General features: G+C 45.8%; 1 protein-coding gene across 4 annotated transcripts; it reads left to right on the forward strand.

Moving 5' to 3' along the window:
• The first annotated feature begins 19,090 nt into the window (after window positions 1–19,090).
• c10h8orf37 (chromosome 10 C8orf37 homolog) lies at window positions 19,091–48,913 on the forward strand. 4 transcript variants are annotated; one of them, XR_005462040.1, is made up of 7 exons: window positions 19,091–19,243; window positions 28,805–28,907; window positions 31,329–31,396; window positions 35,355–35,420; window positions 38,245–38,340; window positions 39,447–39,681; window positions 48,441–48,575. XR_005462040.1 is itself a non-coding variant. In XM_038808979.1 (7 exons), the coding sequence occupies exons 1-7, from the start codon at window positions 19,143–19,145 to the stop codon at window positions 48,592–48,594; spliced, it is 666 nt and encodes a 221-aa protein (XP_038664907.1). In that variant the 5' UTR covers window positions 19,091–19,142; the 3' UTR covers window positions 48,595–48,913. The 4 variants fall into 4 exon arrangements, 3 of the variants coding, with proteins under 3 accessions (XP_038664907.1, XP_038664909.1, XP_038664908.1); XM_038808979.1 differs by lacking the exon at window positions 39,447–39,681 and adding an exon at window positions 38,551–38,628 and having other exon boundaries at window positions 48,441–48,913; XM_038808980.1 differs by lacking the exon at window positions 39,447–39,681 and having other exon boundaries at window positions 19,093–19,243; window positions 48,441–48,913.
• Window positions 48,914–72,089: the final 23,176 nt, after the last annotated feature.

Here is a 72,089-nt window from a genome sequence, read left to right on the forward strand (position 1 = left end):
TTTAAAGCTGTAAACACTTTCTTTACAGAAAGGTAAAAATATCTTGCTTCTGGATCCTTCCTGTTGGTTGAAGGGACCTTCAGGCCCACCGTGACAATCAATCTTCTTTAAAATCTGGTCTTCTTGAGATGTATTTGCTGGTGAACTCGGTTGCTGTGTCCTATCCTTCCCATGTACCGAGCTGTGAGAGCTGGCTCTGCTGGCTGTCCCCTTTCTCGGGTTTATATTCTCTTTCGAAGAGTTATTAAGTTTTAAAGACTTCATTGTAAATGTTACATTTTGATTGTTAAAAAGTATCTTTGATTTTAATACAAATAATTATTCATTTTGGGCATAACGTCACCTCTCAGATCTGATTTTAAAATGCTTTGGTTTCAATAGGTGTTAGTTTTATTTCTGTGATTTCAAATCGTTTAATTTTCCAATTGTCCCCAGCTCATAACTTTGCCTTTGATTTTGACTTTAAATTATGTTTCTTGTGGACAGGTCGTCTCCAATTTTCTTTTAATTGACTTGATGTTAGTAGAATTTTACACTTAGAATTGACACCAAATTCGACTGAGCATCATCCATCCTTTCCAGCTGTTTACTAAGAGAGTTTATTTCAATTAAAGTGTGAAACTTTGCTTTTAGCTGTATGCTAAAACTTAACTTGGTTATGACTTGAAAGACCTGCCTGTTTTAAACATTCGTCACTTAATTCAATTGAAACTCTCATCCATGCTTTTCCAGATGCTTCCTGAGATAGTTACATTCAATGAAGGTGTGAGCCATTGTTTTAGCTTAATACAAGAATCCTGTGTGTTTGCTCAACCTGCTTGTGAGAAAGAATCTGCATTTTATAATCCTGCTCTTTGCAGCTGCTATTAACCTTTTGTGGGATCTTTCCCTGTATCCTCTCAGACCAGATTTTGCCAGACGTCCATGTTTCAAATGACACATTTTTCTGTATTTTCAATTACACAATCAATGAGCCAATAGCAAATTAAGCTCATTTGTAATAATGAATGCGATTCTCCAGAAAGATTTCTAAGTGGTAAAGCGAGTGGGAATTGCCGCAAGCTTCCTGACGCTCAGATGAAAATAAAAGATGAAAATCACTTGTTGTCACAAGTAGGCTTCAAATGAAGTTACTGTGAAAAGCCCCTAGTCGCCACATTCCGGCGCCTGTTCGGGGAGGCTGGTATGGGAATTGAACCCGCGCTGCTGGCCTGCCATGGTCTGCTTTAAAAGCCAGCTCTTTAGCCCTGTGCTAAACCAGCCAAAGCGAGTCCCCCGCTAACAAGGTCGAGCAGCACTTAGATCATAGAATTTACAGTGCAGAAGGAGGCCATTCGGCCCATCGAGTCTGCACCGGCTCTTGGAAAGAGCACCCTACCCAAGTTCAACACCTCCACCCTTTCCCAATAACCCAGTAACTCCACCCAACACTAAGGGCAATTTTGGACACTAAGGGCAATTTATCATGGCCAATCCACCTAACCTGCACATCTTTGGACTGTGGGAGGAAACCGGAGCACCCGGAGGAAACCCACACAGACACGGGGAGGATGTACAGACTTAAGTTGCACTTGCTCAACCAACCCTAGCCAGCTCGCAACAATGGCGCCAAGGAGACCAACCCCAAGATTCAGGGACGCTGACCTGGGGAGGCTGCTAGATGCTGTGGAGGCCAGGAGGGATGTCCTGTTCCCCCGAGGGTCCAGGAGGGTCAGCCATAGTGCAGCTAATGATGCCTGGGACGAGGTGGCAGCGGCACTCAGGGAGTGTGACCAGGAGGACTGGCCTTAGTGCAGGAAGGTCAATAACCTACACCGGGCAACACGAGTGAGTAGATAACAACGCCGCTCCACTCAATACCCTCCCCCCCAACAGGAGCACCTATCCCCCTCCCCCTTCAATCCCCCAACACTTACTCCACCCCCTCTCCCTTCAACTACCCCAAGCCCTCCTTCATACACCCCTCCACTACTGAGAACCACGCGTGTGGCTAACGATGCCCTCCCTGTGCCTCCTCAGGAAAGACTCTCCCACAATCACTAGGAGAGGGCCCAGACTGACGGAGGGGTGCCAGACATCAGAATCCTCACCACCTTTGAGGAGCATGCCCTGGAGGTGACTGGAGCGGCTGAGGACAGAGCGGTCATCCACGCGGAGGCTGGTGGAAGCTGCAGAGGTGAGGAACTACTGGGCCTCATCCAAACGACCTGTCAAACATGGGTTGTTATTGCCTTACTGACCCATCTCTCCCACTGACCACATGTCCATTCTCCCACAGATCCTCAGCCAACAGCACAGGCCTATCCCAGGCAGCATCCTCTCCAGTCTCCCAGGAGATCACCTGGAGGAGAGCTCCAAGAATTCCACCATAATAGTTACATCACAACTGTCATCCCCACCCTCCACCCGCACAGTTACACACACCTCAGTCGGGAATGTTAGTGGTCAGGCTTCTGAGGCACAATCTGGTGAGCACCACATCGCTAATGATGTACATCAGGTGGAGACAGGAACCCCCGGGCAAGTCAGCAGTCGGAGGGCTGCTGAATCTCAAGACCCAGCTGGGTCCCAACCTGATGCTGAGCCTCAGGAACAAATTTATCTGGAGCTGATGGGGATGTTAGAGAGAAGCCGAGACATTCAGAGGGAAACGTCAGCAACATTCCAGAAGATCTACAGCCAATTGGAGGAGTCCCAGAAGCTACAGGTGCAAGAGATGTCGCCAGCAATGCGCAGCACTGAGACCAACACTACTAGGCTGCCGGCCACAGTGGAGAGCCTGATGCACAACGTCGGCACCATTAGTGAAGGCGTCCAAGGCGTTGCGCAGTCGGTGATGGCCCTGGCTGAGGGTCTCAACAGAATGTCCGACTCGCTGGGGGATGTCACTCAATACCAGGCTGACCTTGATGAGGTTCTGCGGGACATGTCCCGCTCTAGGATGAGAATGGCTCAGGTGCTGCAGAGCATGTCCCAATCACTGAGGAACATCACTAAGGGTGTCAACACGATGGTACAGACCATGGGGAACCTCCAGGGCTGGCAGAGCTAGATGATGCAGGAGCAGCATCATCTGCAGGAGTTCCCCTCCATCCCTAGGTGAACCCCAGGGCATTGACCAGGAGGAGGGGGCGCTGAGTGCCAACCCGGACCTATCCCGTGGAGTGGGGATGATGGCCATCAGCTGTCCTGAAATCCACCCCTCTGATGAGGCCGCATCTTACAATCAGCACACGGGACAGGGTGGCACAGCCGTGCATGTTCCACCGACAAGTGAGCCGAGGCCCTCTGGCCCCAGAGCCCCCAGAGGACACATGCCAGGGGCATCAAAGGCCACAGGACAAAGTAAGCAGCTGGCTGCCTCCACCCTCAGCATTCTGGCCATGGACATGTCCCCGAATTGTGATCCATCCCCCAGGTGTTCAGAGATGGCTGTTGCGTGTGTGGTGTTGCCTCCTGCAGTGATCAAGCACAGTGTCCAGGCAGGGATTTGATTGGGGTGCTAGGCAATGACTCCCACATGCAACATGGCCCACCCACACATGGGAATCCACTTGGGTTGTATGAAGTGCTCACTTAATCACTTTGCCAATTCCCTATTAGCGATAACCTTCAGCCAGAGGCCTTAGCAGTCAGTGAGGGTTACGGGTGGTCGGTGGGGCATACAGCAAGGAACAAGGGTTGCCCTAGGGATGGGTACACACGATCCAGGGGTTAGCATGGTGGTGCCGCAATCGGTTGCCCCCTTCACCCGCGCCTCCCCCCACTTCCCACGGCAATCCACCCCTGCAAAGAGGCACCCACCCCCAGCCGAGAGTCCTCACCCCCCACCAAACACTGGGGTGGCAAGTCCAGCACCCCCGGACTCTTTGCCTGTGAGCAAAGATGGCTACTCACCTCCTCGGCTCCCCACAGAAACCCTTCCGCCAAGTTCCCGCTTTTCAAAAGGAGAATTAATCGGCACCAGCGTGACCACTTGCTGGAGAGGCAGCTGAATGCCAGGAGGCCGTTGGATATGGGGTGGCTCTCATTAATTGTATGGAAATTGGGCTTAAGTGGTGATAATTGGTTTCTCATCATGCTACGGCGAGATCCCGAGTTCGCCTACGGGAGCGAGCCGGGTGCATCGCAAACTGTTTGGCATCTGGTGCAGTTCTCGTTTTTGGCCTCCCACTATTCACCGGCCTCATTTCACTTGAGCGAGAGCGTAACGAGACCAGAGAATCGCGCTCAATGTCTGGATAAACTGCACATTCTCAGTTAAAGACAGAAAAAGCTGCTATCAAGTTAGCCAAATAAAGAATAATTCTAACAGATTTTTAAATATATTCTCTGCAATATTAATAAATCCTAATTTTACTGACAGAGGCGGAAATGCGCATTTGTACATTCTCACACATGTTCTGTATTTAGATGTTCCATCTGATTTGAAATCTGTTGTCTAATATCATATCTGGCCACTTGTCCTGTTTAATAGTGTTTACAGAAAGACAAATTGTACTTGCTCTCATTCCATTGAGGTCAGATGTATTTTTTACATTGAATGTTCATGTTGATGGCATACGCTTTCACAAGATTAGTTGGAAATATTGGAGCATGAGATACAATGGGGCGGCAGTGATTGTGGGGGGGGGGGCACCTATTACATCTATTACAGTACCACACACTCTTAGGAAAGTAGGGTCAGACTGCAGGGGTGCGGGAATGCACAGCTTGTTCCAAGGTGGTGATCCTGACTGAAAAACTGGAATTAATCTTTTCTTCCGCTCTTTTTAGATACATAAAAATGCATCTGAAATTTCAGGATAATGTTAACAACTAAATTATTATCACAATATCTGCTGATCAAAATCAATATTTTTTTTTAATAGCTGTACAATTAAATTGAGCTCAATTCAAATGTGCCAAAGACCAGTCATAGCATGGAAGCAGCTTCTTGAGAATTGCAAGATTTTAGAACACTCTGTTTCAGATATAATATGAATCAGCATGTTACAAAGTCAAATTAGCCTTTTAAAGGGCTTGGGATTAGAGGTCTCTCTGAGATTGTATTCTTGGAAGCCTCTCCCTAACAGCACTGTGGGTGTCCCTGCACCACATGGGCTGGAGCAATTCAAGAAGGCGGCTAACCACCACCTCCTCAAGGGCAATTAGGGAAGGGCAATAAAAATTCTGGCCAGCCATCAATGCACACATCACGCGGCCTAATTCATATGTTTGTAAAGATTCCCTCTCGCCACTTCCTCATACTCGGGAGGTGAGCAGTGTGGTCCTGCTGGGCTGCTCAGTCACTCAGAAGGGTTGCCAAGTTCCATTCCTGCTTTGTTTCAGTGAATGACCTATGGCCTGAACTGCTATTGTGCAGGATTGCAGCTCCATCTCCCAGTAAATCCACACTGCCGTTGGGTCATTTATTCATTACCACAAGACTTGTGTTAGACGGATTTTGGATATCAGACCATTAAGATGATGAGCAAAACTTGGGAGTGAATTGGTTTCGAATGGGGAGAGTTACTCTATGTAAAACTCCCTCTGTTGTCCTGATTTTGTTTTACATTTACTGTCTGGCAGTAACTCAAAAGGTGGGCAGTTAAGATGACCAGGTTACTTAACAGCCCTTAAGTCACCACAAGCTGGCCTTTTTTTAACCTACTTCACGAACTAGTGTTATGGACGCCAGACCAGCTCTCAACAATGCTAAGATGCATAATTTTTTTAAGTTTTAAGACGGTGCGGAAAGATCGATTCATTCCAGGGGTGTTAATATAAGAAATAAGACTTGGTTATTTTATAAATAGACTTTATTAAAAGAAAACAATATTTAAACTTTTAAACTGCAACTCTAATACTAACAGATTACACATAGATTTTTAACCTTAACACACCAGCTCCCATTAAACAACACATGGAAATGCACCTCTCATGCCATTGTCAGAGACAGACAAAGGCAATACAGTACTTGCATTTATGAAGTATTTTTTTCTTTTTCAAAGAACCCTTTTCCAAAGCCTGCCTCGTGGCAAAGTTTATGACCTCTCTTGGTTGATTTCCAAAACCTTTTTCTCTCTACCTGTTCAAAACAGGATTCTTTTTACAGAGAACATAGAACATAGAACACTACAGCGCAGTACGGGCCCTTCGGCCCTCGATGTTGCGCCGACCTGTGAAACCATCTGAAGCCTATCTGACCTACACTATTCCATTTTCATCCATATGTCTATCCAGTCACCACTTAAATGCCCTTAAAGTTGGCGAGTCTACTACTATTGCAGGCAGGGCATTCCACACCTCTACTACTCTCTGAGTAAAGAAACTGCCTCTGACATCTGTCCTATATCTATCACCCCTCCATTTAAAGCTATGTCCCCTCGTGTTGGTCATCACCATCCGAGGAAAAAGACTCTCACTGTCCACCCTATCTAACCCTCTGACTATCTTATATGTCTCTATTAAGTCACCTCTCAACCTTCTCCTCTCTAACGAAAACAACCTCAATTCCCTGAGGCTTTCCTCGTAAGACCTTCCCTCCATACCAGGCAACATCCTAGTAAATCTCCTCTGAACCCTTTCCAAAACTTCCACATCCTTCCTATAATGTGGTGACCAGAACTGCACGCAGTACTCCAGGTGCGGCCGCACCAGAGTTATGTACAGCTGCAGCATGACCTTGTGGTTCCGAAACTCAATCCCCCTGCTTATAAAGGCTAGCACACCATATGCCTTCTTAACAGCCCTATTAACCTGGGTGGCAACTTTCAGGGATTTATGTACCTGGATGCCGAGATCTCTCTGTTCATCTACACTACCAAGAATCTTGCCATTAGCCCAGTACTCTGCATTCCTGTTACTCCTTCCAAAGTGAACCACCTCACACTTTTCCGCATTAAACTCCATCTGCCACCTCTCAGCCCAGCTCTGCAGCTTATCTATGTCCCTCTGTATCCTATAACATCCTTCAGCACTATCCACAACTCCACCGACCTTCGTGTCATCTGCAAATTTACTAACCCATCCTTCTACACCCTCTTCCAGGTCATTTATAAAAATGACAAACAGCAGTGGCCCTAAAACAGATCCTTGCGGTACACCACTAGTAACTGAACTCCAGGATGAACATTAGCCATCAACCACCACCCTCTGTCTTTTTTTAGCTAGCCAATTACTGATCCAAACCGCTAAATCACCTTCAATTCCATACTTCCTTATTTTCTGCAATAGCCTACCGTGGGGAACCTTATCAAACGCCTTATTGAAATCCATATACACCACATTAACAGCTTTACCCTGATCCACCTGTTTGGTCACCTTCTCAAAAAACTCAATAAGGTTTGTGAGGCATGACCTACCCTTCACAAAACCGTGTTGACTATCGCTAATCAACTTGTTCTTTTCAAGATGATTATAAACCCTATCTCTTATAACCTTTTCCAACATTTTACCCACGACCGAAGTAAGGCTCACAGGTCTATAATTACCAGGGTTGTCTCTACTCCCCTTCTTGAACAAGGGGACAACATTTGCTATCCTCCAGTCTTCCGGCACTATTCCTGTCGACAAAGACGACATAAAGATCAAGGACAAAGGCTCTGCAATCTCCTCCCTGGCTTCCCAGAGAATCCTAGGATAAATCCCATCTGGCCCAGGGGACTTATCTATTTTGACATTTTCCAAAATTGCTAACACCTCCTCCTTTTGAACCACAATTCCATCTAGCCTGGTCGACTGAACCTGAGTGTTCTCCTCGACAACATTGTCTTTCTCCAGTGTAAACACTGACAAAAAATATCCATTTAACGCTTCCCCTATCTCCTCTGATTCCACACACAACTTTCCACTACTATCCTTGATTGGCCCTAATCTTACTCGAGTCATTCTTTTGTTCCTGATATACCTCTAGAAAGCCTTAGGGTTTTCCTTGATCCTATCCGCCAACGACTTTTCATGTCCTCTCCTCGCTCTTCTTAACTCTCCCTTTAGGTCCTTCCTGGCTAACTTGTAACTCTCAAGTGCCATCTTTCTTGCAATAAAGTGCTACATTTTATTTTCCTTCTAACGTAGCTGCTGTACCTACAGGCTAACTTTGTTTGATTCATGTACAAGGACACCCAGATTCCTCAGTACTCTTTATTTAAATTTAATATTCTACACGTCTATTCTTTTTGCTAAAAGGTACAATTTCACATTTTCCCAAAATATACGCCATCTGGCACTCATCTCTAACCATCTGCAGACTCCTTGATCCTGATTTTCACTCACCGGTTGGATGTGCAGAGATGGAAGCATTACTGGCTCTACAACCCCCCCCCCCCCCCCCCCCCCCCCCATTTAACAATGGCTGCACACAATTGGGATTTTGGTTCCAGCCATTGGGTTGGATGAAAGATGGGCCACCTACTGCCTGAAATGAGTGTGGAGGCTGTTGGGTTCAGAGCAGGGCTTGGGCTGGACAGGCACTTTGTTTGAAGTGTTTAAAAAAAACTTAAAATAAAAAACACCCGCCCAGTTTCAAGCCTTCTCCCACCCGCACACATTGGCCATGCACCATACAGGCTAAATGATGCCACCTTATGCTGCCACCAACCCCCCCATTCTAACATGCCCCCCACTCACACTTCATGACCCCATATTCCCAAATGCCAACCCATGTCCCAACTATTCCCCATGGCACCTCACAGCCCCATGTAAACCCATGCCCTTCTCTACATAAATGACCACCACCATATTCCCTATGTCAATTCATAACCTTCCCTTAACCTAATGGTCCCTCATACCTTCTATGCCCCCAACATCTCATGGTGCTTTATAGCTTCAAAGCTAACTTAATGGCAACTCCTAATGGCAATTCTGCAGGATGGCGTGAGATGGTGGAAGGCTGATCACTGGTAGGTAGGTCTCAGAAGTACTAACATCCCTCAACTACTGGTACCATGAAGTGTTGGATAGTGTAGGCTTGCGAGGTGAACATATACCACCAACACTGAGGAAGGTTCAACTCTATTTTATTAACTAACTATTAACTAATCGACATACAAGAACTGCGGGTTTAAACAATGCTAGTTTAAACTAGAGACCTAAGCCTGTCCGAACCAGTTGACTCTTTCAGTACGTGGTGTGAGTCTGTGCTAGACTTGATGAGTTCTTGTTCTACTGAGAGGCAGCACCCAGAAATGAGCGGGAACCGTGGTGCCCTCTGCCTTTATAGTGGGTGTATTCTAACTGGTGATTGGCTACGGTGTTGGTGCATGTTGATTGGTCCCAGTGTATGTCCATCAGTATGTGTCTGTACCATGATATACTGGTGTATATTATGACACCGGCCATCTCTGAAGTTCACTCTCACACACACACACCCACACACACACACACACACACCACTCCTGCGGGGTTCCTCCTCCGCGGCTCTACCCTCTCGCGGTTACTCCTGCGGCTACTCCTTTCTCACACTAGGTGAGATCCTTCTAACTCTTTCTCCCGTGGTATTTCGTCCGACGGGTTTTTACTTTTGACCAGGTACTCCAATCTCCAAAGCAAGTTCCTTAGCAAGTTTTCCTTAACTTAACTACCCGATCCCACACCTCGGATTCCCCCAACGGGTTTTACTTCACCTCACGCAGTCAGACTCTTTTTCCGTTTTGTTCTTTAAGATCGCAACTTACGGCCGGCCAACGACTAACGTGGAATCGCTCCCTAAGTATGGGTGGTAGATTAAAAGACATTCACCCGATTTGGAGCCACATAGTCGCCGGTCGTCCTGTGTTGATCTCCTGCCAACTTTTGGAGGGAAGAAAATCCTCAAAGTCTGTTCTCAACCGTGTGGTGTTGGTAAAAACTTTGTTTAATTCGGAAAAACTGTGTGCACACTGGAGAGACAGACCCCGCGACCACCTTGCAGCTCACAAAAGTCAGCTCTGATCATAGTCAGAATTACATGCATATTTAAAGTTCCTTGGAGTCACAAGCAAGTATTGACGTCACTGAATCATTCGGAACAATACAAAGTGATCAATATGCATATTTTCTGGTCCTCGTAATAGGAAAACGATTAAAGAATACAATGTTTCCTTACAATGTCATGGGTTTGTGCTTAACATATTTAACTTCTAGAAGAGGTGCGAATGTATTGGACAATGGATCCCTTAGACTTACTAGGACCTCCTGTGTTTCCCTTTTCATATTCAAATGCTCTGTGAGATGATTATATCATTTCCAATGTGGGTGACTTTAACCCCCTTGCTTGCTGGTTTTCCCTTTGTATATGTTTAACCCCTTGCCTGCTGGTTTGCCTTTGACCTGTGCTATTACAATACTTTGAGACATCTTTATTATACCAATCCTGATACATGTAGCAATTTCTTCCACTAACAATCTCAAACAAAGTTTCTCTGAAGTTTCCAGAATTGAACCTATCACCCTTATCTTGGCTGTTTGATTGCCCACTCCTGTTTGTACAAAAGAACAGAGGTATGCTATTGATATGCAACTAACCTCCCATTGACCAACAAAGAGGCCATCAGACTCTGTAATGGGCTAATAGCGGGTCAGACAGGTGTGTTCAACACAATGGATCTCAGCATCCTGTGTATTCCCACTAATAAGTTTAACTCTGGGACAATGTAACTCGGCAAGGTGTGGGTGTATCCCTCTGGCTCAGTGAGAGCATTTTTTTCCCTCAGTCGGTTTAACCTCTAAATTGCCTGCTACATTGTGGTCTCATTTCTGGATCCAATTTCTTAATATCTCCCTCATGTAACAGAGGCATCAAGGGTATTTGCCCAGATGCTGCAGGGTCCTTTCTAATATGTTGGATCTCAATAATGTCATCAGAAACCAACTATAATTTATACCAGGAGGCCTGAGCAAGAAGTGCCAGCCCAACTCAGTGAAGAAGTAGATTGGAGCATCTAATCTACTATATCAACACTAGCAGAGGGACAGGCAGGATGTGTGTGTAGCGAAAGCCATGTGTGGCACTGACTGCTGGACTGACTACCATCTGATCATTTCAAAGTTAAACATCAAGATCTATTCTCCCCCCCCCCCCCCCCCCCCAAGGGCATGAAGGCTTTAATAAGGAAATGAGGAGTCCACACCGAGTAAGAATAAAGAACTTTGGTTTATTTACATTTACGTTACATACAACTTCCGGTAGATCCCTACCATGTGTCTTCACAGTTGGTTCCTTACTGACCGATTTTTTGTACATAGCTGAATGGAGTCCCCCATCCCTCAGCGGGGGAGATCATATTCTGCACGAACCATGGGGAAGATAATCATTCCCACCCCATAAGTCATGTGTGGGCTATGACAAAGGCCCAAATGTGTCTCAATGTCTCAAGGCTCAAAAAGTCGTCATGAAGATATTTCTTTCAGAGCAAATGGACACTCCATTCACTGTATTGAAGATAACTGGACGGCCCTCAGGGATATACCTGTAGTGCACTTCACTGCTCCAGAGGACCTTTGTGCTACCTCTCATAAGCATCAAGGTTCAAAGAAAACAATTAGGTAATCCAGAAACTACTGAAGGAGAAACATCGCTTCCACATGATTTACCTAAATTACAATTCATCACTATCCAAGCAAGGTGGCAACTGAAACATCTGCAGACTGTCTTATGCAAGCTCAAAAGAGATGTAAGACACTTTGTTGAATGAGAAAGTAGATGAACTTCAGGAATGTGCAAACCACAAAGACTGGAAGAGATTCTACCATGCTCTGAAATTAGTCTACGGGCCCCAGTCTGCGAGTTCATCACCAATTCTCAGTGCCGATGGATCAACACTGCTCACAGAAAACATCCAAATTCTAAAAATATGAGGAAAGCACTTTAACCACACCCTCAATCAGCCTTCATTCATCAATGAAGAAACAATCAGTGGGCTGCCACAGGTTGCCATCGATTGCTCTCTTTATGAGCCTCCAATGCCATCCGAAACAACAAACGCAATCAAACTCTTGTATAGCAGCAAAGCTGCAGTGGTTGATGCTGTCCCAACTGACCCCTATAAGGCTGGATGGAGGTAAATGCCTGGTCAAGGTGTTCACTGAATTCTTACAGTCTGCATAGAAGCAAGGAACCAACCACAAAAATGCAAAGATGCATTTGTTGTCCATCTGTGCGAGCAGAAAGTAACTCACCAATTTTGTGACAGTAATAGAGAAATCTCACTCCCCTCCATTGTCGGCAAAATCTTCATTGGAATCCTTCTGAAGCGTTTAGTAGAATACCTCAACCGGGATCTACTGCCATAGGGTTAGCACAATCTCTGAAAAGGTCAAGGATTCACAGTTAGAGAGCTCCAGAAGAAATGCTAAGAAAAGGACATGGACCACACTTGTTTCCTGACAAAGGTTTTTGACACAGTCAGCCATGAGGGCCTTTGGAAGGTGATGGAAATTCGACTGCCCTGATAAATGCATCGCAATGGCTTCACAGTTCCATGAAGGAATGCTCACTAGTGTCCTGGGTGATCGTGACTTTTCTGACCCATTCCCAGTCACTCATGGAGTTAACCAGGGCAGCATGCTAGCGCCAACTCTCTTCAGCATATTTATTTCTGCTATGCTCTCAGGTAAATTCCATGATGGTGATCCTGGTATCCAAATCAGACAATGTATGGACAGGAGCTGCTAAATCTGAGATGACTCCATGCAATAACTAAGGCAATGATTAAGGACATACTTCACAATTTCCTGTTTGCCAATAACTGTGCACTTGCTGCCGGTTCAGAGCTAGGCCTGCAATGAAGTATCAACTTTTTCTCCTATGCATACGACAACTTTGGCCTTAAAATCAGCACAAAGAAAATCTTGAGCAGAAAGAAAACAAAGAAAACCAGCACAAAAATACCTTGGTGGCAGCATGGTGGCACAGTGGTTAGCACTGCTGCCTCACAGCGTCGAGGACCCGGGTTCGATTCCGGGCCTAAGTCACTGACCTTGCGGAGTTTGCACATTCTCCCTGTGTCTGCATGGATCTCACCCTCATAACCCAAAAATATGTGCAGGGTAGGTGGATTGGCCACGCTATATTGCCCCTTAATTCGAAGAAAAGAATTGGGTACTCTAAATTTATAATAAACAAAAAATTCTTGAGCCATGGTTCAGTCCAGGCCAGAGTGGATAAGTTCACTTCTCTGAGCACTGTAAATTCCATGATTCTATGAGCAGCACACTCTCTCGAGTTGGCTATATTGACAACGAGACACATGCAAGAATTGTCAAAGCAAGTGCAGCATTTGACAAAGTTCAAACATAAGACTGGGAACGAAAAGGAGTAAGTCTGCCTATCAAACTGAAAGTCTAAAGAGCAAGTATCTTACCCTCTCTACTCCACGGATGTGAGACTTAGACTGTGTACCAGCATCATATCAATAAGTTCAAATCGCTTTCACCTGAGCTGACTTTGGACGCTTCTGAAGATTTGATGGCAGGACAAACTACCACTGAGGTGCTGACCCAAGTTAGCATGCCAAGCATCCACACAGTCACAACTGAGTTGTGCTGGTCCTGTAGCCAGAGTGCGATACACTGCCTTACCAAAGTGGGTCTTCTATGAAGAGCTTGAGTCTCGGATTAACTTTCATGGCAATCAAACACTATGAGGGCACTCTGAAGGCCTAGGAGTTCTGGGGCGGCATTCTCCCCTACCCGGCGTGATGGAGGGTGCCGGAGTAGGGGAGTGGCGCCAACCACTCAGGGGTCGCGCCTCCCCAAAGGTGGGGAATTCTCCCCACCTTTGGGGGCCAGCCCCGCGCCGGAGCGGTTTGCACCAGAAGACTGGCGCAAACACCCGGCACCGCCGGCAGCGGGGTTGGCCAAAAGGCTTTCGCCGGTCGGCGCATGCGCCGGCAGTGACACCAGCGACCGCTGACGTCACTGCCGGTGCATGCGCGATGTGGTGTTCCCTTCCGCTTCCGCCATGGTGGAGGCCGTGGCGGTCGCGGAGGAACATAGTGCACCCAGGGCACTGGCCCGGCCCCTGATCGGGGGGCCCCGATCGTGGGCCAGGCCACAGTGGGGGCACCCCCCGGGGTCCGATCGCCCCCCGCCCCCTCCAGGACCCCGGGGGCCTGCTCGCGCCGCTGTGCCCGCCGTTCCAGAGGTGGTTTAAACCTTGGCGGCGGGAGAGGCCTCCCAGCGGCGGGACCTCGGCCAATCCGGGCCGGAGAATCGCCGCAGGGGCCTCTCCGATCGACGGGGCGGGATTCCTGCTCCCGCCACTTCCCGGGTGGCGAAGAATCTCTGCCACGGCGGGGTCGGGATTTTAGGCGCCCCCAGGCGATTCTCCGACCCTGCTGGGGGTCGGAGAATTTCGCCCCTGATGTCAATTTTGAATCCTGGGAGAAACTCACAACCAAACTCACAACTCTGGCACAACCAAATAAAACATAGTGTGGTCTCCTTTGAAAGGAAGTGCGTCAGAGCCTAGAGAGAAAAGGCAAGGAGAGGAAATCCTGGACCAGCAGCTCACCCTAAACTCAATCATCTGCAATAACCTGCCCTATTTACAGCAGAACATTCCAGGTGCAAATTAGCCTTAGCAGTCACCCACATACCCACCAGAACCCGACCAAACACCCCACATGAACACTGTCATCTTCATCTCAAAGGACGAACAAGATCTAGGTTGGTAATAAAAATCTGTAATGTCATTTTCATCTCTTACAGGATATAATAATGATAACCTTTATTGTCACAAGTTGGGAGTTTTCTATAGGCCACCTAATAGTTCTAGGGATGTAGGGGAAAGGATGGCGAAGATGATTCTGGAAAAGAGCGAAAGTAACAGGGTAGTTGTTATGGGAGACTTTAACTTTCCAAATATTGACTGGAAAAGATATAGTTCGAGTATATTAGATGGGTCGTTCTTTGTACAATGTGTGCAGGAGGGTTTCCTGACACAATATGTTGACAGGCCAACAAGAGGCGAGGCCACATTGGATTTGGTTTTGGGTAATGAACCAGGCCAGGTGTTAGATCTGGAGGTAGGTGAGCACTTTGGAAACAGTGACCACAATTCGGTGACCTTTACGTTAGTGATGGAAAGGGATAAGTATACCCCGCAGGGCAAGAGTTATAGCTGGGGGAAGGGCAATTATGATGCCATTAGACATGACTTAGGATGTATTGGTTGGAGAAGTAGGCTGCAAGGGTTGGGCACACTGGATATGTGGAGCGTGTTCAAGGAACAGCTATTGCATTTTCTTGATAAGTACGTACCAGTCAGGCAGGGAGGAAGGGGTCGAGCGAAGGAACCGTGGTTTACCAAAGAAGTGGAATCTCTTGTTAAGAGGAAGAAGGAGGCCTATGTGAAGATGAGGCATGAAGTTTCAGTTGGGGCGCTTGATAGTTACAAGGAAGCGAGGAAGGATCTAAAGAGAGAGCTGAGACGAGCAAGGAGGGGACATGAGAAGTCTTTGGCAGGTAGGATCAAGGAAAACCCAAAAGCTTTCTATAGGTATGTCAGGAATAAAAGAATGACTAGGGTAAGAGTAGGGCCAGTCAAGGACAGTGGTGGGAAGTTGTGTGTGGAGGCTGAGGAGATAAGCGAGATACTAAATGAATACTTTTCGTCAGTATTCACTCAAGAAAAAGATAATATTGTGGAGGAGAATGCTGAGACCCAGGCTATTAGAATAGATGGCATTGAGGTGCGTAGGGAAGAAGTGTTGGCAATTCTGGACAAGGTGAAAATAGATACGTCCCCGGGGCCGGATGGGATTTATCCTAGGATTCTCTGGGAAGCCAGGGAAGAGATTGCTGAGCCTTTGGCTTTGATTTTTAGGTCATCATTGGCTACAGGAATAGTGCCAGAGGACTGGAGGATAGCAAATGTGGTCCCTTTGTTCAAGAAGGGGAGTAGAGATAACCCCGGTAACTATAGGCCGGTGAGCCTAACGTCTGTGGTGGGTAAGGTCTTGGAGAGGATTATAAAAGATACGATTTATAATCATCTAGATAGGAATAATATGATTAGGGATAGTCAGCATGGTTTTGTGAAGGGTAGGTCATGCCTCACAAACCTTATCGAGTTCTTTGAGAAGGTGACTGAACAGGTAGACGAGGGTAGAGCAGTTGATGTGGTGTATATGGATTTCAGTAAAGCGTTTGATAAGGTTCCCCACGGTCGGCTATTGCAGAAAATACGGAGGCTGGGGATTGAGGGTGATTTAGAGATGTGGATCAGAAATTGGCTAGTTGAAAGAAGACAGAGAGTGGTAGTTGATGGGAAATGTTCAGAATGGAGTTCAGTTACGAGTGGCGTACCACAAGGATCTGTTCTGGGGCCGTTGCTGTTTGTCATTTTTATAAATGACCTAGAGGAGGGCGCAGAAGGATGGGTGAGTAAATTTGCAGACGACACTAAAGTCGGTGGAGTTGTAGACAGTGCGGAAGGATGTTGCAGGTTACAGAGGGACATAGATAAGCTGCAGAGCTGGGCTGAGAGGTGGCAAATGGAGTTTAATGTGGAGAAGTGTGAGGTGATTCACTTTGGAAAGAATAACAGGAATGCGGAATATTTGGCTAATGGTAAAATTCTTGGTAGTGTGGATGAGCAGAGGGATCTCGGTGTCCATGTACATAGATCCCTGAAAGTTGCCACCCAGGTTGATAGGGTTGTGAAGAAGGCCTATGGTGTGTTGGCCTTTATTGGTAGAGGGATTGAGTTCCGGAGCCATGAGGTCATGTTGCAGTTGTACAAAACTCTAGTACGGCCGCATTTGGAGTATTGCGTACAGTTCTGGTCGCCTCATTATAGGAAGGACGTGGAAGCTTTGGAACGGGTGCAGAGGAGATTTACCAGGATGTTGCCTGGTATGGAGGGAAAATCTTATGAGGAAAGGCTGATGGACTTGAGGTTGTTTTCGTTAGAGAGAAGAAGGTTAAGAGGTGACTTAATAGAGGCATACAAAATGATCAGAGGGTTAGATAGGGTGGACAGCGAGAGCCTTCTCCCGCGGATGGAGGTGGCTAGCACGAGGGGACATAGCCTTAAATTGAGGGGTAATAGATATGGGACAGAGGTCAGAGGTGGGTTTTTTACGCAAAGAGTGGTGAGGCCGTGGAATGCCCTACCTGCAACAGTAGTGAACTCGCCAACATTGAGGGCATTAAAAAATTTATTGGATAAGCATATGGATGATAAGGGCATAGTGTAGGTTAGATGGCCTTTAGTTTTTCTTTCCATGTCGGTGCAACATCGAGGGCCGAAGGGCCTGTACTGCGCTGTATCGTTCTAAGTAGGCTTACATTAACACTGCAATGAAGTTACTGTTAAAAGTGTATTCCAAATTCACATGTAATAATTTTAAGCAACAATAATGAATGAAGTAAATTCATAGTCGGGATTGGCAATGATGCTGGATGAGAGCCAAAAGACCACATCCTTTGAATTAATAAAACAAAAAGTTTTGATGGAGGATTCCAACCTCAAAGTGAACCTATCTTTCACATGATGGTCTACATTTTGAAAATGTGTGCACTTATTTCAGATATTTAGAGTTTGTTTCACTTTGTGTTGCGTTTATTTGGATTGGATTTGATTTATTGTCTCGTGTACCAAGGTATTGTTCTGTGTACAGTCCAGACAGATCATTTCATACATTAAAAAAACACAGGACATACATAAATACACAATGTAAATTCATAGGGACAGGCATTGGGTGAGCTTACGTACTGGAGTACTGCTCAGTAGAGAAGATGTGTGAATAGATCAGTTCAGTCCAAAGTGGGCAATTCAGGAGTCTGGTAACAGCGGGGAAGAAGCTGTTTTTGAATCTGTCAGTGCGTGTTCTCAGACTTTTGAATCTCCTGTCCGATGGAAGAAGTTGGAAGAGCGGGAGGTGTAGACACGAGTCAATGGATGGGCTGGACTGTATTCACGGCTCTGTAGTTTCTTACGGTCTTGGGCCCAGCAATTGCCAGACCAGGCTGTGATGCAGCCAGACAGAATACTTTCTATGGTGCACCTGTAAAAATTGGTAAGAGTCAATGTGGACATGCCAAAATTCCTTAGTTCTTGAGGAAATATAGGCGCTGTTGTGGCTTTCATGGTCATAGTGTCGACATGGGTGGACCAGGCAGATTGTTGGTGATGTGTACACCTAGGAATTTGAAGCTATCGACCTTGGCACCATTGATGCAGACTGGGGTGTGTACGATACTTCGCTTCCTAAAGTCAATGAAAACCCCCTTAGTTTTTCTGACGCTGCAGGAGAGATTGTTATCGTTACACCACACCACTAGGTTCTCTATCTCCCTTCTGTACTCTAACTCATCATTGTTCAAGATCCGACCCACCACGGTTGTATGTGTAGATGGAGTTGGAGCCAAATTTTGCCACACAGTGGTGTGTGTAGGGCAGGGGTGGGCAAACTACGGCCCGCGGGCCACATACGGCCCGCCAAAGGTCTTTATGCGGCCCACCAAGATCAAGTTATTTTTAAAAAAAATTAAAACAAATTTTTTTTTTAAAAAAACATTTTTTTTTTTATTTTAAGGTTAATGGGGGGGGGGCTGTTGGGTTACTGGTATAGGGTGGATACGTTGACTTGAGTAGGGTGATCCTTGCTCGGCACAACATGTGTTTCATGTGAAGCTTCTACTTTAAAATATTAATTAATAAACATTAATTGCTTTTTTTCTTTAAACTGAGTTACTTTGTTTTTCAAATAAATGTGTTTCATGTAAAGTTTCTACTTTAAAATATTAATTAATAAAAATGAATTGCTTTTTTTTTAAATCCTTTTATTTTGGCTATTTTAAATATTAATTATTTTACTTAATATACTATGCAGCCCTTTAAAATTGTGAATTTCTGAATGTGGCCCTTGCACGGAAAAGTTTGCCCACCCCTGGTGTAGGGGCTCTATACGTCAATAAGTACATCTCCCTCCTTGCCTGGACGTAAGTGCTTGGCTCCAAGTCACCCGCTCCTCTCTCTGACCTAGAGCGCTGGCTCGCTCCCGCGCCACAGTCTGAGCCTCCTGCAGGAGGCGCGCGCTGGCAGGCACGGGCGCGCACACACACTCGCGGGCGCGCCACGTGCATTGTGCACGGTGCTGTGCGTGTGCAGACCCGCGGCGCTGGGCGTGCAAGCGCACGCGCCGTCGCCGGCTCCAGGCAACGGCGCTGCTGTCATGGCGGACGACCTGGACGAGCTCCTGGATGAAGTGGAGCTGCGGTTCTGCAGGGACAGGTCGGCCGGGGCTGGGGGACTGGACAAGGAGGTGAAAATCAGGTTAAATCCCAGTAATTTGTTTCTCTGAGCTGGCCCGGGGGCGGCGGGGACAGTTCGGCACTGACTGCTTCACCGAGGGAGGGGGTTCCATGTTAACTGGGAACATGACTGCCTGGCACTCAGACAAGGAACAACCTGTCCACCAGCGGCCAGGCAGTTTGCCGTGTCTCCTTCTAAACCGGTTATATCTGCACTCCCTAATTGGGGAAGAAATGAAGAGCTTGCTTTTATAGAGCGACTTTCACTTTTTGAAGTGTGGCACCGTAACTGTTGTAATGTGGGGACTTCATGTAAAGTGTGAGCAATTCACAATTACCCATCGCGGATAAAACACGAATGATAAACCTTATTTTCAGCATTTTTCACCGACATGGTGTCCCGTTTAGAGTTTGCGGGGCAGTTTAATACCAGATCGGGGGTCCTCGGTGAATTTATTCAATGAACAACACAGACTGGGAAAGTTTTGTGTTGGTTCTGTGTTAATTTTCGGGGGTGGATTATTTGGCCTCGGTAATTTGCGCTCAGGAAGGGACTTGATGCCTTAATGGAGTGTAAATAGTGCCTCTATCCAGTCGGTTAACTGACATTTGGCACATGTGGCCCAGATTTTGCAGAGGTGGAAGTTTTGAACTGTCTGCAGTCGCCAAATTAAGCCAAATGCAGATTAGCACAAGAATCTTGAAGTGACCATCACCCTGTCCCCGACAACTCCGAGCCAGAAATCAGTGGGATCAATTGAAATGTGGCTAGAACTTCCTGTTTTCCACTGTCACATCGTGGACGTCCAATAAAAGGTTACTTGTTCAGTCCCCTAAGGGGGAAGCCGCAGGGGAGTCAATACAGTTCCAAAAACAAGCAGCAGGGCAGAGAGTAAAGAAATGGTCTGGAACTTCAGGATCTGCAGGTAATAATAAAATAAGCTAAAAGAGAAAAATAATAAACAAGCGGATAAAACATCTGTGCTGAGGGACAGGTTAAGGGGTATAGCCCAAGTTAGAGTTCTATACACTAATGCATGGATTGTAAGGAATGAACTAGATGAGCTGCAGGTGCAAATTTGAATTGAATATTATGATGTAGCAGCTATTATGGAGACCGAGCTGCTGAATGGTCAAGGCTGGGAACTAAATATACCCGGTTATAAAGTTTACAGGAGGGACAGGGAAGATGGCAGAGGGGGTGGAGTAGCCTTGCTGATAAATACTATCACCTCAATGGTCAGGGAGGATATGATGAAATGAAAATCGCTTATTGTCACGAGTAGGCTTCAAATGAAGTTACTGTGAAAAGCCCCTAGTCGCCACATTCCGGCGCCTGTTCGGGGAGGCTGTTACGGGAATCGAACCGTGCTGCTGGCCTGCTTGGTTTGTTTTCAAAGCCAGTAATTTAGCGTTGTGCTAAACAGCCCCTGTTTAGGGGGAGATGAGGGGAAAGCATCCATTGGAGCCCATATGGGTGGAATTGAAAAGGATCTAAAACTGTAATGGGTGTTGTGTATAGACCCGCTAATAGCAGTTCTGAGGTATTAGATTGTATAAATACAAAAATTAGGCAAGTGTTTAACAAAGGCCGAGTAGTAATAATGGGGGATTTTAATTTGCATATATAGATTGGGAGAGGCAGGCAAGCACCTGTCAGAAAGGTAGTGAATTTCTGGAATGTGTCCGGGATAGTTTCCTGCAGAAATATGTTTTAGATGTTAGAAAAGGACAGGCAATATTAGATTTAGTTATGAGTGATGACCAAAATTAATTAGTAGCCTAACTGTATGTCAACATTTATCAAATAGTGATCACAACATGATCAAATTCAGTGTACCATTTGAAAGTGAATAGCACAAATCAGCTACTAGAATCTTAGACTTGGGTAAGGTTGACTTTAACAGGATGAGATCGAAACTGTCAACGGAAAACAAACGACTGAAGAATAGTGGAGAATATTTAAAGAAACACTGAACAAAATAGAGTGCATATATAACCCAAGAGGAAAAAGGCTTACTTCACAAAAAAAACAACCATGGATAACTAAAGAGGTTAGGTTCAGCATAAAACCAGAAAAAAGGCTTACAAAAATTCAAAACACAGCACAGATCCAGACAAATGGGATAGGTACAAAGATCAGCAAAGTGTCATAAAGCAGCTTATAAGAGTTACTAAAGGGATTATGAAAGGAAACTTGCAAAGAACATCACAATCGATAGGGGATCAAGGGTTATGGGGATAAGGCAGGAGAATGGGGAGGAGAAAATATCAGCCATGATTGAATGGCGGAGCAGACTCGATGGGCCAAGTGGCCTAATTCTGCTCCTATGTCTTATGATAAGAAGAAATTTTAAAGGAAAGCGGGTGGGCAAGAATAATGTAAACCCATTAAAAGCTGAAAATTAAGATATTGTCATTGATAATGGGGACATGGCAGACATGCCAGTTGATAAGAAGGATAACTTACTGGAAGGCCTGAAAAAAATAATAGTCAATAGAAGACGGAGACTTCATATCATTAATATAAGTACAGCATTAGTAACTAGGAAATTAAAGAATGACATAACTGCAGGACCTGACAGTTTCCATCCGAGGCTGTTAAAGGGAGTAGGGGAGCAGTGTAGATGACCTAACTATAATCTTTCAGTGTTCCCTAGATTCGGGACGGTATGGTGGCACAATGGTTAGCACTGTTGCCTCACAGCACCGAGGACCCAGATTCGATCCCAGCCACGGGTCACTATCCCTGTAGACTTTGTACATTCTCCCCATTTCTGCATGGGTCTCACAACCCAAAGATGTGCACCATAGGTGGATTGGCCATGCTAAATTGCCCCTTAATTAGAAAAAAAAATTGGATACTTTAAATTTTAAAAAATGTTCCCCAAATTCAAGAGTGGTCCCTCTGGATTGTAAAATTGTGCATGTCACTCCACTTTTTAAGAAGGGTGAAAGGGGAAAACCAGGGAATTAAAGACCGGTTAGCCTAACATCTGTAGTGGGGAAATTGCTGGAGTCTATAATCAGGGATGGTGTAACTGAACATCTCAAAATAAATTGGTCGATCAGGGAGAGCCAGCATGGAATTGTGAAGGAAGATCTTGTCTGAATTTTTTGAAGAGGTGACTAAGGTGACAAGGAAATGTCTATGGATGTTCCAGAAGCCATTTGATAAAGTCCCACAAAAGAGACTGTTAACTAATGTGGAATTTAATTTGATTTATTATTGTCACATGTATTAGTATACAGTGAAAAGTGTTGTTTCTCGCATGCTATACAGACAATGCATCCCGTACATGGTGAAGGAAGGAGAGACAACAGAATGTAATATAACAGTCATAACTGGTATGTAGAGAAAAGATCAACTTAATATGAGGTAGGTCCATTCAAAAGTCTGATGGCAGCAGGAAAGAAGCTGTTCCTGAGTCGGTTGGTACATGACCTCAGACTTTTGTATCTTTTTCCTGACGGAAGAAGGTGGAAGAGAGTATGTCCAGGGTGCTTGGGGTCCTTAATTATGCTGGTTGCCTTTCCAATGCAGCGGGAATTATAGATAGAGTCCATGGAAGGGAGGCTGGTTTGCATGATGGACTGGGCTACATTCTAACCTTTTGTCGTTTCCTGCAGTCTTGGGCAGAGTAGGAACCATACCAAGCGATGATACAACCAGAAAGAATGCTTTCAATAGTGCATCTGTAAAAGTTAGTGAGAGTCGTAACTGACATGCCAAATTTCCTTAATCTTCTGAGGAAGTAGAGTCGTTGGTGGGCTTTCTTAACTATATTGTCGGCATGCGGAGACCAGGACAGGATGTTGGTAATCTGGGCATCTAAAAACTTGAAGCTCTCGACTCTTTCTACTTTGTTCCCATTGATGTAGATAGGGGCAAGTTCTCCTCTACATTTCCTGAAGTCAATGACAATCTCCTTTGTTTTACTGACATTGAGGGAGAGATTATTATCGTCGCACCCAGTTCACCAGATTCTCTATCTCATTCCTGTACTCTGTCTCGTCATTGTTTGAAATCTGGCCCACTATGGAGGTGTCATCAGCAAATTTGAGAACGAGTTGATGGGGAATTTAGCCACACAGTGATAGGTGTATAAGGAGTATCGTAGGGGCTGAGGACACAGCCTTGTAGGGCACCGGTGTTGAGGATGATCATGGAGGAAGTGTTGTTGCCAATCCTTACTGATTGTGGTCTGTGGGTTAGGACATTCAGGATCCAGTCACAGGTGGAGCCAAGGCCCAGGCCACAGAGTTTGGAGATGAGTTTAGTCAGAAGTCCATTGAGTTGCGGGCAAATTATTATTTTTTTTTTTGTTCATAAATTTAGAGTACCCAATTCATTTTTTCCAATTAAGGGGCAATTTAGCATGGCCAATCCACCTACCCTGCACATCTTTTGGGTTTGTGGGGGCGAAACCCACGCAAACACGGGGAGAATGTGCAAACTCCACACGGACAGTGACCCAGAGCCGGGATCGAACCTGGGACCTCGGCGCCGTGAGGCTGCAGGGCTGACCCACTGCGCCACCGTGCTGACCGAGGGCAAATTATTGACATGGTTAGGAAATTGGTTAAGTGTCAGTCGGCAGAAAGTGGGGATAATGGATAAGTACTTTAAATGGCAGGATGTGATTAGTGGTGTACCACAGGGATCTGTGTTGGGGCCTCAATTATTTACATTATTCATTAAAAACTTGGATGATGGTATCACAAGTGGTATTATCAAATTTGCTGATGATACAGTGGCATTGTAGACAGTAGAAAAGATGATAGCATAAAATTACAAGGAGATACTGACAGACTAGGTGAATGAGCAAAATTGTGGCAGATGGAATTCAATGTAAGCAAGTGTGAGGTTATCCATTTTGGACCAAAAAAAGATAGAGCGGAGTACTTTCTGAATGGGAAGAGGTTAAGTACAGCGGATGTCCAAAGAGACATCGGGGTTCCGGTGCATGGATCTTTAAAATGCCACAAACAAGCGCAGAAAATAATCAAAAAGGCTAATGGGATGCTGGTCTTTACATCTAGAGGACTGGAATACAAAGACACAGAAGTTATGCTGCAGCTATACAAAACCCTGGTTTGACCGCACATGGAGTACTGTGAGCAGTTCTGAGCACCACACGGTAGGAAATATATGTTGGCCTTGGAGGGAGTGCAACATAGGTTTACAAAAATGATACCTGGACTACAGGGGTTAAGTTATGAGGAGAGATTACAGAAATTAGGCCTGTTTTCGATAGAATTAAGAAGATTAAGGGGCGACCCAACCAAAGTCTTCAAGATACTAACAGGAAAAGACAGGGTCAATAAAGATAAACTATTTCCACGGGTTGCAGATTCAAAAACTAGGGCTAGTCCGTTCAGGGGAGATGTTAGGAAGCACTTCATGCAAAGGGTGGTAGAGGTTTTGAAATCTCTCCCACAAACAGCTGTTGAAGCTAGAATAATTGTTAATTTTAAATCTGAGATAGATAGATTTTTGTTTAGCAAAGATATCAAGGGATATGGGCCAAAAGCAGGTATATCGAGAAAGGCAACAGATCAGTCATGATCTCATTGAATGGCGGGACAGGCTCAAGAGGCTGAATGGCCTAGTCCTGTTCCTAAGTGCAACTGAGTTTTCTAGGTAATAACTGAACAAAATATCTGGTCCTGAAATGATGTTATATTGGTGAGGTGTTGTTAAATGTCTCCGTTGTGATTGACTGCTAGATATCCTTTATTTTAGGATATATCAGCTTCAAATTTTGGTGAGAGTAGGGAATGTTCTTCGAATAAAGATCACTAGATCTTTCAACAAAGCCTTTAAAGTTAGTGATGAACATCTTTGCTTCATCGCTGACTGCAAAGTCCAAATCATTGTTTCTACATTGTTATAATTATTGTGTTGAGTTACTGCTTCATAAAACCCCTACCTCATACATGATGTTTTATTGCTATGATCATCACAAATAACTATTCAGCAGCCTTTTATTTATTTTTGAAGATAATGCACTTCATGATTTTTCTGAGATTTTGAGATAATGAGCACTGCAGGTTTAAGTTTTTGTAATTTTTAAATTATTTTTATGTGACATGGGCATCATTGGCAAGGCCAGCACTTATAGACAACTCTGACTGCTCTTGAGTAAGTTGTGGTGAACTGTCTTCTTAAACTGTAGCAGTCCATATGGTGAAGGTACTCTCACCGCACTCTTAGCTAGGAAGTTTGAGGATTTTGATCCACCAACAATGAAGGGGCATCCAAGTCAGGATAGTGTGTGGATGGAAGAGAACTTGGGGGATTCCTATGTGCTGGCTCCCCATGCAGCTGAACGCATGTCCTTTTAGGTAATTGTGTTTATGGGTTTGGAAAGTACTGGTGAGAAAGCTTTGATGAGTTGCTGCAGTGCATTAGATGGTACATATTGTAGCTATGATGCGCCGATGGTAGAGGGTGTGAATGCCAGCGGTGTTGGAATAGGTGCCAATCAAGGAGGTTGCTTTGTGCTGGATGGTGTCAAGCTGACTGTTGTTGAAGCAGCACTCATTCGGCACATATAAAGAGACACTCATTGAAGCTGTGGATGGTTTAGTTAGGAGATAAATGTTTGTCAAGTTACACTCTAAATAAATATCAGACTGAGTAAAGATTGGTTCCAGTATTATCCTTCACCAGCTGGTTTTCTGTATTATAATATAAGGGTCCAAAGTTTCCTTTACCAACTCTCCTTTTTATACACTTAATAATAGCTCTTAAAATCTAGCTAGTTTACTCGGTTTTGTTTAACGGCTTTTGGTAAACTTTTTGGTGGCCCTTTGGTTTCTAAAATTCTCAACCCTCTGGCTTACTATTCCTTGTAAAATTATATGCCTATTTTTTTATCCTAATACTAACCTGAACTTCCCTAGTCAGTCATGGAAGGATGTTTCGTGCTGAATTTTTAAAAAATGGTGCCTTTTTTTTGATCATTTTGAATAATCGCTTTAAATGTTTCTCACTGTCTATTTATCAACAAACCTTTTAGTCTGTTTACCCAGTTAATCTTAGCCAGCTTCCTCCTTATACCTATGTAATTGGCTTTGTTTAAATTAAAAATCCCTGTCACTTTCATATTCAGTATGGAATTCCTTGTTGTATAATCAGTTTTTCCCAGTGAATCTTTTACTATGCCATTACTAATTAATCCTGCCTCATTTCACAATATTAGATCTAAAATAGCTTTATCCCTAATTGATTCCATAATGGTGTGGAGATGCCAGCATTGGACTGGGGTGAGCACAGTAAGAAATCTTGCAACACCAGGTTAAAGTCCAACATGTTTGTTTCAAACACTAGCTTTCGGAGTACTGCTCCTTCCTCGGGTGAAACATTCACCTGAGGAAGGAGCAGTGCTCCGAAAACTAGTGTTTGAAACAAACATGTTGGACTTTAACCTGGTGTTGAATGAAAAATGAAAATAGCTTATTTTCACGAGTAGGCTTCAATGAAGTTACTGTGAAAAGCCCCTAGTCGCCACATTCCGGCGTCTGTCCGGGGAGGCTGGAACGGGAATTGAACCGTGCTGCTGGCCTGCTTGGTCTGCTTTAAAAGCCAGCGATTTAGCCCATTGTGCTAAACCAGCCCCTTGTAAGACTTCTTACTGATTCCATAATGTAACATTCTAGGAAGCTAACGTGAAAGCGTTCCTTAAAATCAGCTGCTAGACTACCTTTGCCAATTTAATTTGTCCGGTCTTTATGAAGATAGTACCATGATTATTACATTGCTTTTGTTACAAACATCGGTTATTTTTTGTTTGCGGGGAGGCGGTAGCAGTGTAGTATTGTAACTGGACTAGTAATTCAGAGGCCCCGAGTAATGGTCTGGGGCCCCAGGCTTGAATCCCACCATGGTAGATGGTGAAATTTGAATTCACTAAAAATCTGGAATTAAAAGTCTAATGGTAACCATGAATCCATTGCCGACTATCGTAAAACCCCATCTGGTTCAGCAATGTCCTTCCTTCCTCAGGGAAGGAAATCTGCCGTCCTTACCTGGTCTGCCCAACATGTGATTCTACAGCAATGTGGTTGACTCTCAACTGCCTCCCACTGAAATGGCCTAGCAAGCCACTCAGTTCAAGGGTAATTAGGAATGGGCAACAAATGCTGGCCCAGCCAACAACGCTCACATCCTAAGAACAAATTTTCAAAAATGTTGTGTCCAATGGAATAACTACATTTGGAGACCCATCAACTACTTTGCCATCATCTTCTGATCAATCTGATTTCTAATCTCTTGGATTTCTGAGCCAAGATCCTTTCTCAGTAATGTCCTTTATTATCAGTTACAGTTTCTCCTTTTCTATATCTTTAATGCTCTCCCACAATGCTCCTGGCTGTCTGCTTTCATGTTGACCACTATAGCAAAATTCCATCGAGTAGCTGCAATTTTGCATATAAAGTAGAAGTAGACCACTCGGTTCCTGGAGCGTGCTCCGCCATTAAATAAGATCATGGCTGATCTGTTTGCGTTGAGTTCCTCGTTCTCCATCTACCCCAGTAACGTTTGACTCACTTGCCCAACAAGAATCTAACTTAAACATATTCAGTGATCCCGCTTCCACCGCTGCTGAAGCAGAGAGTTCCAAAGTCACACAACCCTCCAGAAAAGATTATCTGTCCTATAAGGCTGACCCTTAATTTTAAAGCAGTGCCTCTTAGTTCTGGACTCACCCACAAAAGAAAACCTGCTTTCAAAGTTCACCTTGTGAACACCGTTCAGGATCTAATGTACTTCAATCAAGTCACCCCTCGCTCTTCTAAACTCAAGTGGAAATGAGCCCAGCCTGACCAACCCATCCTCATAAGTCAACCTGCTCGTTCCAGGTATCAATCTGCTAAACCTCCTCTAAACCCTCTCCCAACAGAATACATCCTTCCTTCAATAAAGAGGCCAAAGCTACACACCGGATTCGAGATGTGGTCACACCAATCCCCTGTACAACTGAGGCATAACATCCTTACTTGTATGTTCAATTCCTCTCATAATAAAGGATAGCATTTCATTAACTTTCTTGATGATATGGCAGCATGGTGGTGCAGTGGGTTAGCCCTGCAGCCTCATGGCGCTGAGGTCCCAGGTTCGATCCCGGCTCTGGGTCACTGTCTGTGTGGAGTTTGCACATTCTCCCCGTGTTTGCGTGGGTTTCGCCCCCACAACCCAAAGATGTGCAAGATAGGTGGATTGAACACGCTAAATTGCCCCTTAATTGGAAAACAAATAATTGGGTACACTAAATTGAAACAAAAAAGAAAAAAAAACTTTCTTGATGATTATATGCTATACCTTTGGTACAAAGTTTCGCAATGTAGCTCCTGCGTTTTCTCTTAAAGACAGATAGGACAATCCAGCTGATTTCCAAAATGTCACAATCTATGTTTTCTGTTTACAGGTGTTGGCTAGCCTTTTCATATCAGATTTCTGGTGTTTGCAGTCTTCCTTTCCATTCTAATTTGGAGCTGGAGGTCCATCAATGATACCCTCCTCTCATATAGTTACAAAAATTAATTAAAGTTTAACATATTGTGTTACATTTTTCAGTGCACCTTCAGTCCGATGTAAAGAAGCTTACAAAGAGGAAGATGATTTAAGTGATCTTATTGAAGATATTTTTCACGATGATCCAAGTGTATCTGAACTTTCTGTAAGTTGTATAAAGGTCGTTTTGTGAAAACCCATGTATTGTAATGTCCAAGAAACACTTTGGCACCATTTCCCGTAACCGTCTCCCCGAACAGGCGCCGGAATGTGGCGACTAGGGGCTTTTCACAGTAACTTCATTTGAAGCCTACTCGTGACAATAAGCGATTTTCATTTTTTTTTCATTTTAAATTACCTTGTAGAACTGTGCAAGAAACATTCATCTCGTTCAGTTTGAATATATATTAACACTAGTTATTTTATAATCTTCTATGTAAACCGTGTCGCAATTTACACTCTGGTTTATGATGTATAATGGGCCAAACCTTCCAGTCTCTGAATCCTCTGAGAACTTGACGTAAAACCAAAGATGCACATCGGGACCCTGAGGAGGTCATAGCGCGAACCAATGTGGGAATTGGTGAGAAGTTTAAATTTCTGAAGGGCAATTCCCCTGCTGCCCCAGACCCCCCCGTGAATGGCTTCAACTCTGTGCAAGAGTCAAGACTTTGGACATTTCCAATGTGCTTATCTGGATAGTTACCCAGGAAATGTTAGACAGTTTTAAAGCTAGTGTAACATCTGAGTAACTCCACAACTGACATCCCAATCACCACACACCATCCCACCACAACACCTCAGACCAGCTAAATACCTCCCCAACCCTCCCCCCAGATTATCTGTCTTGATCAACCCCCCTCCCGAGTCTCCAGATTATCTCCCTCCCCCAGAAAACTGCCCCCAACCTGGCCCCAGCTACCCCCACCCCATCATAAGCCCCAGACTCCCCTTCCCCCTGCCCCCCACAAGCCCCCAGGCTGTGTCCCACCTCAGACCAAACAGAATGAATACTTTTTGTACCTGCTGGCTGTCAAGGTTAAACATAAAGTGAATTTGGACAACTTCAAATCAGTTCATAGTGGATAATAATCCACAGCATTAATTAGTAATTTCACACCAAGATTCCACAAAAGATGTCATGTATGAAAAAGTCTTCCAGCCGAATTTAATTCATATGCAGTGCAAGTTGAATAATTCAGCACAATTTATACTTACTCTCTTGGATGCTCTTTTCTAATGGAAAGCTTGACGATGTTACAATTTTCCTTTCAACAAAGTTACCTTCCTTACAAAGTAAAATGTGACATGCTATCACATACAATTTTATTGGCATAGGACTGATTTTATGTTAAAATAACTGCCTGGCTTATTATCACCATCTCATCTTCACATGAATGATTGATTTAAGAGGAAGTGGGGAAGCTAGGCAAATACGGGAAGGAGAAAGAAATAGAAGGATTTTTCCGATATGGTTAAATGAAGAACGGAGGGAAGAGGCTTGTGTCAAGCATAAATATTGACATGAACCAATTGGGCCAAATGGCCTGTTTAAATGCTATACGCTTTATGTAATTAATAATATAACAAGCACCATTCTGTTCCTGTTGTGCTATTGCAAAACTCTGTCTGAGTTTCCAATCTCTTTCTAATTAGATAATATGCTGCTTTTATATTCTTCTTGCCAAAATTGACAAGTTCACATTTTCCCACATTGTACTCCATCTGCCATATTTTAGACTATTCACCTAACCTATTATATACCTTTTCAGCCTCCATGTATCGTCTTCACAACTTACTTTCTTACCTATCTTTCTGTCGTCAACAAATGTAGCAACTATATATTCAGTCCCTTCATCCAGGTTATTAATATAGAACATAGAACAGTACAGCACAGAACAGGCCCTTCGGCCCTCAATGTTGTGCCGAGCCATGATCACCCTACTCAAACCCACTTATCCACCCTATACCCGTAACCCAACAACCCCCCCCCCCTTAACCTTACTTTTATTAGGACACTACGGGCAATTTAGCATGGCCAATCCACCTAACCGCACATCTTTGGACTGTGGGAGGAAACCGGAGCACCCGGAGGAAACCCACGCACACAGGGGGAGGACGTGCAGACTCCACACAGACAGTGACCCAGCCGGGAATCGAACCTGGGACCCTGGAGCTGTGAAGCATTTATGCTAACCACCATGCTACCCTGCTGCCCCAAATATAGATTGATTGTAAATAGTTGAGGACCCTGCTCTCTGTGGCACTCCAATCTTTATGTCTTGCCAACCCTAAAATGACCCATTTATACCTACTCTAATAAAAATAATGAAATTGTAGTATATTCAATGGATCATATCTATAGAAATAATAAAACCATTGCATTGCAAAATACCAAAAATTCAAAAACAGACATGTTTTTCTGGAACAATCCTCTTGTATGTTGGGCATACTAGATTACAAAAATTCTACATTTAAACTTATCTTTAAATTGGATACTTCATAAAAATGTGAAACGTGCTGATAATGTGTTTTTGGAAGTTCTATTTGCATTATTTGAAATTTCACTCGATGCCCTTTGTTACAGAAATCAAGCCCAGGAACAATAACAAACTGTTCAGGTCACAGAGCTCCTTCTCAGACCAAGGGTAGAAAGTAAGTTCAAGAAATATACAATGTCGAGGTTAATCATTATAGTTGGCGGTAACTGAAATTCATGGGTTTTTTTTATTACTTTATCTGAGTTACAAAGCCAGAACTCAGAGTGTGGATCAGGGGCGAACCAAAAATCCAGCCCCTTGACTGCTTCAAAAACCATTTCAAATTGAATCCAGTTCATGGTCCCCACAAGAGAGACATACCAGGGGCGAAATTCTCCGACCCCCAGCAGGGGCGGAGAATCGCCTGGGGCCGCAAAACATCCCGCCCCCGCCGTGGCAGAGATTCTCCGCCATCCGGGAAGTGGCGGTGGCGGGAATCTCGCCACTCCGATCGGCGAGGCCCCTGCAGTGATTCTCCGGCCTGGATGGGCCGAAGTCCCGCCGCTGGGAGGCCTCTCCCGCCGCCGAGGTTTGAACCACCTCTTGTGGCGGCGGGATCGGCGGCGCGAGCGGGCCCCTGGAGTCCTGGGGGAGGCGGGGGCGATCGGACCCCGGGGTGTGCCCCCACGGTAGCCTGGCCCGCGATCGGGGCCCCCCGCTCAGACTCCGGGCCAGTGCCCTGGGTGCACTCTTTCTCCTCTGCGGCCGCCACGGCCTCCGCCATGGCGGAAGCGGAAGAGAAACCCACATCGCGCATGCGCTGGTGGTGACGTCAGCGGCAGCTGGCCGCTGACGTCACCGCCGGCGCATGCGCCGACCGGCAAAAGCCTTTCAGCCAGCCCCGCTGCCGGGGGCGCCGGTTTTTTGCGCCAGTCTTCTGGTGCCAACCGCTCCAGCGTGGGGCTAGCCCCCAAAGGTGGGGAGAATGCCCCACCTTTGGGGAGGCCCGACTCCGGAGTGGTTGGCGCCACTCCTCTACGCCGGGACCCCCCGTCACGCCGGGTTGGGGAGAATCCCGCCCCACAACTGAGCCCAAAGGCTCAATCTACGTTCGATCTTAGCCAAAAGGCTGAGAAGCTATGACTGAAATTCATGTTGATGTGAAGTTTTACGCATTTCGTTTTCATCACGATTTTGTTAAGTTGTAGAAAATGATAAATATAAATCACTCTGTAACTATCTTGAACCTGTTTTACACAAGAAGTAGGAGCAAAGATAGGCTTTTCGGCTCCTCGAGTTTGCTCTGTTATTGTGGCCTAACCTACACTTTTCTTGTCTGCCCTCCATAACCATTGACTCCCCTGTCGATCAAAAATCTATTCAACTCAGCCATGAATCTATCCAATGAGCCATAATCAATCTTGGCTGTCTCTAATTAGCTCAAATTGCAAGTGCTCAGCTACTCGGACCTTAATTACAGCTTCCGTAATTCTTACACAGCAGAGTTGAGTAGGTTTATGATTTCATGGTTCCTCTTTCTTTTGCTTCTTAAATAATAGAGGTCACTTTGGAATTTTCCAATCTAGAGGGACAATCCCTGAATCAAGAGAGATTTAGAAAGTTATGGCTAAGAAATCTGCAATTTTCTCACCAATTTACTTAAAACCATGGATTGGAAATTAACATCTTCCAGGAGATTTGTTACTTCTCCATGTCATTATTTTTCAAATACAGTTTTCTTGTTTACTGCCTTGAACTACTCAGTTTCCTTGTTTGCTGTCTTGAACTACTCAGCTCAAGAAGCTTGACACAATCCCGGACAAAGTAGCTCACTTAACTGGCACTCCATCCACCACCTTCAACATCCACCTCTGCTACCACTTATGCACAGTGGCAGCAGTGTGTACAACCTACAAGATGTACTGCAGAAATTCACCAAGATTCCTTTGACAGCACCTTCCAAACATGCGACCTAGACCATCTAGAAAGACTAGGGCAGCAGATATTTGGGAACACCAACATCTGCAAGTTCCCTTCGAAGTCCCTCATCACCTGACTTCGAAATATATCACCGTTCCTTCACTGTCGCGGAGTCAAAGTACTGGAACTCCCTCTTTGACAGCACTGTGGGTCTACCTACGCTACATTGATTGCAGTGGTTCAAGGAGGGGACTCTCCACCACCTTCTCATTTGCAGTTGGGGGTGGGCAATAAAATTGCTGGCCTTGCCAGTGACACCCTCAGCCCATAAAATAGTATTAAGAAAAGGTTATTGACAATTTATGGGAATCTTGTGGTTGACTGTCCTTTATAAAATAATTTGATTTGTATGTCAGTCATGTCGTCAGCTGTTTCTAAGAATGAATGAACAATGATTGACAATTTCGATAATGAGTCCACCATTTCTTGCACCCCCAGTATATATCCACTTACATGGCCATATGTTCTATGTCACATCTCAACTTCCTTTTCCATCCTGCCTGTCTCAAACTCCTTTCTATGTCTGCTTTCATTGGCATTACTGTTTAGTCTTAGCTTTGGAGTAACATAGAGCAGGGCTATCCAGTCCTTTAATGTAAATTCAAGAACCAGATTGTGTTGCTTGTGCTAAAATCTGAAAATAGTTTTGCACTATACTGACCCGCTAACAGCAAATGCCACTGGTAATGGAAGGAGAATGGGTAAGAGGATAGAAGAGATAGCATCTGAAATTGATCTGGAAGGTAGTGGCTGAGTCGTAAAGATATTGGTTCAACACCTATTGTTCCACATGCAAGTGTTCACTTGCTTTTTTTCTTCCACCCAATTCCTGGACCACTAAAGCCTCTTGTCTTGCCAGGTTTTCATGCTTCACTTTTTATCTCTTACCTTTTAGCTGTTCACCCACTCTTTGTCCCTGATTTTAACCCTGACTCAGAAAGTTGGTATAAACATAATAATCTTTATTAGTGTCACAAGTAGGCTTACATTAACACTGCAATGAAGTTTCTGTGAAAAGCCCCTAGTCGCCACACTCCTGCGCCTGTTCGGGTATACTGAGGGAGAATTCAGAATGTCCAATTCACCTAACAGCACGTCTTTCGGGACTTGTGGGAGGAAACTGGAGCATCCCGAGGAAACCCAGGCTGACACGGGGAGAATGTGCAGAGACCACACAGAAAGTGACGCAGGCCGGGAATCAAATCCGGGTCCCTGGCGCTGTGCTATCGTGCCGCCTATTGAGACCGAGCAACAAGACACAATACCATTGTTAAAGTATTTAAAATCCAAAATAGGCCATCAACATGACCCCTGTAAAGGGTAGGTCGGGATCTATCTAACATTCAAAAGGTAAGACCAATTGCACCATCGGGTTGTAAATTAAATTGAAGTGTAGGTCATTAGGAAGCCAGTGAGGTCAGCAAATGCCTACAGTGCTGCCATGCCATTGTTGCATCAAGAGACCTGTAGACAAAACCAATTACCCTTGTATATTTACCTGGCAGCCTTGACACGAGACAGACAGCTCCTGTCTTCTGGGGGCACTCAGTGCTTCTAATTGGGTGCTGATCTCTCGCTTGGTCGATTAGCCTATTTGCATTTAAAAATAGTGTCAAGAATTGTACCCCTTATGGGCCAGGAAGAACAGAAGTGATTACAAGGAAGCCTTTCTTCCTAACCATCCCCAATTGCGGCCCACATTTTCTGCCATCCCAATCACAGCCCCAATTTTGGGGACCCATGATCAACTACTTGTCTCAATCGCAGACCTGAATGATCCATCCTACTGATTGACTGGGTTTGTCCTGTGGTACCCTCACTGTGGCTTCCTTTTGCGGCTTCCGCCTACCAGCCAGGCAGCCTGTTGGGCTGTATATCCATTAAGATTGGTAGGACCTCTACATCCCTGGCTTTGATGGGTTCTTCACACACTACTGGGCTTTCCTGCCCCCACCCACAGCCACCGGTAAATATCAGGGCCTCTGTTACATATTATCCTACTATGTGTTTTTGATATGGTTGTGAGAAGTAAAGATGGGAGTGGGGTGGCTTGTTATTGGACTGTGTCAACATGCTAGATGAATGAAGTGTTACAGAGGGAGAGCACATTGAACTTTATCTGAAAAAAGCTATAGTGAATGCTTTGTTTTTAGGTGTTGTCCAGTTTATCTCGGTGGTAGTTCTGCACCTCTAGGATTGGGAACAAATACATCTCAGAGGTATTTTTTTTTAGATTTCTTTTATTAACCCCTAATTGTAGTCCCTGTCAGACAGAATTTTGAGGAGCAAGAGGGAATGGATATGATGCACCTGCTTGTTTGTTTATCATTTTGCATATTTTAAAATAGTAAAAAATGTTTTTTTTTCAGCATTTATATCCACATTCCGCTAGAAAAACACTGATGCTAACTACATTAGATTATTGCATCACCTATAGATTTCCTCACGTATTTCCCTCATAAAAGCTGCTGAAACTGCTCTGCTTGATACAGCAGCTTCCTTGCCTCCGTTTTCATAGACACCCTACAGTGCGTAAGGAGGCCATTCGGCCCATCGAGTCTGCACAGAACCTCTGAAAGAGGACCCCAACATTTTTTTTTTTTTTAAATTTAGATTACCCAATTATTTTTTCCAATTAAGGGGCAATTTAGCGTGGCCAATCCACCTACTCTGCACATTTTTGGGTTGTGGGGGCGAAACCCACGCAGACACGGGAAGAATGTGCAAACTCCACACGGACAGTGACCCAGAGCCGGGATCGAACCTGGGACCTCAGCGCCGTGAGGCGGTTGTGCTAACCACTAGGCCACCGTGCTGCCCTCAGAGGACCCCAACATATGCCCACTATCCCCATACCCCATCTAACCTTTTGACACAAAGGGGAAATTTAACATAGCCAATCCACCTAACCGCACATCTTTGGACTCTGGGAGGAAACTGGAGTACCCGGAGGAAACATTCGCAAGCACTGGGAAAATGGGCAAACTCCACACACAGTCACCCAGGGCCAGAATTGAACCCGGGTTCCTAGTGCTGTGAGGTAGCAATGCTAACCACTGTACCACCATGCCGCCCTCCACTCTGCCAACGTGCCACATTAACTTATTGTTCATACATTATAGAAAATTCTTCATATGAAACAGTTTTTAATGCCCTCCTATGTTTGATAAAGCTGAAGTGATCATTTTTGCCAACAGTTAATGCATTCTGAATGAGAATGTCCAGAGCAAACCAATTGTAGTGCACTTCAACTGTTCTGCCTCCCAATTTGGTGACTTTCTCCTAATATAAAGAGTCAGTATATTGCCTTCTGACTCTCTTATGGCTTGAACACTCTCAGCTCCAAGTATATTTGATAAAGACTTGCATTTATATTCCACCTTCATCACATCTTTGAGTGTCAGGAACTCTTTGAGCTTACCTCGAGCCACTAACCCATACATCTCTCATTCCCAGAGCAATACCTTCAACAGCACTCCCTCACTGGAATCACTGTAAATTATTTGCCCAAGTCCTGCAGCAATGTTCGAAACTACAAACTCTTGACAATAATAATGATAAATTAACCTAGCTGACGCTAAAGATCAGCTCCCCAGCATCTACTACTGGTGAGTCAGGTTCTATGCAGAGAGCACATATTTGGAACATTGCCTGGTGATTTTTGTTAGGACCATCTGATTTCTGCAGATATTCTCAATAGCTCGGCGTGTTTGTGTATGTATAGTAGTGTAACCTCTCGCCTGGGTTACTGACAGAATGGTGTTTGATGTCCCTTACTCATGATTGTTCTTATTTTAATAAAGAGGTAATATGGTTGATGTGACTGTGCTGTAAGATTGAAGGATAAGACCTTGCACTGCTAGTTTCTCACTCATAGAACATTACAGCGCAGTACGGGCCCTTCGACCCTCGATGTTGCGCCGACCTGTGAAACCATCTGAAGCCTATCTGACCTACACTATTCCATTTTCATCCATATGTCTATCCAGTGACCATTTAAATGCCCTTAAAGTTGGCGAGTCTACTACTGTTGCAGGCAGGGCGTTCCACACCCCTACTACTCTCTGAGTAAAGAAACTGCCTCTGACATCTGTCCTATATCTACCACCCCTCAATTTAAAGCTATGTCCCCTCGTGTTGGTCATCACCATCCGAGGAAAGAGACTCTCACTGTCCACCCTATCTAACCCTCTGACTATCTTGTATGTCTCTATTAAGTCACCACTCAGCCTTCTCCTCTCTAACAAAAACAACCTCAAGTCCCTGAGCCTTTCCTCGTAAGACCTTCCCTCCATACCAGGCAACATCCTAGTAAATCTCCTCTGAACCCTTTCCAAAGCTTCCACATCCTTCCTATAATGTGGTGACCAGAACTGCACGCAGTACTCCAGGAGCGGCCGCACCAGAGTTATGTACAGCTGCAGCATGACCTTGTGGCTCCGAAACCCAATCCCCCTACTGATAAAAGCTAGCACACCATATGCCTTCTTAACAGCCTTATTAACCTGGGTGGCAACTTTCAGGGATTTATGTACCTGGATGCCGAGATCTCTCTGTTCATCTACACTACCAAGAATCTTGCCATTAGCCCAGTATTCTGCATTCCTGTTACTCCTTCCAAAGTGAACCACCTCACAGTTTTCCGCATTAAACTCCATCTGCCACCTCTCAGCCCAGCTCTGCAGCTTATCTATGTCCCTCTGTATCCTATAACATCCTTCAGCACTATCCACAACTCCACCGACTCAATTGACTCCTACTCTGAATGATGCTATGAGAAAAGTTTAATGTTGTCTGAACATTTCTCCTTAAGTAAACGCTAGCAACCCTTTCAGTTATGAGACAAACTACAGGAATTTCTAAGAAATAATTGAATTAATTTTTTTAAATTGAAAATAAAGATCCACGACAGACAAAATGTACAGGCTGTCAGGTAAATTGATAGCTTGGCTTACTGTTTGAGCAGTTCAGTTATTTATAAAAGTTATTTTATTTGAACTTTATATCTTGTGAAGACAAACTATTTTTTTTTTTAATAAACAGGACGTGTGATCAACTGCGATGTACTACCTGCGACTTTAGAGTAATTACACTTGATGATTATGAATGGAACAAGTCGTGCGACTATTTATTTTTTAGGTATGTTTGGCCATGTACGGGTATGTGACCGACAGTCTAGTATGGAACAGAAACATTTTAAAGGTTTCAGCAAATTATTGCATAATGTTAGGTTTTTACTTCACTTTTATTTAAGCCCAGATTTTGCTGTTGAAATAATGGTGGGGCTTATGGCCTCACAAATGGTGAGACAAGTGACAGATTTGCAATTTTCACTCGATTTTTCAATAGATGCCATCTGAATTGCGAAAGCAGCAACTCACTGTCCAATCCATTGGTAAAATGCACTGAACTGCAGACAGTTGCAAGGTATACATGAACGAAGCTTGCCACAGAAAGTTAAATATTGTCCATTCCAATCTAAGTACCGTTCCAGCATTGCCTAAATGTGAATGACTGCCAGTTATGGGGCTAAAAATGTATTGAGTTTCATTCCTTCAGATTTTTATTGTTGTTGGAGATTTTAAATTGTCTCCTTTTTCTCTCCCTCTTAATAGAATCTTTCTTTCCCTCTCCATTTATTTTTGTGTAGCTCATTTGAAATTGAATTCATCCACTCTAATTTACATTTCCTTCCCCGTTCTTTTGCTGTTAGTCTCCCAATCCTTCAGTCTGTTTGATTAAGGAATTGGAAGATAATATACAATGCATCTTGTTTGTATGTCATTGGGCAAATTTTAAATGATTACAAAATTGTAATTTTTAGTATCCCAAATCCACATCCAACTCGTCAGAACATGATTAAATTAAATTAGACTAGACTATTGTTATCTATGCATTTCCTCACATCCAGTTTACTTCCTTGTATTTCCCTTATAAAGGCTGCTGAAATTGCCCTGTTTAATACAGCAGTTTAACTATATGCATAGTTGCTTGCCCAGTTCACGCAGATCTCTGATACCATATTCCTCACTGCACTGTTGCTAGCTCACTCATACAGCAACTTGCAAAGCGAGATTTTTTTAAATTATGGCCTATAGTTTTTTCTCACTGTTTATTGTTGCTTGCTTTCACTTTTGTAGATCTAAATTCATAAAATTAGCTGTTACATGTTCTGTATTATTCAAACTTCTTATGCTTGTTTGCTTCCTTTGCTTTTCCAACTCTTAAATTATTTTACCAAACACCTTAAATCTGTGCCCTCTGGATTTTGCTCCTTCCAGCAGTAGGAACAGTTTCTCTTCATCTACTCTGCTAGTCCCCTTATGGTTATGAATACTGCTATCAAATCGCCTCTCAACCTTTTTTGCTATAAGGGGCATAATGCAGCTGCTCCAATCTACCCACGTAACAGATGGCCTTCACCCCTGGAACAATTCTCAGAAATCTTTTCTGCACCTTTCTGGATTAAATTTGCACACTGTAAGCAGCTCTTTAAAGATACATTTATGCAGTGGACCTTTTCAGTAATTTCTGGTTCTACAATTTAATAAAGTATTCAACAATTTGCAGGGGGTGAGAGTGGTGATCGGTTCACTGTGGAGTTGGGTGGTAGGAAATCATCCAACATTGTCAATAAGCAGTGTGACAACATAAGTAGGAAATATGTAGAGCTGGATTCTATCAGCATATTTGCAGAGGCAGATCCCATATACTGTATGTGCTTGATGTTACTAATGGGCAGCATGCAAAACAGAAAAAGGAGGGACACAGGTTGGATACTTTTTTTTCTTTTTCTAATAAATTTAGAGTACCCAATTCATTTTTTCCAATTAAGGGGCAATTTAGCTTGGCCAATCCATCTATCCTGCACATCTTTGGGTTGTGAGGGAGAAACCCACGCAAACACTGGGAGAATGTGCAAACTCCACATGGACAGTGACCCAGAGCCGGGAGGTTGGATACTTGCTGGGTTGTGAAGGTGAGGGTATAAGGTGATGGTGATGTTTTCAACTATGTCAAAATCGGCAGAAAATTCAGTAGGGATAGTACCCAATAGTCATAGCCACAGAGAAGTTTTCATTGTTTTTGATCGGGCCATGGATGGAAACTGGATTAGATGAATTTGGTTGGAGAACTCTGTGAAGGTGGGCACAGATCCAGCAAGTGACAACATTTCAAGGGCTTGAAGGGAGAGAGTGATTGCAGTTGAGATGGATAGAAGGGTTGATTGTGATTTTTTTTTTGCGGAGCGGATACTGACAGCAATTTTGATCAGGAAAATACCACCTGAAAACATTTATATTTTCAGATTAGGAGCTAGGAATGGAAGTTTGCTGGTGAACAGGTGAATGAAATAAAGCAAAGAGAGCAAGAGTTGGGCCTCATAGGTAAGATGGGGGAGAGAGCGAGAAACAGGGGTACAGTAGACAAAAGTAAAATATTACCGATGCTGGAGATCTGAAATAAAAACAGGAAATGCTGGAAATACTCAGGACAGACAGCATCTGTGTGTGGAGAGCAACAGAATTAACGGGAAAGATTTACCGGCTGCATTGTGCTCACTCGAGCGTAGCGTGGCTGTTAGATCCTGGAGGAGCCTCCTGTGGGTTTCCCGACAGCATTCACACCTTGCGGGATCTACCCAAGTCCCGCAAGGTGTCGGAATCAGAATGCTGCCAAAAGTGCTTTCCCTAAGTCGAGTATTCCTGCTAAGGCGAGCTTACCCTGGGTTTACTGGCCTCCCCAGCGAAGATGCAGCTGGGTGCCGTTCAGTTCTGGTCCACACACATGTGGACCAGGCGGAATGGCAACCAGGGGGTCTCCTGGGCCATCAGGAAACTGGGTTGTCAGTATAGTGCAGGTTGGCTCCCTGGCCCTCCCATCGGAATGCTGGCCAAGCCATCCTGAAACTGCCAAGGTGCCTGGGTGGCATTGCCAAGTCAGCTGGAGAACTGCCAGAGTAGGTAGAGGGGAAGTTTGAAGGGTGGGGGGGTGCATGGCAGGTAAGTAGGGGCCTCTAGGAGTTTGGGGGTAATAGGTGGGGGTCCTGGAGTGTGAGGGGGCCTGAAGAGGGGAGGCCCCCAGGGACTCCATAGCAGGGTGTCCTCACTTGGGGAGGTGTGGGGTAGTGTCCAAGTGTGTGGGGAGGGTGACATTGTCCATTGGTAGAGGATGTGGGGACCCACAAACTCACTTAGAGATCGGGGCACCTTTCAAAATGGCAGCCCGATCTCTCAGTTCAGCTCCCCAGTGCTGAAAAAAGTTCTAAGTGTGGGCTAAACCAGTGAGAAACTCCCCAGTGCCCAAAAAAGTGACCAAGTGTCATTGAATAACGGTGGGGAACCCGCCGGCGGGAAACTCGCTGCAAAATCCACCACAAATTAACTTAGAAATGTTTCCATTCAGTTCCTCCCAACATTTCAGATTAATGGCCCTTCAGCAGAATTGAGGAAAGATAGAAATATCATGGGCGCGATTCTCCGCCCCCCACGCCGGGTGGGAGAATAGCAGGAGGGCCTCCTGATATTTTTCATGCCCTCCCGCTATTCCCTCTCCCCCCCCCCCCCCCACCCCACCCCCGCTCTAACGCCCGAACCACGCCACGAATCGCCGCTCGCCGTTTTTTATGGCGAGCGGCGATTCTCCGAGGCCGATGGGCCGAGCGGCTGGGCCTTCATGCCCGTTTCAACACAGCAGCAAACACACCTGCTCGCTGCCGTCGTGAAACGGGTGGCAGATGCCCATTTGGGGCATCTAGAGGACCGATTGGCACGGGAGCACCATGACTGTGCTCGGGAGGGGACAGGCCCGCGATCGGTGCCCACCGATCGTCGGGCCAGCGTCCAAAACAGATGCACTCTTTCCCCTCCGCCGCCCGGCAAGATCAAGCCACCACGTCTTGCCGGGCGGCTGAGGAGAAAGACGCCAACTGTGCATGCGCGGGTTGGCGTTGTCCAACCTGCGCATGCGCGGCTGACGTTATCGGCCGCCGTGACGCTTGACGTGCGGCCTTGACGACCGTCATCAAGGCTGCGCAGCCGTGACGCATGGGGCCGCGCTCCTAGCCCCTAGGGGGAGAATCGGCCCCGGAAGTGGCCGTGAAGGCTGCCGTGGGTCACGGCCTGTCCCACAGCAGCCTTTACGATTCTCCGCATTTGTCGAGAATCTCGCCCCATGGGTTTTGTGCGATGGGGAAAGAGGAAAAGAAGAACCAAAGGGAAGTTCTGTGAATGGATGGAGGGGAGGAGAGATTAAATGTCAAAAGGTTTTGTGGTACAAAAACCAAAATGAGTGGTAACGGGCAAATAGAAGTGTGAATGGCAGGGTAACAACCATCTGAATGCAAAGAAAAATAATTTTTAAAAGAAATCAGGAAAAAAACATTAAAAATGAAGCAGAGGTTTTGATCTACAATTGTCGAATTTAATGCTGAGTCCACAAGGCTATAGAATACCAAGTTGAAAGATGAGGTACTGTTCGTTGAGTTTGTGTTGAACTTCATTAGAACATTTTAGCAGGTCAAGGACAGAAAGGTTGGAGTGGTCATTAGAGGAAGGGCATCATTGCTTTGGAGAGAGTGCAAAGGAGATTTACAAGAATTGCAGAAATGGTGAGAGATTGGATAGGCTCGGGTTGTTTTCCTTAGAACAAATGAGGCTAAGTGGTGACCTAATTGGAGTGTGCAAAATTATGAGAGGCTTAGATAGGGGAGACAGGAAAGACTTGTTTCCCATAGCTGAGGGCCCAATCCCTGGGGCTATAGTTTTAAGGTGATTGGTAGAAGGATTAGAGGGGACATAGGAAAAGCCTTTTCACCCAGAGGGTGGTGGCTGTCTGGAATTTACTGTCCAAGGTGTTGGTTGAGGCTGAAACACTCAAACTCATTTAAAAGGTACCCTGAGCTGCATCTAAAATGCTGTAACCTGCATGGCTATGGATCAGGTGCAGGAAAGTGGGATTAAAATGAATAGCTAGGTTTTTTTTGGCCGGCGCAGACATGATGGGCTGAATGGGCTCTTTCTGCACTGTAATCTTTCTATGCTTCTATGGAAGCAAGACGGTGAATCACAATGACAAGAGACAAGAAGTTTGGGGGCTGAATGAAGGTGTTCTGCAAGATCTGAGATCAAGATCTGGATACTCTGTACTAAGCATTTATTGGGCTCTAAAACCTGCCTAAAACTGTAGAACTATGAACTTTTACATTGACCTTTACATCTCCCTGCTCAATCGCCATATCCCTTGATACTTTTAATGCCCAAAAATATGAACTCCGTGTTGAATATACTCATCAACTAAGCATCCATATCCCTCTGGGTTAGAGAATTCTAAAGTTTGACAAAGTTTTGAATGATGAAATTTCTCTTCATCCCAGTTTTATATGGCTCACCTCTAATCCTGAGACTATGATCCCTAGTTCCAGACTCTAGCCAGGGAAACAGCCGCTCATCGTCTACCCTGCAAAGCCCTTTAAAACTTTTATGCATTTCAATGAGATCACCTCTCTTTCTAAACTTGAGAGAATGTAGGCCCATTGCACTCAATTTCTCCTCATAGGATGGTCCTTGGATCACAGAAATCAAGCTAGTGAATCTCTTTGCACCCCATTCAAGGCTGTGTATTGTTGCTCAGGTGAGGAGACTAAAACTAAGCCAGTGTGGTCGCCTCTATATCGGAGAGACCAAACGCAGACTGGGTGATCGCTTTGCTGAGCATCTTCGGTCTGTGCGCATTCGGTGCCCTGATCTTCCTGTTGCTTGCCATTTTAACAAAAGACCCTACTGCCACGCCCACATATCTGTTCTTGGCCTGCGGCAATGTTCCAGTGAAGCTCAACACAAACTGAAGGAACAACATCTCATCTTCCGGTTAGGCATGCTACAGCCTTTCTGGTCTCAACATCGAATTCAACAACTTCAGATGATCAGCTCTCCCCCACCTCGACCCATTTGTTTTCATCCCATTTCATTTTAACTGTCTTTTACCATTTCTTTCTTTCTTAATATATTTACCCCCCCCCCCCAAAATCTTATCCACCTTTCCTTAACCTTTCTCCTCTTTGCTTCCCCCTTCTCCTCCCCCCACATCTACAGTTCATAGAACAGATTATAGAACAGTACAGCACAGAACAGGCCCTTCAGCCCTCGATGTTGTGCCGAGCAATGATCACCCTACTTAAACCCACGTAACCCGTAAACCCGTAACCCAACAATCCCCCCCATTAACCTTACACTACGGGCAATTTAGCATGGCCAATCCACCTAACCCGCACATCTTTGGACTGTGGGAGGAAACCGGAGCACCCGGAGGAAACCCACGCACACACGGGGAGGACGTGCAGACTCCACACAGACAGTGACCCAGCCGGGAATCGAACCTGGGACCCTGGAGCTGTGAAGCATTGATGCTAACCACCATGCTACCGTGAGGCACCATGTTGTGCCGAGCAAGATCACCCTACTCAAACCCACAAATCCACCCTATACCCGTAACCCAACAACCCCCCCCTAACCTTACTTTTTAGGACACTACGGGCAATTTAGCATGGCCAATCCACCTAACCCGCACATCTTCTGAATTTAGTTTCTCTGCTGTTTGGACATTCACATCTTTTGTTCTCTCTGGGGACTGCCGTTCGCATCCGTTTTCCCTGGGTTTCTGTGGCTATGACTCATCTTTCATTCACACTCCACAGTATAAATATTTCCCACTTTCTCTGTTTGTTAGCTTTGACAAAGAGTCATCGGACTCGAAACATTAGTTCTTTCCTCTCCTTACAGATGCTGCTAGACCTGCTGAGATTTTCCAGCATTTTCTCTTTCGTTTCAGATTGCAGCATCCGCAGTACATAGAACATAGAACAGTACAGCACAGAACAGGCCCTTCGGCCCTCAATGTTGTGCCGAGCAAGATCACCCTACTCAAACCCACAAATCTACCCTATACCCGTAACCCAACAACCCCCCCTAACCTTACTTTTTAGGACACTACGGGCAATTTAGCATGGCCAATCCACCTAACCCGCACATCTTTGGACTGTGGGAGGAAACCGGAGCACCCGGAGGAAACCCACGCACACACGGGGAGGACGTGCAGACTCCGCACAGACAGTGACCCAAGCTGGGAATCGAACCTGGGACCCTGGAGCTGTGAAGCAATTGTGCTAACCACTATGCTACCGTGTTGCCCGTGCTGAAGAACAGCAGAGAATGACAAAAATATTATTAAAGAGGGCGTAATTAGAGGATCCTGATGGACTTCATCCTGGGTTCTTAAAGGAATTGGCTAGTGTGACATTTGGTGCATTGGTTTTAATTTTCCAAAATTCCCTAGATAGGTTTCGCTACATTGAAAAATAGCAAATGTAACTCCTTTATTTAAAAAGGGAGGGAGCAAGAAAGCAGGGAACTACAGGCCAGTTAGCTTAACATCTGTCATAGGTAAAATGTTAGAAGCTATTATTAAAGATGCTATAGCTGGGCACGTAGAAAAATTAAAGGCAGTCAGACATGGTTTTGTGAAAGGGAAATCATGTTTAACCAATTTATGAGTTCTTTGAAAGAGTCACATGTTCTTTGGAAACAGGGAAACCAGAGGATGTGCTGCACTTGGATTTCCAGAACCCATTTAATAAGGTGTCACATCAAAGGTTGTTGCGGAAAATAAAAACTCATGGTGAGGAGATAACATATTGGCATGGTTTGAAGATTGACTAGCTAACAGGAGGCAGAGTAGGCATAAATAGGTATTTTTCTTGTTGGCTGGACGTAACGGGGATCAATGCAGGGGCTTCAACTTTCCACAGTTTATATAAATGACTTGGATAAAAGGTCTGACGGTATGGTTGCTAAATTTGCTTATGACACAAAAGGTAGGTAAGAAAGTAAGTTGTGAAGAAGACATATGGAGGCTACAAATGGGTACAGATAGGTTAAGTGAGTGGGAAAATATCTGGCAAATGGAGCATAAAATGGGAAAATGGGAAATTGTTTATTATGGCAGGAAGAATAAAAAGCTTGCTATCTAAATGGTAAGAGATTGCACAGCTCTGGGGTGCAGAGGGATCTGGGTGTCTTAATGGATGAATCACAAATGGCTAGTATGCATGTAAGCAAGTAATTAGGAAAGTTAATAGAATATTATCATTTATTGCGAGGGGAATTGTTTACAAATGTTGGTTACGCTTCAGTTGCGCAAGAGACCGCATCTAGAATACTGTATCGTAGAATTGAATCATAGAATCCCTACAATGCAGGAAGACCATTCGGCCCATCAAGTCTGCAATGACCCTCTGTAAGAGCACCTTACCTATACTCATGCCCCAAACCTAACCCAGTAACTCTACCTAACCTTTTAACATTAAGGGCAATTTAGCATGGCCAATCCACCTAAGCGGCACGTCTTTGGGAGCAAACTGGAGCACCTGGAGGAAACCCTCGCAGACACGAGGAGAACATACCAAATCCACGGAGTCACCCAAGATTGGAATTGAACCCCGTTCCCTGGTGCTGTGAGGCAGCAGTGCTAACCACCATACCACTGTGCCACCCAAAACTGTGCCGTATTGGTCTCCTTATTTAAGGAAAGCTGTAGATGTTTTGAAGCAGTTCAGAAAAGGTTTACTAGTCTGATACGGGAATGGGTAGCTTGTCTTGTGAAGAAAGATTGGACAGGCTAGATCCACTACAGTTTAAAAGAATATGAGGTAACCTGATTGAAACCATAAAAATCTTGAGGGATCTTGACAGGATAGCTGTGGAGAGGCTGTTTCATCTTGGGAGAATCTATAACTAGAGGTCACGTATTTAAAAAGACAAATGAGTGATGGAATTCTATGCCGGTGGTATTTACAGTCCCTCCAAAGTCAATGGATTTTTAAAGGCTTGCCATGTTTTATGGCCCTGTCCTGCCGCTATGGGGCCGTAAAATTCTGCTTGAGGAGAAATGTTTTGAGGGTTGAGTCTTTGGAACTCTTCCTCAAAAGACAGTGGAGGCAGAGCCTTTGAACAATTTTAAGGCTGATCTAGATAGATTCTAGATAACCAAAGGGATGAAAGGTTGTCGGGGTAGGTGGGAATGTGGGATTGAAGTTACAATCAGATCAGCCATGGTCTTATTGAATGGCAGAGCAGACCTGAGAGACCGCGTGGCCTACTCCTGCACCTAATTCATATGTTCCCAGAGGACAAATACATCAAACACTAAAACTTCTGCCATAGCTTAGCAAAGGCCAACGTTTGAAAAAGCAAATCAAGCACTAGGTTCTGTTTCCAGAGGAATAAATATGAATGGAGGGAAGCCATGCTAAACCTGGAATCAAACCTTGGTTAGACCACACTTGGAGCATTGCATGCTGTTCAGATGGTATAAAACAATATAATAACTGAAGAGGTGCAGAGAAGATTTACAAGGATGATACCAGAAATTTGTGGATATGCATAGAATCCCTACAGTGCAGAAGGAGGCCATTGGGCCCAAAGAGTCTGCACCGACCCTCCAAAAGAACACTCTACCTAGGCCCACTCCCTCACCCTATCCCTGTAACCCCATGCACTGATCATGGCCAATCCACCTATTCTGCACATCTCTGGACACTAAGGGACAATTTAGTGTGGCCAATCCACCTAATATGCATATTTTGGACTGGAAGGAAACCCACGCAGACATGGGGAGAACATGCAAACTTCACACATTGACCCAAGGTCAGAATTGAACCCTGGTCCCTGATGCTGTGAGGCATCAGTGCTAACCACTGTGCTACCGTGGTGCCCTCTCAGGAGCGGATTGACAGGATCTGTCTCTCCTCTCTCAAAAACAGAAGGTTGAACGAGTGATCTAATGGAGGCTTTAAAATTATGAAAGGTTTTGTTACACTGAATACAGTGACAGTGCTCCCTCTTGTTGGGAAAAGTATAACTGGAGACCATTAATATAATCCAATAAGGAATTCAGAAGAGACCACTTCACCCAAAGACAGGTAATAATATGGAATTTGCTATCACAGAGTGGAATAGATTTATTCAAGGGGAAACTAGACAAGCTTGTGAGAGAAGGGGAGGGAGGGTTTTGATTGGAGATTTAATAAAGAAAGATGGGAGGAGACTCTAGTGGAACATAACCACCTAAGAAAGCAAATCCAATTAAAATTATTCTGTCGACTTTAATTGCAAGCAATAAATGTAATGTGGTACTGCGTTTAAAATGTACAGGCACCTTCATTTTTTTGTTTTCGCCAACAGAAACAACATGCCTGACTTAGATAAACTGAAAGTGAAGACGTTAAGTAGGATAGGTACACGAGCATATGCCTGTCAGTGCAGCTGGAGGTCCATCCAGAACCTGGCTGACCTCCGAGAAGAACAGGAACTTCGATGGGTATGCGGCAGACATTGAGGGTGAAAGCATATTTGTCTCTTCCAGTTGCCACTTGAGATGTATTGTGAAGACTGGTCTATTGTATTATCTGATATGTAGATTGCCAGACCTGTAGATTATTTTAAAAACAAGGCTAGCTGTAGTAATTTAATTCAATTATTTTTCTACAGATAAAAATATTCCTTGTTAATGTCCCAATTCAATAATGTGGCTGGTTAGTTGTATGTCGCTAACACTATATAGAATTCATGGGAGCGATTCTCCGCCCCCCACGCCGGGTGGGAGAATAGCGGGAGAGCCTCCCGACATTTTTCACGCCCTTCCGCTATTCTCTCCCCTCCCCCCCCCCCCCCCCCCCCACGCCACGAATCGCCGCTCGCTGTTTTTTACGGCGAGCAGCGATTCTCCTGGGCCGAACGGCCGGACCTTCACGGCCGTTTCAACACAGCAGCAAACACACCTGCTCGCTGCCGTCGTGAAACGGGCGCCAGATGCCCGTTTGGGGCATCTGGGGGCCCAATTGGCATGTCAGTACCACGGCCGTGCCAAGGGGGGCATAGGCCCGCGATCGGTGCCCACCGATCGCGGGCCGTGCGTCCGTAACAGACGCACTCTTTTCCCTCCGACGCCCCGCAAGATCAAGCTGCCACGTCTTGCAGGGCGGCTGAGGGAAAAGATGCCAATTGTGCATGTGCGGGTTGGCGTTGTCCAACCTGCGCATGCGCGGCCGACATCATCGGCCGCATCAGCCGGCGTGACGCTTGACGTGCGGCTTTGACGACCGCCGTCAAGGCCGCGCCGCCGTGACGCACGGGGCTGCGCTCATAGCCCCGCCCGGGGGGGAGAATCGGCCCCGGAAGTGGGCGTGAAGGCTGCCGTGGGTCACGGCCTGTCCCACGGCAGCCTTTATGATTCTCCACATTAGCGGAGAATCTCGCCCCATATCTTTCAAGGCAAGATATTCTGGAAAATATAACTTGAGTGAAAAGCATATTGACTAGGCAAGACAAACTGAACCAAGTCTGATATAAAAATCCACATGGAAAGTATATTTCGGATCTGTGTCAGCCTGGTTTTCCCATTGGGACACATGCTTTAAGCACTGACTCGTCTCTTCCCATAGTTACCAGTAGACTCTAATCTGCCTTCCTCTGCAAAGTTGCATCCATTATTTTCTATCGCTCGCTGTAGTTTGTCACTGTATTTTCCATGGATTTTCAGTGTTAATCCTTCTCGATTTTGACCATACTCAAGAAATTATTAGATATTTTTCTGTAAAGTGGAAACTGGTGTTGCATTGTGAGATGTGAAGGATAAGAATGTTCGAGTTTTTGAAAAATTATGTTGGAAACAGGTATTTGTGTTAATCTCTTGTGTTTACTGCAAATCTTATTTCCTAACAAATTTTGATTGTTGCAAAGAACATCTTTTTCATGGATTGAAGATTTCATTCATTGGATATCCCACAGCTGGGAAAATATATTGAATGCCCTGAAAGATGGGAGATTATAAGAAACAGGAACAAGAGTGGACCGTTCTATCCCTCGAGCCTGTTCCGCCATTCAATAGCAGCATGGATGATCTGACACACTTCACGTCCGCTTTCCTTTCCCCTTAACCCTTGATTCCCTTACTGATCAGGAATCTATCTATTTCAGCCTTAAATGTACACCAGGACTCTTCCCCCACAACTCTCTGTGGCAAGGAGTTCCAAAGACTTTCAACCCTCAGAGAAGAAATTCATAGAATCATCATAGAATCCCAACAATGCAGAAGGAGGAAATTTGGCCCATTGAGTCGGCACCAACCCTCCAAAGGAGTACTACCTAGGCCCACGCCCCCGCCCCATCCCTGTACCCAGCGCCTAGATCATCGTCAATCCACCTAATTCCTCCTCATATCAGTCTTAAATTGAAACCCCTTTATTCTGAGACTATGCTCTCTGGTCCTAGACTCTCCCATAAGGGGAAGCAGCCTTTCAGCATTTACCTTGTCAAGCCCCTTAAGAATCCTATATGTTTCAATGAGATCACCTCTCATTCTTCTAAATTCCAATGGGTAGAGTCCCAACCTGCTTAACTTTTGCTCGCAAGACAATCCTTCCATACTGGGGTCATCCTAGTGAACCTGCTATGAACTGCCTCCAATGAAATAATATTTTTTGTTAAATAAGCAGACCAAAACTGCTCATAGTACACAAGATGTGGTCTCATCAATACCGTATACAGTTGCAACAAGACTTCCCTACTCTCGTACTCCAACCCAATTGAAATACGGGCCAACATTCCATTAGCCTTCCTAATTACCTACTGTACCTGTAAGCTATCTTTGTGTTTTGTGCACAAATACCCAAGTCCCTTTGTGTTGCAGCTTTCTGCAGTTTTTCTCCATTTAAATAATACTCTTTTGTTTTCCTTTCCAAAATGAACAACGTCACGTTTTCCCACATTATACTCCATTTGCCAACTTTTTCTCCACTTTCTTAACCAATCATCTCTCGTAAACCGCCTATCCAATATTTTTGAGCCATCTGCAAATTTGGGTACAGTACATTCGCTTATTTCCTCCACGTCATTAATATGAATTGTAAACAGTTGCGGTCTCAGCATTGATCCCTGTGGAACTCCACTTGTTACAGGCCACCAAATTGAAAAATAACTCCTTATCCCCACTGGCTGTTTCCTGCCCATTACCCAATTCTCTATCCATGCCAGTATACCACCTTCAACACCATGGTCTCTTATCTTTTGGCTTAACATTTTGTGAGGTACATTGTCAAACACTTTCTGGAAGCCAGGTACATTGTCGAACACCTTCTGAAAGTTTAAATACATCAAAGATACTTGTTCCCCACTATCCGCTCTGGTTGAGACTTCCTCAAAACAACTCTAATAAATTAGTCAGATATGATTCTCCTTTCATGAAGCCATGCTGACTCTACTTGATTAGAGTATGATTTTCCAAATGCGCTGCTATTACTGCCGTAATAATTGATTCCAACATTTTCCCAACAATAGATGTTAGGTTAAACAGCCTGTAGTTCCCACTTTTTGCCTCCCTTCCTTTTTGAATAAGGATGTCATATTGGCAGTTTTCCAATCCTCCGATACCTCTCCAAAATAAGTTTTGGAAAATTACGACCAATCACCCACTATCTCTGTAGCTACTTTGTTAAGGATCCTAGAATGCAAGCCATCAGGGTCAAGGGACTTATCTGTCTTTAGCCCCATTAGTTTGTCTGATACTAGTTCTCTAGTGATGGTATTTAATTCCTCCCCCGTGTTCTTTAGTGTTAATGGGATGGTCAAAGTATCATCCACTGTAAAGACTAATGCAAAATATCTGTTTAACTCCTCTCATTTCCTTGTTCCCTATAACTATCTCTCCAGATTTATTTTCTGAAGGGGTTATATTCGCTTAGACTTCTCTTTTCCTTTTTACATACTTCAAAGAAGCTCTTATTGTCAGTTTTTATATTCCTCGCCAGTTTGCCCTCCTTTATTTGCCCTAGTTTATTTTCGCTCTTTATTAGCCCTAGTTTATTTTCGCTCTTTATTATCTTTTTAGTCTTGCTGAATTTATCCGAGTCTTCAACCCATCATTGACTTTTGCCTCCTTATATGCTTTTTCTTTCAACTTAATACTCTCCTTAACTTCCTTGGTTAGCCATGTTGGTTTATCCCTCTCTTAGAATCTTTACTCCTTACTGGGATATATCTTTGCTGAGAGTCAGTAATTGCCTCCTTAAATGTGTGCCACTGTTTGTTTACTGTCTTTCCTGCCAATCTATCCGCCCAGTCCACTTTAGCTAACTCTATCCTCATTTCATTGTAATTCCCTTTAAGTTGAACACAGTTGCTTCCAACCCAACTTTCTCACTCAAACTGAATATTAAATTATATCATGTTATGATCACTACTTCCTTTTACTCTGAGCTAATTTATTAAACCTGCTTCATTAACCAGATCCAAGATAGCCTGTTCCCTGATTGGCTCCATGATATATTGCTCTAGGAAACTATCCCTTATGCACTCAATGAATGTCTTGCCATAGCTATCCTTTCCAACCTGATTAACCCAATCAACATGAAGATTGAAGTCACCCATAATTATTGCTCTATTTTTTATACATGCTCATACTATTTGTTGATTTATACCGTTTTCTACAGTGTGGGTATTGTTTTGGAGTCTATACACTTCTACTACCAATGTCTTCTTTCCCTTGCTGTTTAAATGGACTCTACATCATCCCAGTCTGGATCATCTCTCACAACTGTCCTCATTTAACCTCTTATTAATAGTGCTACCCCACCACCTTTTCCTTCCCTCTTTTTCTTCCGAAAGGTCAAATATCCCTGAATATTAAGTTCCCAGTTTTGATGATCTTGTAACCATGTTTCCGTAACGGTTATGAGATCATATCCATTTACCTCTATTTGCGCCACCCGTTCATCTACCTTATTCCGAATGCTTTATGCATTAAGATACAAGGCCTTTAGGCTTGCCTTTTGTAATTTTTAATCATCCTAACTTTTCTTTGCACTTTGGCCCCATTTGCCTCTCAGCCTGACTACCCTATATAATTTTTTGCATTTTACTGCTCTTTCTTTCATTAGTGCCCTTGTTTCTCTTTCCTTTGTCCCCCATCCCCCTGCCTTTCTATTTTAAACACTCCTCTATCACACTAGCAAATAATCGGCCTAGGACATCAGTCCGGGATCTGCCCAGATGTAATCCGCCCAATTTGTATTGGTCCCACCTCCCCAGAATCGGTCCCAGGTATCAGAAAAGCTCCCCTTGCACCACCTTTCCAGCCAGGTATTGATCTGATATATCCTGTCATTTCTCCTCTGACTAGCACATGGCATTGGTAGTAATCCTGAGATCACTACCTTTAAAGTCCTGCCTTTCAACTTACTTCCTAACTCCCTATATTTTAGATCGTAGTTCTTTTTTTCTTCCCCATGTCATTTGTACCATGACATCTGGCCGTTCACCCACCCCCACCAGAATGTCATGTAACTGCTCCGAGACATCCTTGACCCTAGCACCAGGGAGGCAGCATACCACCCTGGAGTCTCATTTGTGGCCACAGAAACACCTATCTATTGCCCTTCCAATTCAATATCCTATAACTATTACAATCTCACACTTTTTACTTCTCCCTGTGCAGTAGAGCCAACCATAGTGCTACATTCCCCTAAGGGGCCATTCCCCTCGAGTATCCAAAGCGGCATATCTGTTTTGCAGGGGAATGGCTGCAGGAGATACCTGCACTGCCTGCCTAGTCCACTTGCTCTGCTTGGTGGTCACCCATTCCCTTCCTGCCAGTGGCGTTTGAGCCTGCTGTATGACCACCTCGCTAAACGTGCTATCCACGATACTCTCCAGTTCTCAGAAGCTCCACAGTGTCCCAGCTGCCACTCCAACTCCAAAATACGGCCTTCCGGGAGCTGCAGCTGGAAACACTTCCTACACACATACTGGCCCCGTGCACTGGAAATGTTCCCAGCTTCCCACATGGAGCACGAGAAGAACGCCATGGTTTCAAGCTCTCCTGCCATGTTTTACCCCATTAAATTAAACCTTCAGAAGATCCTTTATATCAGATGATATCAATTATTCTTGGGCCCTTCTTTTCTGGTCCTCGTTACAACACAATATAGCCCTTACAAACTATAAACCATTAATAGATTATAAGCAATAAGAGTTGGAAATACTTACCCAACCTTAACTCTACTTACCAATCAACTCTCTCCCTTGTAGCCGCTACTGCTGCAGCAAGGCAAGTGAAAAAGTTAGAAAACAAAGAGCATCTCTTTTCCCTCTGTGCCAAATTCTCACTGTTCTCTAAATCCATGATACCCACAGTCACTCTGGCTGTGTTTTTTCAAATTAATTTTTACAGATTGTGGGCTTTGCCAGCATTTGTTGCCAATCCCTAATTGCCCTCTAGATGGTGGTGGCGAGCTGCCTTCTTGAACTGCTGCAGTCTATGGGCTGGATTCTCCAAAAATGGGGCGTAAAAACACTGGCATTTCACTCTTGACTTTCCTTAAGAAAGTCCAGAGTGATTCTCCTACCTGCAGGGGTCTGGCAGGGCCCTGGAAGGCTCCTCGCAGCTATGGCTGCAGATACGGGGCCCCGCGCTTCCAGAAGAGAGTTCGCACGTGTGCACGTCGGCGGCCTGCAGCGGCCGAGCCGTGGTTAGAATCACGACATCGGGAACTCGGCCAGTCTTGCGCGGAAAATCGCCGGGGGGGGGGGGGGGGCTCTGTCAATGGCCCCCTAGCCGTGCTGCGTAGATCGCGTGCGAGCGATTCTCTGAGGACTACCGGAGAATCACTTCAGCAGCACTGGTCCTGATTTCCTCGTAAACGGCCATGCTCCACCCCAGCGCCAATTTTGGTGCTGGGCTGCGGAGAATCAAGCCTCGTGTGTTTCACTCAGGATAAGTTCTCTCCCACTGCAATACTCACTGATTGTAGCACAAGCCTAAATATGCATGTGAATTTTGGGAATTATATTCAAACTTGCATACTCGGGGGCCTCTGACATGGCAAGTGCCCCTTTGAAGAAGAAATAACAATTTCAAAGCAGTCTTGGAGATTACAATAGAAACTTACTGCATGGATCAGATGATCTACATTAGAATTTTTAAAATTAAAAGGCTATACACTGGATAAATAAAGGTCAGTTAAACCTGGGCATTCCAATGCATGTGTGTTATGCTTTGTTGGAGACTTTTAAAAATGTTGTCACTTTTAGATTCATTTACTGCTGTAACAGGTAATTGGTCAAAAATGTAAATAAGATTTTGGAATATTTGTAAGTAATTGTTAATTTGAATGTTTTTCTGTGTAATTGAACACGTAACTGTACATCAAGCTTCACTGGGCAAAACTGCAAATTTTGTATCCGTTCTTAAAGATTTCTCCATAATGACAATTTCCAGCTCTGCTGAAATTCAAATAAAATTTTTACTTTGAATTTTGTGCACCAAATGTAATTATATTTTATCTTCTGAATCCATTTGATGTTACTGGCTAATTCTCTCCCTTTCTGTCTGTTTCCTTGGCTCCCACAACACATTAGATTAAGGAAAAGCTTCAGGAATGAATTGCCACTTTTCAGGGGCATATTCTAGCATGTTTAATTCCTGGAGCCATCCACTCTGGAAATTTGCTCTGTTATATTCAGAGCAATGGAGACATTTTTGTCAAGAGAGGTACTAATGTTTTGATATACTTTTGGAAAGATAAAACCCCAGTAAAATTAATTTTTATGACTACAAAATGCTCCTGAAATATTTACTGTATCAGTTGGCTATGATACAAAAACAGAGATGTTTGAAAAACTCAGCAGGTCTGGCAGCATCTGTATGGAGAGAAAACAGAGTTAACGTTTGAGTACTTATGACTTCAGAGCTAAAGAGAGGGAGAAATGTGGTTATAAACTGTATAAGAGGGGGTGAAACAGCTGGATCAGAGTAGGAGAGCAGTGATTAGTGGGAACTAGGAGATATTGCAACAAAGATGTAGCAAAACTTAAGAACAAGTGACAGGTGGCCCAGTGGGGAGGGGGAGGGAGGCTTTTGCACTGGGACAAAAAATGTTTGGATATATAAAAAAAGGTTAGGATGGAGAAGAAAGATTACAGTCTAAAGTTGTGGAATTCAGTGTTGAGTCCCCAGGGCTGTAATTTGCTGAGTCAGAAGATGAAATGTTGCTCCTCTAATTTGCATTGGGCGTCACTGGAGCTTTACAGCAGGCCATGGATAGAAATTAGAGCAAGATGTTGATTTGAAATGGCAAGCAACAGGAAGGTCGGGGTCATGCTTGCAGGCTCTTGGAAGGTGTTCCACAAAGCAGTCACCCAGTCTGCGTTTAGTCTCCCCAATGTAGAGGAGACCATATTGGCAACATCAAATACAATGGATCAAATTGAATGAGGTGCAAGTGACATTTTGCTTCACCTGAAAGGAGTGATTGGGGGGTTGAATGGTGAGGACGGATGAGCTAAAGGGACTGGTTATGATTCTGTTTAACACTTTTTATAGTTGGTCCATAAGTCTAAAGCCATTCGTATGTTCAACAAATTGCAAACTCGGACAATATTGAGTTCATCTGTCGCTTTGGTGCCCACTCTTTAGCCAGGGGTTCTGTTGCACAGCAGAGCCTTTTACTGTCTCCAGTATTCTCCCTCCACTTGAACCCCTCCCTATTACCCTCTCTTGATCTTTTCATTGAGGACTGCCAGTGTGCCATTGGCCATCTCAATTTCTCTGCTCACCTCACACTCTAACCCATCACCATCTGAAGCCCCATTCTCTTGGATCTAACCCTCACATCATTATTAAACCTGTTAACCAGGATGAGGTGTTGTTGTTTGGAATACCAACTCTCTGCCACTTCCTCCTCCCTCTCCCAGGATCATAACGCCGCCACTAAATAGCAAGATTGTTTCCTATTGTTACCAGGACTGATACTGACAACATCTACTCTTCCCTCCACACTTTGCAAACTCATAGACCCCCCCCCCAACTCCAAATTGCCTACCTCTACCTATTTCCTTGGATCCACAAACAGAAATAGGTTATTTTTACATTCCAACCTGTGCCACCTCTTGGAAGTCCAGTTTAGCCCCTATATGTTTTTTTTCCCATAACCTAGAAAAGAGTCCTTGAGTATAAGCTTTGGAATTGTTTTGTGGACTGATTCCTTCATTTTTCAGATAACCATTTCCAGATCTTAACAACCCACTGTTTGCCAAATAATCTAATTTTCTCTCTAGTTCTTTGTCAATTATTTTAAATCTATGACTTCTGGTTAATGACTCATTTGCCTGAGAAAACACTTGGAGAGTTTATTCCCTCATAATTCGGAATCCCGCTATTTAACACTGTCTGCTCTAAGGAAAGAAATCTCAGCTTCTCTAATCTGCACATAACTGAACTTCCTCATCCATGGTATCATCTCAGTAAATTGCTATGCCCTCCCAAAGGATTTGTTAAAGTGTGATGCACACAATTGTACACAATACTCCAGCAGAAACCTAATCAGTGATTTGTAAAGGTTTAGCATGACTTTTCTGTTTTGTATTCAATGTCCGTATTTACAAAGCCAAATGTCCTATACACTTTTGTAACTTTCTTATCAACTTGTCCTGTCACTTTCCAGGATTTGTGAATATGCACCTCCAAGTGCAAATAAAACCACTTCGATTTTACTGCCTCTGCTTTTCATAAAAAAACTTCAAGAATTCTGAATAAAATCATTAAATGTATTTATTTGAAGACCTGCCTGAAGTTTTCCTTTGCTCGAAGCCTGAATTTTCAGCTAAGCCTCAGATGATACAGTGCCATGGATATATTTTGAGAGAATTAGAAAAAAATGCATCATGAAAGTTGGAGCTTTTACCCTGCACCTGTGTAACAAAAATATCCAAAGTACACAATTATTCCAGGGGTTGTTTTAGCACAGTGGGCTAAACAACTGGCTTGTAATGCAGAACAAGGCTCGCAGCATGGGTTCAATTCCCATACTGGCCTCCCAGAACAGGCGCAGGAATGTGGCGACTAGGGGCTTATCACAGTAACTTCATTGAAGCCTATTTGTGACAAGCGATTATTATTGTTAAAACCAGGTGACATACAACCAGGTAAAACAAGGATCTAAGGAGGTAATGATCCTCAGTGCAAACTCTGAAAGGGAGAGTGACTCATCATCCAAATCGGAATTTCAATGTACTATTTTTCTACTGTGATCCAGCAGGAAATTTAGAAATAATAAATGAGTGGTGGAAAACCACATCAATGTATACAAGGTCCGGGGTGGTCTTGACAAGGTGGATGTACTAAGGATGTTTCCTCTTGCGGGTGAGTCCAAACTAGGAGGCACTGTTTTAAAATTAGGGGTCACCCTTTTAAGACAGAAATGATGAGAAATTTCTTCTCTGAGGTTTGTGCGACTTTGCAACTCTCTGACTCAGAAGGCACTGGAGGCGGGGTCATTGAATATTTTTAAGGTAGACATTGTTGTTGGGAAAGGGAATCATAGGTTATTGGAAGTAAATGGAAATATAGAACTTAAAACACAAACAGATCAACCATGATCTTATTGAATGGTGGAGCTCTAGAGGCCAAATGACCCACTTCGGTTCCTAATTTTTATGTTCGTAAACTTAAGAAGCTTCCATTTTATTCAAGTTACCACAGGCATCGGAATAAAATCCGGCCTTTGAAGCCTTGAAAACCCCCTGCAAAAAATGGGAGAAGAGTAGAAGGCAGGAATGCTGAGTAAAACACTGCATTCCAACCACCCCACTGGTGCACGACGGGGGCTAAACATGTGGCACAACCAAGTTAGCTGAAGATTCTGGAAATTACTGATGACTTCCTGGCCCTCTGATTTTTAAAAAAAAATTTAGATTACCCAATTATTTTTTCCAATTAAGGGGCAATTTAGCATGGCCAATCCACCTACCCTGCACATTTTTGGGTTGTGGGGGCGAAACCCATGCAGACACAGGGAGAATGTGCAAACTCCACACAGACAGTGACCCAGAGCTGGGATCGAACCTGGGACCTCAGCGCCGCGAGGCGGTTGTGCTAACCACTAGGCCACCGTGCTGCCCTCCTGGCCCTCTGATAAAGGTGATCAGTGCAAGAAATTTCCAATGACCTGCAGATACCTCTGAGTGCCCAATATTGACATTTGAATGAGATCATCTATCCTGGCCCATGAACTTTGGTGGAAGTATCCCAGCTGAGATGTCAAGCTTAAGGAATTTCAGACCCTGAATCAAGCTCTCAGAGCCAGTATAGTCCAAAGCTATTCAATCTAAAAAACATAATGAGCATAATTTACCCCCTGCAGAGACTGTTTCCTGAAGTCTTTCAGAATGCGAGTGAACAGTTCAAGACACGCTGAGTGTAACCAGCAACACAAGAGCTGCTGATTCTTGCATCAGGACTCCAGGATTAAATCTGGATCACAGAGCTACTGTGTGCATTGAATTGGTTATAAAAATACAGCAGTTAATGGAAATCAAAACTGTCACACATGCTATATAATGTGTTTTGAAAAATATTTAGATGTACAACATTTCATTTTTCATTTCATTTTCATTTCATTGACATCTAAAAGAAAACAAATGCACAAGATACACTTTTGATCCCATGTAATATTGCAAATGTGTTTATTACCACACATAGCTGTTGTGTGAAAAAGCCTGCATATTTATTTTCACTTCCCACCACAACATTCCTTCAACAACAAATGCGCCTTTGTGGCCAATTGTTCAAATAGCCTCCATTAATTCCGCTTTGTCAAAAATATTTCCAAACCATGCCAAAACCAATCACTGCCCACACTGTAATTTTAGTATAACCATACTTTTAATGAAAACCCACACTCTGTGTTCCTTTCCACCATCCTTGGTGTATATGACCACCTAAACCCCTGTGCTGACTGACCCGTTTCATAGCAACTAAATCCTGAGTTTGTCCTGCTGCTGGGTCTGCTGCACTCACCGTGCCCCCCGCCCTCCATGTTGTCAATGCCTCCCACAGTTTCAGTCCTATTCAGAGTGGGTGTAGGTCTACATGCTTATTATCACAATTCCTAAAATATTTGATTCCATGGCTATTTATTTGCTCTTTACGTAGTTATGACAGACTAACTAGATTTGATATGAGCACATCAATTCTGCAGATTTCTTTCTTGCCCTCCCTAGTAAGGTTAGAATCTAAACTGTTATTTTAACCAACGTCTACATTCAATTAGAATGATGTGGAGATGCCGGCGTTGGACTGGGGTGAGCACAGTAAGAAGTCTTTCAACACCAGGTTAAAGTCCAACAGGTTTGTTTCAAACACTTAGCTTTCGGAGCACTGCTCCTTCCTCAGGTAAATGAACAGGTGGGTTCCAGAAACATATAAATAGGATTATATATATATATGTAGGATTTCGCAAGTCCAGGCCAGATGGTGGGGGGTGAATGTAATGCGATATGAATCCAAAGTGCCGGTTGAGGCAGTACTCATGTGTGTGGAAGTTGGCTATAAGTTTCTGCTCGCCGATTCTGTGTTGTCGCGCGTCCTGAATGCCGCCTTGGAGAAGGCCGCCTTGGAGAAGGCCGCCTGCGATTGTCGCGTGATGTCCGTTCATCCGTTGTTGCAGCGTCTGCATGGTCTCGCCAATGTATCACGCTTCGGGACATCCTTTCCTGCGGTGTATGAGGTAGACAATGTTGGTCGAGTCACACAAGTATGTAAAGATTCAATTAGAATGTACCAGATTCATCAACACCTCAGAAAATATACTTTAGAAAGTAACAAACAATTCCGTTGACAGGTTATCTATCAGCTGGCAGGTACTGTATTATCTTAACAAGCAGCTTGTCTCCTGGGATGTACTACCGATACATTTCAACATTATTAGTTATATCGTCAATGATGGGCAAACATCACTAACCATCCATTTCTTTATAATTGGGGGGGAAATGAAATCATTCCATCTAAATGGACTTTTGGTTTAATCCGTCTGGAACTCCTGCATCACCTTTTTAATCTGCTGCTAAAATAAGTCACAACAGAAGGTGGCGCTGTGTGTAAGAAAGAAGATAACTGGGAGGAATAAAACATCTCATTCAAAAAAAAGTAGAGAGGGGATTAAATAAAGAAATTAATCTTGGTCCAGAGCTTAAAATGGAGGAAGGCACTGAAACAGCGTATGCCTGATGGTAGGAGGGCAGAAGAGATGATGGGAAGCAATAAATCAAATAAGGACAATTATCCAATGTGTATTGTTGTGACAGCAGTAACTGAGCTGTCACACACTTCATTCCAATTGTCGATTCAGGTCCCACTCGACTTGAACACAAAAATCAAAACTGATGCTCCAGGGCAGTATTGTGGTCAGAGGTGCCATCTTTTGGATGAGGCATTAACCCGAAGCCCTGCCTGACCTCTCAGGTGAATGCAAAAGATCCCATGGCAATACCTCAAAAAAGAACAGAAGAGTTATCCCCCACATGTCCTGGTCAATCTTTAGCCCTCAGGTAACATCACCAAAATGGATTATCTAACCCAGGGGTGGGCAAACTACGGCCCGCGGGCCGCCTGTGGCCCGCCAAAGGTATTTCTGCGGCCCACCAAGTCATTAAAAAAAAAAAAAAAAATTTTTTTTTTAAAAAGAAAATCTTAAAAAAAAAAAAAAATTTTTTTTAAGGTTAATGGGGGGGGGGGCTGTTGGGTTACTTACTGGTATAGGGTGGATACGTTGACTTGAGTAGGGTGATCATTGCTCGGCACAACATCGAGGGCCGAAGGGCCTGTTCTGTGCTGTACTGTTCTATATGAGGCGCCCAGAATCATAACCGGGTGAAGTAATTATTTTACTTAATATACTATGCGGCCCTTTGTGAATTGTGAATTTCTGAATGTGACCCTTGCACGGAAAAGTTTGCCCACCCCTGATCTAACCATTATCATACTGCTCTTTGTGGGAGCTTCTGTGCACCAATCTTTTGCTGGGTTTCCTATATTACTTCAAAAATACTTAATTGGCTTTGGGATGTCCTATGACCATAAAGGGCACCTAGGTAAATGCAAATCTTTCTTTATTTATGTTGGTGAATCTCCTGTAAGTAGCACAAGAAATACAGGGCTGCGAGAAAATAGCAGGAGAGAAAGACCAATCAGATACAACTTTCAAAGAAGCAACACAGTTAGGGTGGGCCAAAAGGCCTGCTTCTGTGCAGTGTGATTCCATAACTCAATGAAGGTATTCCTCTCTCCAGTCGCCCCGTCTGGACCTGTAAAGACTCAATTACCTGCAAAGTCTCGCATTCAAAGTATCGTCTTGCATCAATGACTTTGTCTATACATCAGTTCCTGGAACTCAGCTCTTCATTCACCTGAGGAAGGAGCTGTGCTCCGAAAGCCAACGATGCGAAACAAACCTGTTGGATTTTAACCTGGTGTTGAAAGACTTCTTACTGGTGTTTGGAAGGGCAGTGGTCCTATTGCTCTCAAAATGTTCTTGGGGAATCTGGTGACAGAAGAGATGCTAACAGAAAAAATTGGTATTATTTAGCTGGACATGTTCACAAAATAGTTGTAATGCATGAGCGACGGGCAGTGCTGCATGGCTGCCAATGAGGGTTGAAATGTGCAATTTGGATCTTGCTGCGTTGCCCCAGCTTGCTCAATATAGAACATAGAACAGTACAGCACAGAACAGGCCCTTCGGCCCTCGATGTTGTGCCGAGCAATGATCACCCTACTCAAACCCACGTATCCACCCTATACCCGTAACCCAAACAACCCCCCCTTAACCTTACTTTTTAGGACACTACGGGCAATTTAGCATGGCCAATCCACCTAACCCGCACATCTTTGGACTGTGGGAGGAAACCGGAGCACCCGGAGGAAACCCACGCACACACGGGGAGGACGTGCAGACTCCGCACAGACAGTGACCCAGCCGGGAACCGAACCTGGGACCCTGGAGCTGTGAAGCATTTATGCTAACCACCATGCTACCGTGCTGCCCTTGTTCCACCTTAATCAATGTTAAAATGGGGAACTGAAAGGAATAGGGCACTATTGTAATAAAAGGAACCATTACAGGAGGGTGACCATGAGTCAACGGTCCATGAAATGTCTGGACACTGTTCAGAAATGGCAGGTGACAGAGTGTAAACAAAGAAAAAGTCATAGTGCAGAAGCCATAACACAGCGATCTGATGATTCGTTTTCCCTTCCGGATGGTTGCAAAATCCTTTTGAAGCTGTTCTCCTGAATCTGGCAGTGAGCATATTAACCTCGATTGCTGATGGTTAAAAACCTCAAACCTATTTTCAAAAAATTGTGCATTTGGTTTATTAATGTTACATATATCTCGCATCATGTGAATATGGTGACCTGAATGCCACAAGTTTGGCAAACATTGAAATCCTATTGGACAACATAGCTCTTAGGAGAGAACCCTGGTTAGTCAGAAGTGACCACTGCACTTGCCAATACAGAGTGACAGTAAAGAGCAGGTACCCCTGTGGCGCCATGATAGATAGACATCGACCAACAATGGTACGCTGCATATCCAAGGAGGACACGTTTGAAGTTGTATCTCTGTGCTTGCAGTAGAGTTCACAATGCCTGAAAAAGGAAAATAAAACTGGAAGAGGTGTGCCGTATCTATTGGTGCTGACTCTGATGGAGGAGAAGACCATGAAGCGAGGTGGGCTCAGAGTAAGGTAGGCCATCTCAGATGGTGAGGCAGGCATGGTTCCACAAGACAGTGAGTAATCTGACCGAAGAGGCCATTAAACCTTTTGTGAGAAAAGATGCTGACGTTCTTGTGTCTATCACTAGACAGAGAGAGCTCCAGTTGTGCAACAGGTGTTGATGGAATGTGCAGTCCCCTGGCATAACCCATCTCTCTGAGGCAGCAATCCCAGAGTGAGAGCTTGATATCCCAGAAGAGAAATATAAACTGGCAGCATGTCAGTCCACCGAACCTTCCACTAGTGCTGGCACTCATATCTTGCCTGGCATTTGATCATGTGAAGCTGTGTTGGCACTATCTGGTGAGCTCAGCCCAGACACACATGAGCAACTGATAGAAGAAATGATGATTTTGGCCACTCTCAGTTGGGAATCAGTGGAAAGGCCGGGCGATGCTCAGGTTCTGACTAATGACATGCCTCAACCAGGTGGCAGATGCTTAAGCTGCAGCATGAAGTGAGAGCTCACAGTGACTTGCAGAACCTTGCGCTGATGAATGGAGGAGCCCATCAAGTCATGGGTACGGTATTGTGTCTGGCCTAGGCATGGCCTTCTCCATCGAGAAGTGGTGACCCTCATGGAGAGTGACATCCAGCATTACCATCAGTAAATACAGGAGATGCACAAGAACCTGCATGCCATGGCCTATCCATGAGCTCTGCGGTGCAATGGCTGGGCAAGAGAAAAACAATGCCTGGAGTCCCTCAAAAACAATGCCTGGAGTCCCTCACTGGGTGCTTATGTTCTTCAGGTGAGCAAGGAGGGACAGGTGTAGCCTAAAATAATAGGTGTGTCTGCCTGAAGCCTCTGGGATGCACTCAAAGCCATCCTGGTGTGGGTAATGTGTTTTCTGCCCCTCTGACCATGACATCCACACCTCATGAGGCTTCAGGGACAGAAGCAGCTCCTGTACAGGTGCAAGAAAAAGTCCCTGCTCCCTGTGCCAGGGCCCTCTAGCAACAAAGCAAAAGGAGGAGGATTGCCATATTGATCAGAAGCAACACAAAAAGAAGGTACGACCAGCCTGTCTCAACATCAGCTTCTCACGCTGGGGGAGCACAAACTGAGGAGCGCCCACAAGCACACACGGAAATCCACCTAACTGCACTGAGTGTCACTTAACTTTATAATGCCCCTTTGTCGTATTAAAAAGTGAAAGTAAATGTTAAGTATCCGACAACGAAGTAATTCCTAGTCTCAGCTTTTGTCGCATGCTTATCAACTGGAGTGTTCTTGAGAGGAATGTGATGGAAATGTCTAGGGCTGTATTATTAGGTCAATGGGTTATTAATGACTTGGCCAGATGGCATTATGAGATCCAATGGCATCCAGGGGAAGGCCAACAGAACTATATAGGGGAGACATTTTACCTGTTCACACAAACAGCTAAACGAGGCTCGTGAGAAACTTCTCTTTATTATCATAGAATTTACAGTGCAGAAGGAGGCCATTTGGCCCATCGAGTGTGCACTGGACCATGGAAAGAGTGCCCCACACAAGCCCACACCTCCACCCATCCCCGCAACCCACCCAACCTTTTTGGTCAATCCACCTAACCTGCACATCTTTGGACCTGTGAGCCTCCCTCGTGTGTATGTCATTGTGCTGCACCTGCAGTCCTTTGGATACATTGCCTTGTCCACCTGGTCAGCAGGCCCTTTCAATTCTTCCTTGGAGGATGAGGAGGAGGCATTACACTCCAGGAGGTCCTCACTCTCCAAAGCTTCTCACCCAGTTCGGCCGGATTTTGCAGAGTTTTCAGACCACACCGATACACTAGATCCTTGACAGCATACCAGAGTGCATCACCAGATCAATCTGCACTTTTCAGAACAGGATTCTGCCTGGACTGGACGGCATGTCTTATGAAGAAAGGTTGAGGGAGCTTGGGCTTTTCTCACTGGAGCGAAGAAGGAGGAGAGGCGACTTGATAGAGGTGTACAAAGTGATGAGAGGCATGGATAGTGGATAGCCAGAGACTTTTCCCCAGGGCGGAAATGGCTGTCACGAGGGGAGATAATTTTAAGGTGATTGGAGGAAGGTATATGGGAGATGTCAGAGGTAGGTTCTTTACACAGAAAGTGGGTGGTGTGTGGAATGCCCTGCCAGCAGAGGTGGTGGAGTCAGAGTCATTAGGGACATTTAAGCAACTCTTAGACAGGCACATGGACAGCAGTAAATTGAAGGGGTGTAGGTCAGGTTGATCTTAGATTAGGATAAATGGCTGGCACAGCATCGTGGGCCGAATAGCCTGTACTGTGCTGTACTGTTCTATGTTCTATGTATGCAACACCCGTGGCTTATTCGATGGTCACCCTTTTTGCCACATTGCACCTCAGCATCTGTGCTGGGGCCTCTAATTCTAATGAGCTGCATCCTTGGAGCCCTCTGGGCCAGGTTGGGTGGAGAAGAAGCTGCTCCAAAATCTGTTTCCAACAAACTCTTCCATGAAAATGGCAATATGAAAATAGGCCATTTGGTCCAAACAGTTTGTTTTGGTGTTTATTCTTCACACAGGCACTACAGAAACTCCCATGTGCCCACTCTCTTCCTGATAACACTTTATTCTCCTTTCCTTCAACTAACCGTCAAATATATACTTAACAGAATCACTGCTTTAGTTACCAACCCATTATTAACCCATTACACAGCCTCACAGCACACTGTGTAAAAATGTTTCTTTTACTTTCTGCCCAACATCTCTCGTGTTTAACCTTATAATTGTTTTATATATAATTGTCTGACAGTGAATTTCCACGGGGGGTCTTCCATTTGTTTGTGGTCAGCCAAGGAAAGGCCATTTCCCAAAGCCCCCCCCCCCCCCCACAGAAGTTGCAGTGAAAGGTCAGGAAAACCGTAGAAATTCACCCCCTCCATTTATATCTCTTCTGTCCATCGTTTTATCATTTTAAACATATCTCTAAAACTATTCTGGTATTTCTTCTGTGGTAATGAAAACATCTGTCATTCTTCACTGATTTTACAGAGGAGAATCATTGGGCGCGATTCTCCTGCCTCGTTGCACTTTCGCTCAGCGTAACAAGGCCGGTGAATAGCAGGAGAGGCAAAAAGCGAGATCTGCGCCGGGCGCCAAACAGTTTGCGATGCAACCGTGCCGCCCTGTCCCTTGTGCTGACCCTGAGAAGCAGCTTCATCAGTGCCTGGGACACAGACAATTTAGTGAAGAGGTTCCTGGGGCACTATCTGGTGCGCACCACATATATGTCGCGGTACAGCAAGTGGAGGTAGGAACCTCCAAGGGGGCGGACGGTCGGAGGGCGGGCGTCCCCATGGATTAGCTGCCATCTGAATGGGTTTTGGGCTTCTGGTAACGACGGTCCCATCTATTGTAGAGATGCAGACACAGGCCCAGGGGTTGTCAGCACCGGTCAGCGCCTGCAGGTGCAATTGGAGGGGTCGGACCGCCTGCAGGAGCAGGAGGTGGTGCTGACCATGTGTGCCAGCCAGGCCAGCGCTACACGGGTGGTGACCGCAGTGGGGGCCTGGGGGCGAAGGTTGCGGCCATGGGTCAAGATGTCCAAGGTCTGTGGCACTCTGTGCAGGCGGTGGCCAGGGTAACCTGGACATTGCAGCAGCGCTCCTGTTCATGGCCCAGTCACAGATGGCCATGGCTAAGGGCGGCGGCAGCAATGCCCAGGCGCTGCCCACCATGGCACAGGCCCAAAGGGAGGTGGCACAGTTACAGCGTGATGTGGCGCAGTCCCAGAGGGAAGTGGCACAGTTACAGCATGATGTGGCGCAGTCCCAGAGGGAGGTGGCACAGTTACAGCGTGATGTGGCGCAGTCCCAGAGGGAGGTGGCACAGTTACAGCGTGATGTGGCGCAGTCCCAGAGGGAGGTGGCACAGTTACAGCGTGATGTGGCGCAGTTCCAGTGGGAGGTGGCACAGTTACAGCGTGATGTGGCGCAATCCCAGAGGAAGGAGGTCCACTCCATGGCCACGAGGCCCTGTTCGGGGCGGGCGTGGACCTCCAGGACTGGCAGCGCAGGTGGCAGGGGAACTCAGGGGGTTAGCTCCGCTCGCACCCTTGTCCCATAGAGAAGCCCGGCGGTTGTTCTGTACCCCAAGGGAGGAGGGGTGATGGGGGCCCGTACTGGTGACACCCGCAGCAGGGGATGCTGGAACAGTACAGTGTTCCACCTGGGGATCCACCGAGGCATAGCGTTAGGGCCCGTAAGGCATGAAAAGTAGACAGCAGTTAATTTGGCATGGGTGCAGGGCACAGTTTAGCGTTACGGGCGAGGGCACAAACCTGTAGATATATTTGTTCACATTAAGCACCTGTGCACAATGTTACAACCTGCCTCAGTGGTCTGTGAGAGATGGGCTGGTCAGGGCTGCCACAGAGGGGGCGCATGGGGTGGGTGGTTGGGGGGAGGATGGGCGGACATTGAGGATGGGCTTGGCCCAGGGACCGCAGTTCAGCCAGTGCTCACTGTTCTGGTCTCCCATCCCACTCCGCCCCCACCGTCCCCATTCCGCTACCCCAGGGAATCGATGGGACCGCGTGATGGAATGGCCAGCTCACAAGCAGGGGTCACCCAGGTGGACGGTGGGAAGTGCTACCCTGGGCATGAGTCAGACGTTGCCAAACGATGTGGAGCACCAGAGCTCAACCCAGAGTGTGTTGTCATCATCCTTTATCCCATGGGCCACATCCGCTGTTACAGCCAACCTAGGGCCCACACCCTGTAGTGAGGCAGGTAGGTATCATATAAGGAGTTGCAAGGGGTGTGGGGGTTGTGCAGGGAGGGAGTGGTGGGCGAGGGGGAGGGGGGGGTTGGGAGATGGGATGGATTGTCCGTGCCACTGGCCAGTCCCCCCAGTCGGTGAACCTGGAGACAATTAGAGCATCCCGTGCTCGTCAGCCCTGGCGCACATGTTGTGTGGCCACCCATGCCAGCCCAGACCCCATGTCCTGCCCATCTTCTGCCCCCCCCCCCCCCCAACATCATCTTCGACGGACGAGGCCTGGCGTTCATCCCCCTCCTCCAGCACATTGCCCCTCTGCAGCGCGATGTTGTGGAGGAAGCAGCAGGTCACCACAATGTGGGAGACCCTCCTACCGCTATACTGCAAGGCCCCTCCAGAGCGATCCAGGCACCTGAACCGCATCTTCAGGAGGCCAAAGCACTGCTCGATCACGCACCTGGCCACTGCATGGGCATTGTTATAGCGGGTGTCTGCTTCACTCTGTGGTCTCTGAATAGGTGTCATCAGCTACGACCGCAGTGGATGACCCCTGTCACCCAGGAGCCAACCCCTCACCCGGGTGGGGGCATCTCGAAGAGGTCAGGAACCATCGAGTGCGCCAGGATGAAGGCGTTGTGCCCGGGTATCGGGTGCTGACATGCATGATGCACATCTGATGGTCATATGTGAGCTGCACGTTCATTGGGCGGAACCCTTATCAGTTTATGAAGACTGACCTGTCATGGTCCGGTGCTCATAGGGCGACATTCATCCCATCGATCCCCACTGGACTTGGGGTCTCGGTGATGGTGGCGAACCCCGCTGCCCGGGCATCCTTGTGGACTCGGTCCACTTAGAATTTGATGTAATGTGGTGATCGGGCATATAGGGCCTCCGTGAGGGCACGGTGCACCGAGCTCTGTGAGTTGCCGGACAGGTGCCTACTCAACACCTGGCAGGACCCCATTGCGTAAATGTTCTGGGCGACCATCACCTTGATAGCCACCAGGAGCAGGGTGTCCTCCCCCATTCCTCCGCAGTGCCAGGTGCACCATGATCTGGCAGATATGCCGCACTATCCCCCTGCTCAGCCGGAGTCTGCGATGGCATGCTTGGTCCGGCAGGTCCTCGCATGACAGGCGCTATTGGTACACACAAGGCCTTATGCGGCGCCTCCCTTGCACATCCTCCAACCCGGCCTGTTGGGCAGCTGGCTCCCCATCCTCACCGGCCACCTCCTGTCCCTCGGGGCACGCTCTGCTGCTCCAATGTCCTCCTCGAGCAGCTCCAGCTCGTACAACCTCAGTGCATGTCCCAGGGCTACAGCAATTAGGATGAAGACCACCATTCCTGGTTAAATTCCGAAGTCCATTGTCTGCAGGGGATGAAAAGCAGACATTTTAGCATGGTGCCTGCCCAACCGGAACCACCAGGCTACATGGTGGCCCCGGTCTGCACTGCTGCCCCTGCCCCCATATGTCCCCTACACCCCATCCCCACGCTCACCCCCCGGTCGTTCCTCCGGCATTTTGCCCACCGCACCCCTGGCCCCGTCGGTGCCTGGCACCATAGTGTCTTCTGGTCCTGGCGCCCTCCCTGTTGCCAGGGGTACCAGTAGTTGGTACTACCCGTGCCAGCATTATGCTCCGTGGCCCTCCCTTGGCACCCTCCTGTAGGGACTACTATGGTCGTTGCCCTTCGGTCGGCCGTGTGTTGCCCTGCTGGTGAATGGCGGTCGGTTGGAGGGGGTCGTTGGTGGACATAGGGATGCGGGAAGTGGTGGGATGGAGACACCCATATGGCAGATGTCAATGCATGACCAGGGGCCACGGTGGGCGGTCCGTGGGGTGCGCAGCAAGATGGCTTGCAGGCCATGGCAACGGCTGTCAGTTCCTGGACACCCTGGTCCCTTGGCGATCACCCCGACCCCACGGCCCTTGGTCACCACCCACTGCCCCCCCCCCAAACTTGGCAGCCCCCACCCCCCATCCCCACAGCCCTGCCAGCAGTGGGACAGGCAGCCTCTGCGTGACCTCTTCTCTCGACCTCACCAGCCACGGCTCCTGTTTCCCAATTTTTGAAAGCACAAGTGCCACTTGCCGTTGGGAATTCCCCCGGCGCGGAGCATCGTGGTGACCCCGGAGAATGTCGGGTCAGGCTCGCTAATTATATGCAAACGGCATTTACAGTACGTTTGGAGTAGAACGCAATGATGCCGCTGTCAAGGCACCAGAGTATTGAAAATTGTCGTGCGGACCGATTCTCCGCGCAATCGCCTTTACCAATTTCGGCCCGGCCCACAGAGAATCCCGCCCAAGGGGATCAAATCAGAGACAGGGAGAATTATCTTTCTCTAAGCGGGCAATGAGTATTTGGAACTCTCTTCCTCAAATGGCAGTGGAAACAGCCTTTTAATATTTTCAAGGCAGAGTGAGATATATTTTTGATTACCAATTTCGCCCCACATTCCTGTCTACCCCTGATTACTGGTTACCAGTAATCAGGGGTAGACAGGAATGTGGGGCAAAATTCTCCAACCCCACGCAGGGTCGGAGAATCGGCCGGCAGCGGCGTTAATCCCGCTCCCGCAGGGTTTTTAATTCTCTGACCGGCCAAAAACCGGCGCTGTGCAAATCACGCCGGCAGCCTCTGAAAACAGCTGGCGCCGGCGGGATTTCATTATATTTTTGTTTCCACAAATCTCCGGCCCGGATGGGCCGAAGTCCCGCCGACGTGGCCACGGGTCACGTCGGCGAAAATCACAGTAGCTTTAAAACGGCGTCAACCATTGATGATGGTTGACGCCGTTCAGTGTCGGGGGGGGGTTGCGGCATCAGGGTGGGGGGGGGTTGCGGCATCGGGGGGGGGGTTGCGGCATCGGGGGGGGTTGCGGCATCGGGGGGGGTTGCGGCACGGGGGGGGGTTGTGGCATCGGGGGGGGGTTGCGGCATCGGGGGGGGGGTTGTGGCATCGGGGGGGGGGGTTGCGGCATCGGGGGGGTTGCGGCAATCGGGGGGGGGTTGCGGCATGGGGGGGGTTGCGGCACGGGGGGGGGTTGTGGCATCGGGGGGGGGTTGCGGCATCGGGGGGGGTTGCGGCATCGGGGGGGGTTGTGGCATCGGGGGGGGGTTGCGGCATCGGGGGGGGTTGCGGCATGGGGGGGGTTTGGGGGCAGCGGCGTGCAGAGAGGGGGGGCGACGGATGCCCGGGGCCAACGCACCGTCGCCCCCCCCTCTGTACGCCGCTGCCCCTACCCCAACCACCCCCCCTCACCACCCCTACCTCCCTCCAACGCCCCTACCCCCTCCCCACCACCCCTACCCCCCTCCCCACCACCCCTACCCCCCTCCCCACCACCCCTACCCCCCTCCAACGCCGCCCCCATCTCTCGCAACGCCGCAACCCCCCACCCTCAACGCCGCAACCTCCCCTCATCGCCGCAACCCCCCCCTCTCAACGCCGGGTACCCTCCCCCCCCAACGCCGGTACCCACACCCCGTCCCCCTCC

The sequence above is a fragment of the Scyliorhinus canicula genome, chromosome 10 (assembly GCF_902713615.1).
Source record: "Scyliorhinus canicula chromosome 10, sScyCan1.1, whole genome shotgun sequence".
Lineage (NCBI taxonomy): Eukaryota > Metazoa > Chordata > Chondrichthyes > Carcharhiniformes > Scyliorhinidae > Scyliorhinus > Scyliorhinus canicula.

Coding starts and splice junctions, on each gene's coding strand:
- c10h8orf37 (XM_038808979.1), top strand. CDS start 19,143: ATGGCGGACGACCTGGACGAGCTCCTGGATGAAGTGGAGCTGCGGTTC. Junction 31,397..35,354: donor TCTCAGACCAAGGGTAGAAA/GTAAGTTCAAGA, acceptor CTTTGTTTTTAG/GTGTTGTCCAGTTTATCTCG. Junction 38,629..48,440: donor GAACTGCAGACAGTTGCAAG/GTATACATGAAC, acceptor TTTCGCCAACAG/AAACAACATGCCTGACTTAG.